Raw genomic sequence first — 69,971 nt, forward strand, 5'->3', positions numbered from 1 at the left:
AAAAAGAAAAATTGCTAATTTACAAAAATTATTTCAGATGTCAGTCCTTGGTGGGTCATTTCAGACACGGTGAGGTTGGGGTGAGGAGCAGGTTGTCCAAACAGGGTCAGCCTGCAAGGGGCTCATTCTCCATGCCCAGACCTCCTAAGGAGACACTCAGCATTAAGATCACTTGTAGAATACGTCTTTCTTGTCGGCAATGATCTGAAAAATTAAAAAAAATGCACCCTGGATTAGAAAAAACTCAGGAGGTGCACTTTGAAATCTTCCTCCATAAGAGAACTCCAAACTGGCTCCAAGCAGCTGCACAAGCCCTGGAGACGAAGACAAGTGAAGGAAGAAAAGGAGGTCGTGACTGCTTTCTGGATTTGAATCAGCCCCATGCTGGATTTGGGGCTGAGTCCAGAAGCTCCAGGCACTGAGAGAAGGTTGAAGAAGCTGCTCAAGGAGGCAGAAGCCAAACTCCAAGTCCCTTGGAGCATCCCTGGGCCCCACTGAGGGCAGGGAGTGCCAAAGGCTCCCCAGGGACTGCTGAGAGCAGATCCTTGAGGCCAGGATTGCAGGGAGCCGCAGGCTGTGAGCAGGGAACTGCAATGCTGAGCAAGGCCTGGGCTGGTTGGAGGCAGCAGAAAGGCCAAGCCCTGAGCCCAGGCCTGGCACAGCAGGGCCTGTCCCTCCCGGGTGGCTCGGGGCTGCTTGTGGGGCAGTGGGATGGGAGGGGCAGCAAGGACAAATGGCACAAAGCTGTGTGACACTCCCGATCCTCATGGCACTGCGGGCCAGTGTGACACAGCAGGGCCTCATGGAAACAAGAGGCCCTAATGAGCCTGCGGGGCTGTAACACCCCAGAACACTGAAATAATGGGGGCACCCAAAGGTTCTCTTACTCGAGTTTGGTGCACAAGGAGAAATGCCAACCAGACAGTCTCAGGATGAACAGATGCACAGAATATTCTTATTTGCAAGGAACAGTCAAGGATCATAAGTCCAACTCTTATGTGAATGGCACACAGAGGGACTGAACCCACAACCTTAGTGATATTAGCACCATACTTTAACCAACTGAGCTAAGAGGTCAAAGCAACACACAGCTCTACTGGCAAAATAGAGAAAATCAAGGAACTTGGAAAACCATTTAATAAAACATCCAACTCAAAACTCTTATCATAGCAGTAGCTTCATTGACTTAGCCCATTTGACCTGGAAACCTTTACAGAATTACAGAATGACAAAATGACTAGATTGGAAGAGACCTCCAAGATCATTGAGTTCAACCCATGTCCCAACACCTCACCTAAGCCATGGCACCTAGTGCCACATCCAGTCTTTTTTAAAACACATCCAGAGACGGTGATGCCACCACCTCTCCAGTCAGATCATTCCAGAACTTTATCACCCTTTCCGTAAAAATCTTTTTCCTAATTTCCAACCTATATTTCCCTTTGTGCAGCCTTAAGACTCTGTCCTCTCATTCTGTCAGTGGCTGCCTGGAGAAAGAGACCAAGCCCCACCTGACTACAAACACCTTTCAGGGAGTTGCAGAGAGTGATAAGGTCACCTCTGACTCTCCTTTTCTCCAGGCTAAACAACCCCAGCTCCCTCAGTCGTTCCTCACAGGAGTTGTGTTCCAAGCCGCTCACCAACCTTGTTGTCTCCTCCGGACACATTTAAGCATCTCAAGGTTATTCTTAACTGAGGGCTCAGAACTGGACACAGCACTCGAGGTATGGCCTCACCAGTGCCGAGTACAGGAGAAGAATGACCTCCCTGCTCCTGCTGGCCACACCATTCCTGATCCGGGCCAGGTGCCATTGGCCTTCTTGGCCACCTGGGCACACTGCTGCCTCATGTTCAGTTGCCTGTCGACCAGAACCCCCAGGGCCCTTTCTGCCTGGGCACTGTCCAGCCACACCGTCCCCAGCCTAGAGCACTGCAGGGGTTATTGTGGCCAAAATGCAGGACTCAGCACTTGGACTTAATAAACTTCACCTTGTTGCACTCTGCCCACCCATCCAACTGTTCCAGGTCTCTCTGCAGAGCCATCCTATCTTCCAAGCAGTCGACACACGCTCCCAGCTTAGTGTCGTCCACAAATTTACTAATGAAATATTCGATACCCTCATCAATGCCATCAATACAAACATTGAACAGAGCTGGCCCCAGCACAGACCCCTGAGGAACACCCCTGGTGACTGGCTGCCAGCTGGATGCAGCACCCTTCCCCACCACTCTCTGGGCCCGGCCATGCAGCCAGTTGTTAACCCAGCAAAGAGTGTTCCTGTTCAAGCTGTGGGCTGCCAGCTTTTCCAGGAGCGTGCTGTGGGAGACAGTGCCTAAGGCCTTGCTGAAGTCCCAACAGACAACATCCACAGCCTTTCCCACATCCACCACACAAGTCACCTGGCCATAAAAGGAGACATAAAAACTGGTCAAACATGACCTACCCCTCCTAAACCCATGCTGGCTGGCTCTGATACCCTGTCCATGAAACAATATAAACTGCTCCGTGACCTTTACCATGTACTGAGGTCAGGCTAACTGGCCTATAATTACCAGGATCCTCCTTCCCACCCTTCTTGTGAATGGGTGTCACATTGCCCAGCTTCCAGTCATCTGGAATCTCACCAGTGGGCCAGGACTGTTGGTAAATGATGGAGAGCGGCTTCACAAGCTCATCTGCCAGCTCCCTCATCACCCTGGGGTGGATCCCACCTGGGCCCATAGATCTATGAACATCCAAGCAGCTCAGCAGTTCTCTGACTGCCTCCTCCTGGACACTAAGTTCCCTCCCACATCCAGTACAGAACAAAGGTTGGCCTTCCTATTGCAGTTAATATATTTGAAAAACTTTTTTTAATATCCTGTACAAAATTGCCAAATTAAGTTTGAATTGAGCTTTGGACTCCCAAACACTTTTCCTACATGCTCTAGCAATCCCCTTAAATACTCCTTGACCTGACCCTCCTTCCAAAGATGATACATCCTCTTTTTATTCCTAAGTTCCTTCAAAACCTTCTTGCCCATCCAGGCTGGACGTTTGCCTCGTCAGCTCATCTTTTGGCACACAGGGAAAGCCTGTTCCTCTGCCCTCAAGATCTCTGCTTTGAAGCACGCCCACCTTCCCTGGACTCCTTTGTTTTTAAGGGCTGCTTCCCTAGCAACTCCCTGAATAAGTCTTGTAAATAGGCCAAAGTCTGCTGATTGGAAGTCCAGTGTAAAAGTCTTCTTGATGTTCTTCCTGATTTCACCAAATATCGAGAACTCTATAATTTCATCATCACCGTGTCCCAAGGAGCCTCCAACCACCACATCTCCCACCAGCCCTTCTCTATTTGCAAACAACAGGTCGAACATAGGCCCTCCCCTGGTGGGGCTCACTCACCAGCTGCAACAAAAAGTTGTCCTCCATACACTCCAAAACCTTCCTGGACTGCCTCTTTCCTGCTATATTAAGTTCCCAGCAGATATCTGGCAGCTTAAAGTCACCTACAAGAACAAGGGCTGGTGATCCTGAAACATTCTCCAGCTGCTTTTAGATTAAGTTGTCCACCTCTTCTTCCTGGCTGGGTGGATGATAACAGACTCCCAGCAGGTTCCCCTGGTACCCCGTCCTGTTTTCTTAGGGTACAACGGTAACAATGAAAACCTTACCAAGGGCACAACTCCCAAGTCCACAAGGAAAAGAACAGACAAGCTGTCAAGTTCTTCAAATATTTGTCCTGCTTTGCTGCAAGACTCCTACTGCACACACAGTGTGGAAAGCCAAGAGAAGCTGCAGTTGGTGGCACGTCTTGTGACAGAAGCTGCACCTCGTTCTCCAGGAAGTGTTCTTGGAAAGAGCAGACGGGACTGTGGAGAAGATTCTGGGAAAACTGAAAGAGCATTTAAGAAATGAAATGAAAATGTATAGAACCAATACTAAGATGTCCTTGTCAAATGATTTTGATGCTCCCCTTTTCCATCTTGCACTACTTCTCCATCCCATGAACTACAAATGGATCTCACCTCTAAGATCCATGATTTGGCAAGTTTGAGATGCTGTAAAATACCATGAGCTACACACAATTTGCCTTCCCCTGTTTTTCTTGGAAAGCAATGCTGGAGACACAAGTGCAGTGCTTGGGCCAGGTACAAATTCTGCATTCAGGGAACGTGCTCTGACAGTGTCTGACCCTCAGCAGGGACAATGCACAGCAGCAACCAAGGGGAATGCTCTGCCACAGTGCAGGAGTCAAGACTCTGTGTCTTGGCTCCTGTGGGCAAAGTTCCCGTGTTTGGACAGGCTCGGGGCTGCCCCCGGGGAGCGCGGGGCTCGGCGTGGGGCTGAGCGGGCAACGGACAAACGGACCTGGGGAAAAACGGCCCCGGGGCTTCAGTTGCTACAGCAGCAGCGGCAGCAGCGGCAGCAGCAGCGGCAGCAGCAGCAGAAAAAGGACTTTTCTAGACTTCCTCCTGCTTTTCCTCTTCCTCTCCTGCAGGCCCGCACCCTCTCCCTTAGTCCCGCACCCTCTCCCGATCTCCCTGTCCCGGTGTCCCCGTCCTCTCGCAGTCTCCCTCTCCCCTGCAGGGCCGGGCCATGCCCCCGGCCCGCCCCCGGCCCCGGGTGGGGCTGCCCCGTCTCCGCCCCCGGCCCCGGGCCTCCCGCCGCGGTCTCGCCTCCGCCGGGCTCTGGCTGTCCTGGCGATGGCGGTGGCGGACGAGGATCAGTGCCTGGGGCTTCAGCGGCATCGCCGCCCTTTGCCTTCGCCTGTGCCGAGCCCGGCCCCGGCCCCGACCCCGGCCCCGGCCCCGGCCCCGGCCCCGGCCCCGGCCCCGGCCCCTCCCGGGCCCCGCGGAGGACACAGGCGGTGCGGCCGCTCCCGCGGCCTCCGCCGCGGCTTCCCCGGCCCGAGCTCCGCCGCTCGGCAGCGTGGCCGCCGGCCCCGAGCTGCCGCTGTCGCGTTGCCAGGAGCGAACGCCTGGGGATTCCCGGCCCGGGGCGGTTGAGGGGCGCTCGGGGGCCGTTGCTGGCCCCGGGCCGAGCACTGACAGCCACGTCTCGCCGGCAGGGAAGGCGCAGCAGGGCCTCCAGGAGCAGTACCGGCTGGGTTCGCTGCTGGGGCGCGGCGGCTTCGGAAGAGTCTTCGCAGGGACGCGGCTCTCGGACGGCGCACCGGTGAGCGGCGGGGCTGGCGGCGGGCGCAGGAGGAGGAGGAGGAGGGCGGAGGAGGAAGAGCATGGGGCTGAGCAGCGTGGGCAGCGTGGGCAGCGAGCTCAGGCCGCTGCTCCCCTTGGCTTGCAGGTGGCCATCAAAAGGGTGCCACGGAACCGCGTCCGGCACTGGGGAGAGCTGGTGAGTGAGCGGGGGCCAGCGGGAGAAGCCGGGGCGTGCCGGGCGGGGACGAGCCGAGGCCCGGCAGGGTGGAAGCCGCCAGGACGCCTCGAGGGAGAGCGGGCGTGGGGCCAGCGGAGGGTGCAGAACATCCCGGGCTGGGTGAGGTCTTCCCCACCCCTGGCACGGCCTCAGCCCCACTGACGGCATCGTGGTCATCCCACAGCCCAACGGCACCAGCGCACCGCTGGAGATCGTGCTGCTGGACAGGGTCTCCACTGGCTTCCCTGGTGTCGTCCAGCTGCTGGACTGGCTTGAGCTCCCCAGTGAAATCGTGATGGTGCTGGAGCGCCCGCAGCGGTGTCAGGACCTCCAGCATTTCATTCGGGCACGGAGGTTCCTGTCCGAGGAGGTGGCGCGGGGGCTGTTCCGCCAGGTGCTGGAGGCCGTGCGGCACTGCACCAGCTGCGGGGTCCTGCACAGAGACATCAAACCAGAGAACATCCTGGTTGACCTGGCCACCGGGCAGGCCAAATTGATCGATTTTGGCTGTGGCACCTACCTTCAAGACACGGCATACACGCAGTTTGCAGGTGAGCCCACGCAAGGATGTGCTCCCAGCTCCTGACATCTCATGGCCCAACATCTCACAGCCCAACCTGGGTGTGGCAGTGGGGATTCTCCCTTTTGCTGCCACTCATGGCACTGAGACTTCAGCTGAGTTGCTTTTGAGCAGGGGTGGGTTGGGGCCCAGCTTCCAGCCCTGCTGGCAGCCTTTGCCAGCCACTCTGCCCAGGACTGGGGCTGGGGCAGCCAGCCCGACAGAAACACCCGTGGGTGGGGCTATCAGAGAGCGTGGAGTCAGAACCTGTGCACCAGCCAGTTTGGTGTGCAGGTGAGAAAGGGCTTGGACTGCTCCTCTGGCCTTCTTTGTCTTGTGTTCATAATGTTATTTGGGGCAATGCAGGCAGGGAGAAGGAAGGCATGGTTTTCCTCCTGCTCTGAGTGGGTTTTTTCTTGTTCTGGTCAGGCCTTTCCAGGGCTTCTGCTGCCCTTTTCCTACACCAGTGGTTTCTTTTCCAATGCCCGTTTTTCACACAAAGCCCAGGTCCTGGTGGGAGGGCAGCGGGTCACACCATGTGCCACTGGGGCAGTCCCCACATGCCCAGGGATGCTGGGGCCAGGCTCTGGGAGCAGCAGCATCCCTCTGATGAACTCCATCTGTATTCCACAGGAACACCAGCATACAGACCCCCAGAATGGACCGACTTTGGCTGGTACTACGGCGAGCCAGCTACCATCTGGTCCCTGGGCATGCTCCTGCACCAGATGGTCTGCGGGCAGCACCCTTTCAGGAGCGGCTGGAACATCAGCTGGGGCCAGCTCCCGCTGCCACAACGGCTCTCTCCAGGTGGATCCTCATCTCTGGGCACGGGGGGAATACCAGTGCTGGGAGACAGCAGTTGGCTCGTGAGCATCCTGCTCTGGCAGCTGCTGAGGAGGTGGCACATGTCCTGCTCTCCTGCTCTCCTCCAAAGCAGGGAATTGATGGGAAAGTTTAGGCCCAGTTCTGAGCACATCCAGCATGGCCTGGGCATGGGAATATGGGGCAAAGCAGCCAGGGGCCTTCTCCAACTGACTGGCAGTTTCTGGTTTCTCTTCCCAGAGTGCAAGGATCTCATCAGGTGCTGTTTAGCCGTGGATGACATGGAAAGGCCTTCATTAGAAGACCTTTCTGGTGATCCTTGGATGCAGGAGATTCATCTGGAGTAGAAGAAGGGAGAGAGCCAGAGGTTCATTTTGATGCAGGGCCCTGGTAAGTTCCAGCTGCACACATGCCTTGGCAATCAGAAGCAAAGAAAGCCAGACTTTTTGTGCTGCCTGTGTCACTGCACAGGGGTCATCAGGTGGGCACAGGCAGCCCTTGTGCTGGAGCTGAGTTGCCATGCGAGTTGTTTTGGCTTGTGCTGGTTCACTGACAGCTGGGGCCCTGGGCAGAACACTGACAGCCTGGTCTCACCCCCAGGGAAGGAGAAGGAGCCCCTGGAGAAGCTGGACCAGGTGGGGCTGCTGCTGCTGGAGACAGTGAGGACGACAACAAGGATGACAACCTCTTCCTGAACCTGGCCACCAGCAATTGAAGGTGATGAACTTCAATTCTGGCACCTTCTTCAAAGTCAGGCTCCACAGCCAATTTGCAGATGAGTTCGCACACAGGGGGATGCTCCCAGATTTGGGCATTGCACAGCCTGGCCAGGAACCAAAGGTTCCCCCCTTTCCTGGGGCTGATGCAACTGATTGTTCAGTGGGCTGCCAAGCTGCTTTTTGGCAGGGCTGGGGGCACGGGCTGGGGTGGTTCTGAAATGGGAGTCGGCTCCTGGCCCTGCCAACAGCCGCCACCCCCCACCATGCCCTGGGCTGGGGCTGGGGCAGCCAGCCCGACACAAACAAAGCCCCAAGGTGGGAGCAGAGGTGGGTCTCCAGAACCTGTGCTCGGCTGCTTTGCTTTGCCGGCAAGGAAGGACTTGGGCTGCTCCACTCCCTTTGTTTTCTTTGGGATCACCATTATTTTGGGGGGCAGTGTAGGGGGGGAAGAGTGAAAGCATGGGCTTCCCTCAGTGGTGGGTGGGTTTTTCCCTAGCATGCAGGGCATGGGGGCTTCCTCAACCTCTGACAGAGATAGGATCTTTTACCTTTTCCCTTTTTTTCCTTTTTTGTCTGTAATCCCTTTGTGAATTTTATGTTTGTTTTTCTAAAGGAAGCCTTCTAGGTGGTGTCCAGTCTTGACTGGGAAGTGCTTGGGACCAGCTGTGGAGTGGATGAAGGAGAAGGCTGAGGACGTGGTTTGGGAGCAGCTTTTCTTTGCGCGGCGGATGGCGTGAGGTGTGTCCCCGTCTTGTTGGCACGGGTGGGGTAAGAGCTTTTGGGAGATGGCAGCCAGCACAGGAGCATCCTGCTCTGGGCAGCTGCTGGGGAGGTGGATCTGGCCTGGCTGGCTGCAGGCTGGGCACGTGTCCTGCGCTCCTGCTCTGCTGCCAAAGGCAGCAATGATGGGCAGCTTTGGGCCCCGCTCTGAGCACGGCCAGCATGGCCTGGGCACCGCGGGCGGCTGGGACAAGGGCATAGGAGCCTTCAGCTGACGGGCGGTTTCTGGTTTCTGTCCTTGCAGCCGGGCTCTGCGGATGCTGAGGCTGCTCTGGGCTCTGCCAGGGCTCTGCTGGAGCTCAGCACCGGGCCGAGATCAGCCAAAGAAGAAACGGTGTGACCTGCAGCAGACTTGCCTTGAGCATTTTGGCAATGCAGCTCAAGTTTGCAGAGGATGCATCTCCAAGGGATAACATGACACCTCCCCAAAATAAAATTGTTCAATACCTTCTGAAATGAAATCTATCTGGGGTGACGCCAAATGACATTTTTCAGCTTGCTCAAGCTGTAGCTCAGGCCTTCTCTGAACAGTTCTGTCCCCCACCTGCATTTTCCTTCACAACTGCTCCCTATTTTCCCCCAGTGAGTGCCCAGCTGATTGCAGTCTCCATCACACTATTGCCATCCTTGGTGCCCGTCACCATGAGGAAGACCGAGCCCCAGGCTTAGGGACTCATCCTGTCACTGGCTGAGGGGCAGCAATGCCTCAGAGGTCTGGTGGCATTTTAGTGTCATTCAGAGCTGCTCTCTTGCCCTCAGCTCTCCTCACTGCTGAGTTCCCACTCCCTTTTCCTCATCCTTCCAGCAGGATGAGCTCTGTGAAGTCCCATGAGCCACCCCACTCTTCCCGGCCCACCCACCCACCTCAGTTAGGCTGAAGCTGAAGGGTCTGTGTGTGCCAGGGGCTCTGGGATGTCTCTGTACCCATGGACAGAAGGGTCTGTGTGTGCCAGGGGCTCTGGGATGTCTCTGTACCCATGGACAGAAGGGTCTATCTATACAAAGGTTTCCATAACATCATTGTTCCCTTGGGTATGGAATGAACACAGAGTGAAGGTGTCAGTCATGCTGCTTGTGCACTCCTTCCTTTCCATACAAGACACATCCATGCACACCCCCACATACAGATATTTTAAAAGGATAGGGATGGATAGAGATTTCCCACAGAGCTCTAACTTTGGCACAACTCACTTGTTTGCTGATGGTCAGGGAATTTTTTTCCCAGCTCTTTGTGAGTAGGTTTCCAAGAGCTGAGGGGAGCCGCATTCAGAAGCAGTTTCAGGATTTCTAGGCAGGAAATGGAGCTGACAACCATCAGTGTAACTCGCCCTATTCATTGGGATGTGCTGCTGGTTCTTTAGGAATATGGCACGATGGAGCCACTAGACTTGGAAAAATCCCAGCTCTCTGTGGATCTGTGGAAAGGGGGGAGCAGCCGGAAAACTTTGTATCTGCTTTGGGGGCCACAAGGTCCAAGTAGCTGCGGTGGCAGAGGGTGACCAGGGCTGGTGGCAGGTGAAGTCCCATTTCATGACATTCACGAATGGAACAGGACGAAGCTCCAAGCACCCCCAATCCCACTGATGAAGTCTTTGTGATGCTGCACATGCTCAAGGGAAAGCTGCTGTCACACAATCTACTGAGATTTATATATCTTATTTTTTTGCAATACTTTATGTCTAAGTTTCAAACTGCAAAATTTTTACACTCACGATGCAGTCATGCACATTCCATCTTTCAATTTCCTATTGCTCCAATCCACTATTTAAATTAACTTAATATTGGTTAAAAAGCCCAAAATCTGCCAAAGGAATTCAGCTGACGGATTTTTTCCACCAGCACATTAACAAAGTAAGTCACTGAGTTGTCTGTTCAAAAACTCAGTTACCTCTTTCCTAATCCAAAGTTACAGAAGACTTTTCACTAAACATTTGGGGTAGTTTTTATCTTTTATATATTTTCTAATCTTTTCTTTTTCTTTTTTCTTTTTTTTTTTTTTCAAAACATAAAACACATCCTATAAAAGGCATTTCCTTTGCTCCTGGTTCCCCTGTGGAGCTGCTCCCTTCCTGGTGGCCGAGCTGCTCAGGCAGAGCCCGGCAGCTCCTGGCCCTGCAGGGCTGAGGCTTTTCCCCGTTGCTGGGCACAGACTGATGGAGCAGCACTGCTGAACACGGGGACACACAGAGGGAGCAGAAGCAGCTGCCTTTGTCCACCTGAAGCTCCAAGGCCCAAACTCTGAGCAGACAGGGCTGGAAGAGCCTGGCAGGCTCCCTGTTTGCTGTGCTGCCCCACTTGTGCCCGGCCCAGCTCTGCGGGAGGCAGAGGGAGAACAAGGAGCAGCTCCTGCCAGCCCCCATCCCAGGGACCCCTCCGGCCCCGGGCCCTGGGGCACTGTCAGCACCCGCTGCTCCAGCCACGGCTTCTGCTGGCCCTGACAGCAACAACCAAATTGTGCCTGATCCCCAGGGAGCAGCAGCAGGGCCTGCATCTGATCCCTCAGTCTGGGGCAGGGCTGGACAAATGACCCCCACAGCAGCAGCAGCAGCAGCAGCACATGGAGCTGACTTTGAGCACAGCCCCTGCCACTGTTCCCTCCTGTGGGCAGTGGTGTCACAGCAGCCTGAGGCACCCAGGAGCCCTCAGGGCCAGCAGGGACTTGAGATGGCAGCCCTGGGCTCCTGGGGGTTGTGAAAGGAAGAGAGGTGGGGACTCCTTCTCCACGTAGAGCTTCCCAGATGGAAAAGGCTGCTGTGAGCAGGCAGCTGCAAGGGCAGAGAAAGGAGGGTCTCCACCACTGGATCTGTGCCAGTTCCACAGTCCTGGGCAGCAGCCACCGAGCACAGGGGGAACAGAGGGCACAGCAAGAGGGACAAAACCAGGCAAGGTCAGAGACTGGGAAGAGCCGGACCTGGGAGCAGGAGCAGCTGCTTCATTGCACTCTTGGAGAAAGCTCTTGGCTGCTTCAAAGTGCTGAAAGGCATGAAGGGCAGGGAGGAGGCCACACCAAACAGTGCTCCTGTTTTCACACCCTCCCCTCTCAGTGTCCCAGAAGGAATTGGATGAACTGTATTCTTCTCTCTGAGTCGTTTCGTTCAGTGTGAGCAGCTTAGCAGCAGGAGCTGAAGGAGCTGAAGCCTTAGGCCACAAGCACTGACCAAGAGGAAATTCTTGAGTCAAGTAATGCTGCTAACATGGACCTAACTGAATCCAGCAGATGGAATCCTGGAATTATAGAATTCTTTCTGTTGGGAAAGACCTCTGAGCACATCAAGTCCAGCCGTTCACCCAGCAGTGTCAAGCCCAACACTAAACCTGGTCCCTGAAGTACCAAGGCTGGACAACAGGCCCTGAGCCAAGGTGTCCTCTGGATGTAACTTCCAACCAAAGATTATCTTTGTATGTGCTCATTAATGAAATATGCATGGTCATTAGTGCTGTGATAGACGTATCCCCTCATCAGTGAAACATGGATTGATCTTTCTGTATTTAGAAACTGGACAAGGCCATGAAATCCGACATCTGGCCTTGTTTGGGGGTGGATGGTATTGGTTATTGGTTATATTTGAGCTCTGACCAGGCTTTGGAACAAACCCAAGAGGAGAATGAAACCAGATGTTCCCGCACCAGAAGTGCTGTCAGTTTGTTTATTCAGCGCTGTCAGAGCTGGGCCCTCTCACAGCCGGGTTGGAGCCTCACCTGTGGCTGGAGGCACCTGCAGGAATTCCCAGTGTCCGGGAGTGGCTCTGCAGTCCTTGGCTGTGACAGCTTCCCCCAGCTGATGTGTGGATCTGGTTGATGGGAAAGTCTGAGAGTAACAGGTACATCTTTTTTCATAATCACTGCAGGCAATCTTTGGTAGTGACGATTGGGTGCATTGCTGAGCTTCCCCTTTTGTCATTCTTTGCAGTTTTGCGTTATAATAAATCACACCATACCTGAACCTTGTGTCTGTGTTTTTGGTGCCGACCCTGCTCAGTGGCAGAACAGACACTGCAGCCCCACAGAACCAAGGGTACATTGTGACACTGCGGGGCCTGGTGTGACCAAGGGGACCAGAGTGACACCGTGGGGCCCCATGGAACCAAGGGACCGGTGTGAAACTGCGGGGACTCTTATAATCAAGGGCCCATTGTTTTCCTCTCCCTGCCCCAGCCCTGCAGAGCAGCCCAGTCCAGTCTGGCCCAGCAGCAGGAACTGGAGGCACTGGAGGTCATGGACAGCCACTCTGTGTCTGCAATGCTCAGGAGATGCTCAGCTCAGGCAGCTGCTGCAGCCCCAGGGCCAGCCCCGCTGCCCAGCACAGCAGCAGAGAGTTGGCCCCGGCGCTCCTCCGGCTGCTGCTGCTGCCCCAGGGACAGGGCAGCCTCTTGCCAGGGCTCCTCTGCACACCCACGGGCTCCTGCTCTGCTCCTGGCACACGGCAGCTGCCCACAGAGCCTTTCCCAGGGGAACACGTCTGTGCTGGCCTGAGCAGCCATTGCTGCAGCCCCTGCCCTGCTGCCCACAGCCCCGAGCTGGGGCTGCTGCTCTGCAGAGCACGGGGGCTGTGCTGCCCGGGGCCCTGGGCTGCCTCTGCTGGGCTCTGCTGCTCAGCCCGGGAGACAGAGGCAGCTGATGGTGCTCCCTGCACTGACCCCCTCCCACACAGGCTCTGCTGGGGCCGTGGAGGCTGCTCAGAGCTGCCTGCCTTGTTCCAGGGCTGCCACATGGCCTTGGGGCTGCCCTGGATCCTCCTGGGGAAGTTCCCTGAGGGCCAGAGCAGTCAGTGCCCAGACTCCTCTCCCTGTGCCTGCTGTGTCCCCTGGGGCTGCAGAGCTCTCCTGGCTCACAGCAGACATTCAGTCCTTGATCTCGGCGTGACCCCACCCTGGCCAGGCCTGTGCCCAGGGAGCTCCACTCCCTGCTGATCCCTGGCACACGCTGTCCCTGCAGCTCCCCTGTGTTCTCCTGGCAGCTCCCAAGGCCCTCCAGACAAACATTCCCCTGCCATCAGCCCTGGCACAAGCTGCAGAGCCCCAGGAAGGTTCAGCACAGGCCATTCACCATCTGATGGGCCCTGGCCACCAACAAGCAGAACCTGAGGCAGCCCTGAGTCCCCTGAAGGCCACGCTGGGACCCTGATGTCATCCCACTGAGCCCTGGGAGAAAAAGGAGCACAAGGAGCCTCTTCAGAGTCTGTTCCTTGGGCCTGTTCCTGAGAGTGACTCTGCAGGGAGAGCAAAGCCTTCCTGCCCTGCCCTCCCTGTGCTGCTGGAGCTGCTGTGCTGGAGCCCAGCTGTGTCCCAGCAGTGCCCATGGCCAGTCCCTGCCTGTGGTCACAGCAGGGACACGCAGCAGGACAGTGACCAATGTGCCAGAGCACTGCGGCCTTACAGCCACAGAAGGGCTGGGAAGGAGAGGCTGGAGCTGGGAAGAGCAGCACTGAAAGGACCAAGCACTGCTGCTCCCTGGCAGTGTAGCTGTGCTGGGACTCTTTTCCCCTTCTCGCCTCTAACTTCATGCAGGTTACAAAGATGGGATCCCAGGAAAAACAAGCACTGCAAGGTAGTTTATTTTCTTGAAATGTAGCAATACAGTAAATCCTGGTTTACAGAGCTTCTGGATAAAATTCAAGAGGCAGACAGTGAATTAGATGGGGGTGATTAAAAAAATTTCACTGGGGATAATTTTCTGACAGAAAAACCCATTGAACACTACCAAAGACCTGGGAAGGCCTTTTGAGCCTGTCATGAGTTCCATTCTGAAAATTATGGCCAAGAAAACAGGCAGTTTGTTGCTCCTGAAAAGCATCTACTCATCATTTTCCTCAGGGCATCCTTGAGCTCCTGGTTCCTCAGGCTGTAGATGAGGGGGTTCAGGGCTGGAGGCACCACCGAGTACAGAATTGACAGGGCCAGATCCAGGGATGGGGAGAAGATGGAGGGGGGCTTCAGGTAGGCAAATGTGCCAGTGCTGAAGAACAGGGAGACCACAGCCAGGTGAGGGAGGCAGGTGGAAAAGGCTTTGTGCCGTCCCTGCTCAGAGGGGATCCTCAGCACAGCCCTGAAGATCTGCACGTAGGAGAAAACCATGAACACAAAACAACCAAGACATAAACAGATGGAAAACAAAAGAAGCCCAAGTTCCCTGAGTTTGGAGTGTGAGCAGGAGAGCTTGAGGATGTGTGGGATTTCACAGAAGAACTGGCCCAGGGCATTGCCATGGCACAGGGGCAGGGAAAATGTATTGGCTGTGTTCAGCAGAGCACAGAGAAAGGCACTGGCCCAGGCAGCTGCTGCCATGTGGGCACAAGCTCTGCTGCCCAGGAGGGTCCCGTAGTGCAGGGGTTTGCAGATGGACACGTAGCGGTCGTAGCACATGATGGTCAGGAGGGAAACCTCTGCTGAAATGAAAAACACAAACAGAAAGAGCTGTGCAGCACATCCTTCATAGGAGATGGTCCTGGTGTCCCAGAGGGAATTGTGCATGGCTTTGGGGACAGTGGTGAGGATGGAGCCCAGGTCGGTGAGGGCCAGGTTGAGCAGGAAGAAGAACATGGGGCTGCGCAGGTGGTGGCCGCAGGCTACGGCGCTGATGACGAGGCCGTTGCCCAGGAGGGCAGCCAGGGAGATGCCCAGGAAGAGGCAGAAGTGCAGGAGCTGCAGCTGCCGCGTGTCTGCCAATGGCAGCAGGAGGAAGTGGCTGATGGAGCTGCTGTTGGACATTTGCTGTGTCTGGCCATGGGGGCCTGTTCAAGGAGAAAAGATCAGTGACAGGTTAGGAGAAAGTTCTTTCAGTAAAATCAAAGCCTTTTCTCACAGACCATTCTTATGTATCACACTGACAGCCTTTTGACTTTCTAGCAGATTTTCCTTAAACTCCAACTGGGGAGCCCTGGTTGGTGCTGGCTGAGTGGGTCTTCAGGTTCAGGGCAATTACATGCAGGGTTTTTATAATTCAGCCTTGCCGTGCAGACGTGAGAGGGGGACAGGGAACCCGTCCTCGTGTTCCACTTTGAAACCCTGTTAATACAGAAGTCTCTGTCAGCTTGTACTCCCACTGCCAGTGACCAGGAATGGTAAAGTCTGTTTAAATGTTCTAGAGTTTTTTCAACAGCTTTTCTTCATCTCCACTTGACTATTTTTGATGTCAGAAACTCTCAGCATTTCTGCTGCTGCGCTTAGGGAGAACAGAGCAAGTTCTCTGAGGCAAGGTGGTGCATGGAGAATGAGGGGAGGAGGTCTGTCACCCTGTCCTGTTCCAGGATTCTCTGGGCTTTCACCTGTCCCCTACACAGGATGATCACCCTCCCATGTTTCCTTTAAAAACCGTCCTGACACTGCTGAGAGCTGATGGATCCACCACAGTCCACCCAATGTCCATCCTCTTCTCAAGGGCTCAGCCCCACATTTGTACCCAAGAACACACGGGACTCATTCCACCAACCCAACAGCATTTTCTCCATCACAGAACTTGTGTGTCTCCCCGTGGGGCTTTCAGATAACACAAAGATGCTACAGGGCAGGTTTGCATTGTGGAGGGAAGCTGGAAGCTTGGAAGGAAATCTCAGGGAGACTTTCAAGTGTCCTAATGATGGCACTGGATTAAATGAGATGGAGCTCCTTCCCTGGCTGCAGTGACAGCATTGCCCACAGCCGGGCACTGGGGACAGGGTCACCCTGAGCCAGCTGTGCCCCCTCCCAGAGCCCCCCAGTGCCAGGCAGCTGTTCCCAGCCCTGTGCTCTGCAGAGGGAACTGGGCCCGGGGCTGCAGAGCTGCCCCACGGCTCTGCTGCAGCTCTGCCTGCACAGGAGGGGCTTCATGCCTTGGACCCTCTCTTGGTTTGGGAAGACAGGTATCTGCTAGGTAATAAAAAAAACAACAACTGCAGTTTCTTTTGGGATGGAGAGTGTAACCCCCCCCCCCTTCACTCTCTTTTTTTTCTTTTTTAATTATAAATTACAATCACAGGCTCTTAGGCAAAGATTTGGGAAATAGGAATAGCAGTTTTTTATTAGTATGTATTAAAAAGTAAACAAACACAAAAAAACCCTCACCAAACAACTACAGCATTAATAATAAACGAAAACAGTACCAAGATCCTTGAGGGTTTTGTTTCACAAAACATAGGGCAGTTTGGTTTCGGTGTCTCTGCAGGATCCTCAGAGCACCAAGCTGAAACTTTTCCAGCCAGCAACAGCCGTTCCCTCTCTCCCCGAACGCCGAAAAAAGAAGAGCCCGCAGCTGTCTCAAGCTTTGTCTTTTACCTGCATTATCTCTTCCTTCTAACTTTGTCCACCTCTTTGTTTTGGTTAAGTACCCTCAAGTATCCAACACTTGGTCTCCTTGGTAACTTCTGGGGAAAAAATTCTTTAGAGAAAGAAGGAACAAACCTAACCCCCAACAGACCCCCAGCCCTGAGGGCAGAGGCTTGGCTGGGGGACAAGAGGGAGGGGGCTTGTTCCGAGGGAGGGGCTGCACTGGAAAGGATCCTCTGGAGATCTCTCCCTGCCACAGCATTTCTGGGTTTTGTTTTCTCTCATTTCCTGATCTTCTCTCTGCTTCCTGGAGATTTTTCTCCTGGAGGTATTTCCCTGTTCCTGATCTCTCCCTGCCAGCACTCACAGACCCCAAATCTCTGTGCACCCTCCTTGGCCCTACAGAAACCTGCCTGTTTGCAGGGCACTGGCTGGGGGCAGGTTCTGTTTGGAGCTTGGAGAAAGGACAGGTCAGACTAAGCCTGATGGCTCCAGTGAAGGTGATGCTGGTGCTGTCCATGGGCAAAGGAGTGGATGAAAGCACTTTTGGGAACCCATGAATAGCACTGGAGGTATAGTTCAGATGCCTTAGGGACTTTTAAACATGAAGTTGTTTATTATTTATCCCCCCCGTTCACCAGGAGTAAGAAACTGAAAACAATGACTCAGTAAATTTTATCTTTATAAAAATTATTGTCCTGGAAATATTCCTGGAGTGAGCAGAAGCCCTGAGCATGTCCACATGCTTACAGCAGAGATAGTCTGAGTTGTACTTACAGAATCCATAATGGGATGTTCCTGCTTTAGGAGATCATTGCAGGAGCTGCAGCTGCACTGTCCTGCAGCCAGAGGCTTCCGGTGTCAAGGGCTGGAAATGATTCTCGCCCAGTCAGTCCTCAGCATCTTCCCAGCCCTGAGTGATTGAAGCTCTCAGTGCCTGTGTGCTGTGCCCAGGGTGGCTGCAAGCAGTGCCCCAGCCCTGCTGGGCTGTGCACAGGAGCCACTTTGATGGAGAAATGCCTTTTTGAAGCTCATCTTGGTTGCCAGCAGGTGCCTCTGTGTCAGGAGCCCGGCCCAGCTCAGCAGCACAGACACAGCACAAGGATGTTAATGAGCCTCTCGGGGATTTGCTGTTGTTTACATCAGACTCAGTCCCTGAGAGAGTGTTCAAAAAACTTCTCAAGGACTCAAAGTCAGATTAAAAACGCCAAAGTTTCTTGAAGTTTTAAATGGGTCCCATTGAGGGACACGCCTGAGAAAGTGTCCCCAGGTTCCAGTTAGAGCAGAACACCGCAGGCACTGATGACAGGTGGGGACAAACAAGGCAAAGGTGTCTCTGATGCTGAGCAAACCTGCATGTGTTTCAGGAATGCAAAAGGCCAAGGCCTGAGCTCCAGCCCCTGGCAAGGCAGATGCTGTCCCTTCCTGTGGTGGTTTTATGTTTGCTGAATTTTGTTTACTAGCTGGGAGATAAGATTTTGGGAGAAAAAGCTGAAAGAGGCTCAACCTAAAAGTAAAAACAGATAGATTTTATTAGCATACACTAAGAAAAGAGAAAAAGGAAAAATGAGACATTCAAACATCTTTTCACTTACCACAAACCGTTCACTTTCCCACTCAACAGAGAGAAAACCATGATTTTTAGCCAGTTGCAGCTATTTAAACACAATCCTGCATCACCTTGGGAGAGGAGCCTCTCTAGAGTTTATGGAGATACATGCCACAGGAAAAGGTCTGGTGGTTCTCATGGTCACAAATCTGCAACCACACGGAATTTTTGCAGATTCTGTGCAGTCCCACCCATATAACAGGTTCCCAAGCTGCTTATGGGCCTCTGCATGTTTGGGGTACCATTTTAAGAATGCTTTTCTAATATAAAGCAAGGATTCTCTTCTTCTTTCTCTAAAATCATCACTATCTCAAAAGAAATAGAGACCTCCTTTTATGCCTAGGAGCCGGAACTTCAAAATTACTTCCTTTCTAGAAGCATCTTCGTCTCAAAGGCTGAGACTTCCTTATTTTTTCCCAGGAGCCGGGTATATTTTCTATTCAAAATCCTAAATTAAATCTCATTCATATCAGTACATACAACTGTTTGACTAGAACTTGCGTTCTCCCAAACAGCATTATAATAATCTATTTTTCTGTAATTCACATCCAGAGAAGTCTGGTCAGAAATATCCACTTCTTCCAATAATCTGGAACAGTTGGATGGGTGGGCAGAGTCTAACAAAATGAAGTTTAATGAGTCCAAGTGTCGATTCCTGCATTTTGGCCACAATAACCCCCTGCAGCATTATAGGCTGGGGACGGTGTAGCGGGACAGTGCCCAGGCAGAAAGGGCCCTGGGGGTTAGCTTCAAAATCCCCCATTTCCTCTGGGACAACTCCCCCTTGTTCAAACTGTCCTGCTCTGACACCAGCCTGCTTTGGGAAACAGACTCTGTCTTCTTACCGTGTGTCGTGCTGGGCTCCTTATGTTTGACTCTGGCATTTGACATCTGTGTCCTTTTCTGTGTTCTGCATCTTCCAGCAGCCTCTGGGAGGAAGAAAGCTTTGACCACGTGTTCTTCCCATCGCATCACCTTATCCATTGCCCGTGGGAGCTGCATTGCTCTCTGCATGTGTCCTGCAGAAGTTGTTTCCTTGAGGACCAACAGAACTGGAGCTCTGCTGAACACAGTCCTGTTCCCATTCCTAAATCCATTCATCTGCAGCCTTGGGAACAAATCTGTGATCCTGGCCCTGAACAAATCCATTGCCAGGCCAAGAACAAAGCCTTTCCTCTAAGCATGGTGCATTTCTGGAAAGCCATCCCAAGGATCTGGTATCATCTGTTACACAAAACCAGTGCCTGTGTGTGCAGCCTCCAAACACGGCTGCCTCAGGAGATTGACGCTCCTGCTGGGTTGTGTCAGGTTAAGAGAGAAGAGACTCATCTGCACTCCCAGACAGGGCACCAACAATGGCAGCAGGACAAACTCAGTTCATTCTCTGCCCGGGCTGCTCCCGGGCCCATCTCAGGAGAGCCACCAGCTCATTAAGAGCCCATCTCTGGAACAGAGAAGAGCTCAGAGGAACAGTGGCAAGTGACAATCCAAATTACAGCTCCTGAGCGATGGACACCTTGTCCCAGCTCCTTTCCTGGGACAGCCATCAGCCCTGCTTTGAAACCCCAAAGTTTGAAACCCCAAAGTCACCCTCCCAGTAAAGAAAGACTTTCTCCTGTGCAGTCTAAACCCTCCCTGGTACAGCTTTGAACCATTCTCACACGTTCCATCCCAGGATATCAGGGAGAAGAGAAAGGGAAATGCAGGGCAGAGCCAGGGGGGCAGCGAGATGGGAGTGTGCAGCCTGCAGGGACACAGCAGCAGCTGTGGGACAGCGCAGGACAAGCTGTGCTGGACGTGGCCAAGGGCCCGGCAGGGCTGGCAGTGCCCAGGAGAAGCCAAGTCTTGGTGCCCTGGGGCACAGCAGGGTCTGTGCCACCAAGGGCTGGGAGGGGACACCTTGTCCTGAGGCCCTGGGGCCTCCTGGCACAGCCCCAGCAAGGCTGGGCACTGTCACCCCCTTGTCCTGCCCTCAGCATCCCCCCACATCCATCCCAGTGGCCCCAGGGATCTGCTGGGACCAGTCCCTGGGGAGCCTTGGTCAGGAATGGCCCTGGGGGGCTCCTCAGTGCTCCCAGGGACTGCAGGTTTTTCAGAGCACTTTGGGTTTTGCTTTTGCCTGGGAGTCTCTGAGGGGTTTGTGCAATCACGGCCTCCAATTGTCTGCTGTAATTAGTCCCTTGAGATGTTTTGTCACTAACAACACTCAGTGGGGCTCATTAATGCCTCAAGTTACTCAAGAGTCATTAAAGTACTACTTTTTGACACTGAATCACTCTGAGAGGTTTGTGCAGTCATGGCCTCCAATTATCTGCTGTAATTAGTCCCTAGAGAGGCTTCGTACTGACACTCAGTGGGGCTCATTAATGCTCTGAGATACTCAATGTCTTTTAAGGTACTTTGGGTTTTCCTTCCCACACTCCGTCTCTGAGAGGTTTCTGGGCACTCTTGGCCTCCAGTTCTCTCCTCCAAGGAGTCCATGAGGAGCCTGTGTTGGGGATGGACCTCAGTGGGCCCCAGGAATGCTTTGAGACACGTTGGGTTTTTCCTCTGACTTGGACTCCTGGAAAGGTTTGTGCCATCTCCTCTCAGGCCCTGAGGGCTCAGCACCAAATGCACCACGGGGCTCTTTGGGATCAAGCAAGTCCTGACAAACCACGGCTCTGCCTTGATTTCCCTCTGCTCTGGTGCAGTTCATTAGGAAGGTTTTGTACTGCAGTTATGGAGAAAGATTTCAAAGAGCTTCTAAGAAATTCACATTCCTGTCATAAAGGGTGTGTTTTATTACTGTTCTCTTTGGAGCAGAGGTGATTGCAGCATTCTGTGATTGATGTCGATCCATGGTCCCTCCTTAGGTCTGGCCTGCGCAGAGAAGCTGTGCCTTGAGGTCTGACCCAGTGTGGACAACCTTGCTCCACATTCCCCAAGCCCATCCTGCCTGTCCTCACTCACCTGGGACCTGCTTTGCTCAGAGAGCTGCCTGCACTCAGGCAAAAAGGGCTTTTCTATTTTTGAAGCAACGAAAAACTTGTAATTTTCCCCACTGAAAACAGTCACACTCCTCAAGTGTGTGCCAGCCCAAGGGGCCACCAAAACCACTCCAGCCCTGCCCTGGGCCGGCTGTGAGGGTGGATCAGCATCCCAACCTGCCCTGGGCCACTGCAAGGGGCTGTGGCCACGGACACACTGGGACAAACTGGGGACAATGGCAACACTGTGGGGAAGACTGGGGAATACCAGGGGCGTGCTATGGAAGATACTGGGGGGAACTGGAAGGGAATGGGAATGAACTCAGGTGTATTGGGAGGGACTGGGCTGTACTGGGGATGAACTGGGCTGTACTGGGGATGAACTGGGCTGTACTGGGAAGGACAGAGGGGTTGAATCGGCTGTTCCCACCTCCGCAAACTCCCATTTGCCGAGGCTCCCGCCCGTCACCGCCAGCACCCAATCAGTGCCAGGAAACCGGGGCCTCGGGGCGGTGCCTGGTGTCGGTTTTGCCTTCAACTCCCGTCATGCACCGCGGCCCAATTGAGCCCCATTGCACCCCGGACTACAATGCCCGTCATGCCCCGCGCTCCACAGAACCCCGCCCCCGTATCCCCCCTCCCCCCCATGTTTACCCTACGTTTCCCCCAGACCCTCCAGGATCCCGAAGTGCCCCCTCAGTATTTATTTGGAACCCCCCAAAATCGTCCCCGACTCCCCTGACTGCTCCCAACCCCAGAGATGCCCGTTAGAGCCACTTCTGGGAATTCATCTCCGATCATCCCCCGTGCTCTCAGAGCTCTGCCCAACACAGTCTCGCGCCGAAAATTCCTGCTGTGCCCCGTGTCCTAAAGCGCCCGGTTCGAGCTCCCCAAGTTCCCCCCAATTCCTCCCGAACCGCACACGTTTCCCCCGAGGGCCTCAAGTCGCGACTCGGACGCAGAAGTGTCCGCCAAGCGCCTTCCCGGACCCGCCACAGCTCGGCTTTATGCACTTCCGGGACTACAGCTCCCAGCATGCTCCGCGGCGCACACGGAGCCCTATTCCAGCCGTGACTCCATCTCCCGTCATGCCCCGCGCCCCACCGACAGCCATTGGAGCCGCGCCTCGAACTCCCGTGATGCTCCGCGGCCCCGTTACACCGTGTTCTACCCGCGCCTACAACTCCCATCATCCCCCGCGCCCCAGAGAGTCCCCTCAGGGCCCCCAAGTGCCCGCCCGGACCCCGAAGGGCCCCAGATTCCCCTCCCTGACCTCCAAGTGCCCACCCGGCTCCTCCAGATGTCCTTCAGACCCCAAATTTTCTTCAGATTCCATCCCCAGGTTTAGAACTGCCACAAATGTGCCCCAGAAATGTCTCCGTGGACCCAAAGTGGCCCCTTTTACCCTGTCTGAGAAAACGATAAAGAAGATGACAAAAGGAGTAAAAATAGGCCTAATTAGCATAAAGAGGGAGGAATCAATAGCCAGATGTTGTCAATGAATTAATGAAGGGAATTGTGTAACTTAGAACCAATGACCAATAATTTTTTGGGTTGCTAAAAATGTATCGATTTTTTAAAGTACATGTCAAACATAGGTTAAAACATATATAATAATATTTTATATATTTATAAATATTAATATAATTTCCTTATAATTTTTTTTTTTAAAAAATTCATAATTTACAAAAATTATTTCAGATGTCAGTCCTTGGTGGGTCATTTCAGACACGGTGAGGTTGGGGTGAGGAGCAGGTTGTCCAAACAGGGTCAGCCTGCAAGGGGCTCATTCTCCATGCCCAGACCTCCTAAGGAGACACTCAGCATTAAGATCACTTGTAGAATACGTCTTTCATGTCGGCAATGATCTGAAAAATTAAAAAAAATGCACCCTGGATTAGAAAAAACTCAGGAGGTGCACTTTGAAATCTTCCTCCATAAGAGAACTCCAAACTGGCTCCAAGCAGCTGCACAAGCCCTGGAGACGAAGACAAGTGAAGGAAGAAAAGGAGGTCGTGACTGCTTTCTGGATTTGAATCAGCCCCATGCTGGATTTGGGGCTGAGTCCAGAAGCTCCAGGCACTGAGAGAAGGTTGAAGAAGCTGCTCAAGGAGGCAGAAGCAAAACTCCAAGTCCCTTGGAGCATCCCTGGGCCCCACTGAGGGCAGGGAGTGCCAAAGGCTCCCCAGGGACTGCTGAGAGCAGATCCTTGAGGCCAGGATTGCAGGGAGCCGCAGGCTGTGAGCAGGGAACTGCAATGCTGAGCAAGGCCTGGGCTGGTTGGAGGCAGCAGAAAGGCCAAGCCCTGAGCCCAGGCCTGGCACAGCAGGGCCTGTCCCTCCCGGGTGGCTCGGGGCTGCTTGTGGGGCAGTGGGATGGGAGGGGCAGCAAGGACAAATGGCACAAAGCTGTGTGACAGTCCCGATCCTCATGGCACTGCGGGCCAGTGTGACACAGCAGGGCCTCATGGAAACAAGAGGCCGTAATGAGCCTGCGGGGCTGTAACACCCCAGAACACTGAAATAATGGGGGTACCCAAAGGTTCTCTTACTCGAGTTTGGTGCACAAGGAGAAATGCCAACCAGATAGTCTCAGGATGAACAGATGCACAGAATATTCTTATTTGCAAGGAACAGTCAAGGATCATAAGTCCAACTCTTATGTGAATGGCACACAGAGGGACTGAACCCACAACCTTAGTGATATTAGCACCATACTTTAACCAACTGAGCTAAGAGGTCAAAGCAACACACAGCTCTACTGGCAAAATAGAGAAAATCAAGGAACTTGGAAAACCATTTAATAAAACATCCAACTCAAAACTCTTATCATAGCAGTAGCTTCATTGACTTAGCCCATTTGACCTGGAAACCTTTACAGAATTACAGAATGACAAAATGACTAGATTGGAAGAGACCTCCAAGATCATTGAGTTCAACCCATGTCCCAACACCTCACCTAAGCCATGGCACCTAGTGCCACATCCAGTCTTTTTTAAAACACATCCAGAGATGGTGATGCCACCACCTCTCCAGTCAGATCATTCCAGAACTTTATCACCCTTTCCGTAAAAATCTTTTTCCTAATTTCCAACCTATATTTCCCTTTGTGCAGCCTTAAGACTCTGTCCTCTCATTCTGTCAGTGGCTGCCTGGAGAAAGAGACCAAGCCCCACCTGACTACAAACACCTTTCAGGGAGTTGTAGAGAGTGATAAGGTCACCTCTGACTCTCCTTTTCTCCAGGCTAAACAACCCCAGCTCCCTCAGTCGTTCCTCACAGGAGTTGTGTTCCAAGCCGCTCACCAACCTTGTTGTCTCCTCCGGACACATTTAAGCATCTCAAGGTTATTCTTAACTGAGGGCTCAGAACTGGACACAGCACTCGAGGTGTGGCCTCAGCAGTGCCGAGTACAGGAGAAGAATGACCTCCCTGCTCCTGCTGGCCACACCATTCCTGATCCAGGCCAGGTGCCATTGGCCTTCTTGGCCACCTGGGCACACTGCTGCCTCATGTTCAGTTGGCTGTCGACCAGAACCCCCAGGGCCCTTTCTGCCTGGGCACTGTCCAGCCACACCGTCCCCAGCCTAGAGCACTGCAGGGGTTATTGTGGCCAAAATGCGGAACTCAGCACTTGGACTTAATAAACTTCACCTTGTTGCACTCTGCCCACCCATCCAACTGTTCCAGGTCTCTCTTCAGAGCCCTCCTACCTGCCAACAGATTGACAAATGTTCCCAGCTTAGTGTCATCTAAAAATTGACTAATAAGAGATTCAATAGCCCCATCCATGTCGTGAATACAAATGTTGAACAGAGCTGGCCCCAGCACAGACCCCTGAGGAACACCCCTGGTGACTGGCTGCCAGCTGGATGCAGCACCCTTCCCCACCACTCTCTGGGCCCGGCCATGCAGCCAGTTGTTAACCCAGCAAAGAGTGCTCCTGTTCAAGCCGTGGGCTGCCAGCTTTTCCAGGAGCGTGCTGTGGGAGACAGTGCCTAAGGCCTTGCTGAAGTCCCAACAGACAACATCCACAGCCTTTCCCACATCCACCACACAAGTCACCTGGCCATAAAAGGAGACATAAAAACTGGTCAAACATGACCTACCCCTCCTAAACCCATGCCGGCTGGCTCTGATACCCTGTCCATGAAACAATATAAACTGCTCCGTGACCTTTACCATGTACTGAGGTCAGGCTAACTGGCCTATAATTACCAGGATCCTCCTTCCCACCCTTCTTGTGAATGGGTGTCACATTGCCCAGCTTCCAGTCATCTGGAATCTCACCAGTGGGCCAGGACTGTTGGTAAATGATGGAGAGCGGCTTCACAAGCTCATCTGCCAGCTCCCTCATCACCCTGGGGTGGATCCCACCTGGGCCCATAGATCTATGAACATCCAAGCAGCTCAGCAGTTCTCTGACTGCCTCCTCCTGGACACTAAGTTCCCTCCCACATCCAGTACAGAACAAAGGTTGGCCTTCCTATTGCAGTTAATATATTTGAAAAACTTTTTTTAATATCCTGTACAAAATTGCCAAATTAAGTTTGAATTGAGCTTTGGACTCCCAAACACTTTTCCTACATGCTCTAGCAATCCCCTTAAATACTCCTTGACCTGACCCTCCTTCCAAAGATGATACATCCTCTTTTTATTCCTAAGTTCCTTCAAAACCTCCTTGCCCATCCAGGCTGGACGTTTGCCTCGTCAGCTCATCTTTTGGCACACAGGGAAAGCCTGTTCCTCTGCCCTCAAGATCTCTGCTTTGAAGCACGCCCACCTTCCCTGGACTCCTTTGTTTTTAAGGGCTGCTTCCCTAGCAACTCCCTGAATAAGTCTTGTAAATAGGCCAAAGTCTGCTGATTGGAAGTCCAGTGTAAAAGTCTTCTTGATGTTCTTCCTGATTTCACCAAATATCGAGAACTCTATAATTTCATCATCACCGTGTCCCAAGGAGCCTCCAACCACCACATCTCCCACCAGCCCTTCTCTATTTGCAAACAACAGGTCGAACATAGGCCCTCCCCTGGTGGGGCTCACTCACCAGCTGCAACAAAAAGTTGTCCTCCATACACTCCAAAACCTTCCTGGACTGCCTCTTTCCTGCTATATTAAGTTCCCAGCAGATATCTGGCAGCTTAAAGTCACCTACAAGAACAAGGGCTGGTGATCCTGAAACATTCTCCAGCTGCTTTTAGATTAAGTTGTCCACCTCTTCTTCCTGGCTGGGTGGATGATAACAGACTCCCAGCAGGTTCCCCTGGTACCCCGTCCTGTTTTCTTAGGGTACAACGGTAACAATGAAAACCTTACCAAGGGCACAACTCCCAAGTCCACAAGGAAAAGAACAGACAAGCTGTCAAGTTCTTCAAATATTTGTCCTGCTTTGCTGCAAGACTCCTACTGCACACACAGTGTGGAAAGCCAAGGGAAGCTGCAGTTGGTGGCACGTCTTGTGACAGAAGCTGCACCTCGTTCTCCAGGAAGTGTTCTTGGAAAGAGCAGACGGGAGTGTGGAGAAGATTCTGGGAAAACTGAAAGAGCATTTAAGAAATGAAATGAAAATGTATAGAACCAATACTAAGATGTCCTTGTCAAATGATTTTGATGCTCCCCTTTTCCATCTTGCACTACTTCTCCATCCCATGAACTACAAATGGATCTCACCTCTAAGATCCATGATTTGGCAAGTTTGAGATGCTGTAAAATACCATGAGCTACACACAATTTGCCTTCCCCTGTTTTTCTTGGAAAGCAATGCTGGAGACACAAGTGCAGTGCTTGGGCCAGGTACAAATTCTGCATTCAGGGAACGTGCTCTGACAGTGTCTGACCCTCAGTAGGGACAATGCACAGCAGCAACCAAGGGGAATGCTCTGCCACAGTGCAGGAGTCAAGACTCTGTGTCTTGGCTCCTGTGGGCAAAGTTCCCGTGTTTGGACAGGCTCGGGGCTGCCCCCGGGGAGCGCGGGGCTCGGCGTGGGGCTGAGCGGGCAACGGACAAACGGACCTGGGGAAAAACGGCCCCGGGGCTTCAGTTGCTACAGCAGCAGCGGCAGCAGCGGCAGCAGCAGTGGCAGCAGCAGCAGAAAAAGCGACTTTTGGCAACTTCCTCCTGCTTTTCCTCTTCCTCTCCCGCAGGCCCGCACCCTCTCCCTTAGTCCCGCACCCTCTCCCGATCTCCCTGTCCCGGTGTCCCCGTCCTCTCGCAGTCTCCCTCTCCCCTGCAGGGCCGGGCCATGCCCCCGGCCCGCCCCCGGCCCCGGGTGGGGCTGCCCCGTCCCCGCCCCCGGCCCCGGGCCTCCCGCCGCGGTCTCGCCTCCGCCGGGCTCTGGCTGTCCTGGCGATGGCGGTGGCGGACGAGGATCAGTGCCTGGGGCTGCAGCGGCATCGCCGCCCTTTGCCTTCGCCTGTGCCGAGCCCGGCCCCGGCCCCGGCCCCGGCCCCGGCCCCGGCCCCATCCCCAGCCCCGGCCCCGGCCCCGGCCCCTCCCGGGCCCCGCGGAGGACACAGGTGGCGCGGCCGCTCCTGCAGCCTCCGCCGCGGCTTCCCCGGCCCGAGCTCCGCCGCTCGGCAGCGTGGCCGCCGGCCCCGAGCTGCCGCTGTCGCCTTGCCAGGAGCGAACGCCTGGGGATTCCCGGCCCGGGGCGGTTGAGGGGCGCTCGGGGGCTGTTGCTGGCCCCGGGCCGAGCACTGACAGCCACGTCTCGCCGGCAGGGAAGGCGCAGCAGGGCCTCCAGGAGCAGTACCGGCTGGGTTCGCTGCTGGGGCGCGGCGGCTTCGGAAGAGTCTTCGCAGGGACGCGGCTCTCGGACGGCGCACCGGTGAGCGGCGGGGCTGGCGGCGGGCGCAGGAGGAGGAGGAGGAGGGCGGAGGAGGAAGAGCATGGGGCTGGGCAGCGTGGGCAGCGTGGGCAGCGAGCTCAGGCCGCTGCTCCCCTTGGCTTGCAGGTGGCCATCAAAAGGGTGCCACGGAACCGCGTCCGGCACTGGGGAGAGCTGGTGAGTGAGCGGGGGCCAGCGGGAGAAGCCGGGGCGTGCCGGGCGGGGACGAGCCGAGGCCCGGCAGGGTGGAAGGCGCCAGGACGCCTCGAGGGAGAGCGGGCGTGGGGCCAGCGGAGGGTGCAGAACATCCCGGGCTGGGTGAGGGCTTCCCCACCCCTGGCACGGCCTCAGCCCCACTGACGGCATCGTGGTCATCCCACAGCCCAACGGCACCAGCGCACCGCTGGAGATCGTGCTGCTGGACAGGGTCTCCACTGGCTTCCCTGGTGTCGTCCAGCTGCTGGACTGGCTTGAGCTCCCCAGTGAAATCGTGATGGTGCTGGAGCGCCCGCAGCGGTGTCAGGACCTCCAGCATTTCATTCGGGCACGGAGGTTCCTGTCCGAGGAGGTGGCGCGGGAGCTGTTCCGCCAGGTGCTGGAGGCCGTGCGGCACTGCACCAGCTGCGGGGTCCTGCACAGAGACATCAAACCAGAGAACATCCTGGTTGACCTGGCCACCGGGCAGGCCAAATTGATCGATTTTGGCTGTGGCACCTACCTTCAAGACACGGCATACACGCAGTTTGCAGGTGAGCCCACGCAAGGATGTGCTCCCAGCTCCTGACATCTCATGGCCCAACATCTCACAGCCCAACCTGGGTGTGGCAGTGGGGATTCTCCCTTTTGCTGCCACTCATGGCACTGAGACTTCAGCTGAGTTGCTTTTGAGCAGGGGTGGGTTGGGGCCCAGCTTCCAGCCCTGCTGGCAGCCTTTGCCAGCCACTCTGCCCAGGACTGGGGCTGGGGCAGCCAGCCCGACAGAAACACCTGTGGGTGGGGCTATCAGAGAGCGTGGAGTCAGAACCTGTGCACCAGCCAGTTTGGTGTGCAGGTGAGAAAGGGCTTGGACTGCTCCTCTGGCCTTCTTTGTCTTGTGTTCATAATGTTATTTGGGGCAATGCAGGCAGGGAGAAGGAAGGCATGGTTTTCCTCCTGCTCTGAGTGGGTTTTTTCTTGTTCTGGTCAGGCCTTTCCAGGGCTTCTGCTGCCCTTTTCCTACACCAGTGGTTTCTTTTCCAATGCCCGTTTTTCACACAAAGCCCAGGTCCTGGTGGGAGGGCAGCGGGTCACACCATGTGCCACTGGGGCAGTCCCCACATGCCCAGGGATGCTGGGGCCAGGCTCTGGGAGCAGCAGCATCCCTCTGATGAACTCCATCTGTATTCCACAGGAACACCAGCATACAGACCCCCAGAATGGACCGACTTTGGCTGGTACTACGGCGAGCCAGCTACCATCTGGTCCCTGGGCATGCTCCTGCACCAGATGGTCTGCGGGCAGCACCCTTTCAGGAGCGGCTGGAACATCAGCTGGGGCCAGCTCCCGCTGCCACAACGGCTCTCTCCAGGTGGATCCTCATCTCTGGGCACGGGGGGAATACCAGTGCTGGGAGACAGCAGTTGGCTCGTGAGCATCCTGCTCTGGCAGCTGCTGAGGAGGTGGCACATGTCCTGCTCTCCTGCTCTCCTCCAAAGCAGGGAATTGATGGGAAAGTTTAGGCCCAGCTCTGAGCACATCCAGCATGGCCTGGGCATGGGAATATGGGGCAAAGCAGCCAGGGGCCTTCTCCAACTGACTGGCAGTTTCTGGTTTCTCTTCCCAGAGTGCAAGGATCTCATCAGGTGCTGTTTAGCCGTGGATGACATGGAAAGGCCTTCATTAGAAGACCTTTTTGGTGATCCTTGGATGCAGGAGATTCATCTGGAGTAGAAGAAGGGAGAGAGCCAGAGGTTCATTTTGATGCAGGGCCCTGGTAAGTTCCAGCTGCACACATGCCTTGGCAATCAGAAGCAAAGAAAGCCAGACTTTTTGTGCTGCCTGTGTCACTGCACAGGGGTCATCAGGTGGGCACAGGCAGCCCTTGTGCTGGAGCTGAGTTGCCATGCGAGTTGTTTTGGCTTGTGCTGGTTCACTGACAGCTGGGGCCCTGGGCAGAACACTGACAGCCTGGTCTCACCCCCAGGGAAGGAGAAGGAGCCCCTGGAGAAGCTGGACCAGGTGGGGCTGCTGCTGCTGGAGACAGTGAGGACGACAACAAGGATGACAACCTCTTCCTGAACCTGGCCACCAGCAATTGAAGGTGATGAACTTCAATTCTGGCACCTTCTTCAAAGTCAGGCTCCACAGCCAATTTGCAGATGAGTTCGCACACAGGGGGATGCTCCCAGATTTGGGCATTGCACAGCCTGGCCAGGAACCAAAGGTTCCCCCCTTTCCTGGGGCTGATGCAACTGATTGTTCAGTGGGCTGCCAAGCTGCTTTTTGGCAGGGCTGGGGGCACGGGCTGGGGTGGTTCTGAAATGGGAGTCGGCTCCTGGCCCTGCCAACAGCCGCCACCCCCCACCATGCCCTGGGCTGGGGCTGGGGCGGCCGGCCCGACACAAACCAACCCCCAAGGTGGGAGCAGAGGTGGGACTCCAGAACCTGTGCTCGGCTGCTTTGCTTTGCCGGCAAGGAAGGACTTGGGCTGCTCCACTCCCTTTGTTTTCTTTGGGATCACCATTAGTTTGGGGGGCAGTGTAGGGGGGGAAGAGTGAAAGCATGGGCTTCCCTCACTGGTGGGTGGGTTTTTCCCTAGCATGCAGGGCATGGGGGCTTCCTCAACCTCTGACAGAGATAGGATCTTTTACCTTTTCCCTTTTTTTCCTTTTTTGTCTGTAATCCCTTTGTGAATTTTATGTTTGTTTTTCTAAAGGAAGCCTTCTAGGTGGTGTCCAGTCTTGACTGGGAAGTGCTTGGGACCAGCTGTGGAGTGGATGAAGGAGAAGGCTGAGGACGTGGTTTGGGAGCAGCTTTTCTTTGCGCGGCGGATGGCATGAGGTGTGTCCCCGTCTTGTTGGCACGGGTGGGGTAAGAGCTTTTGGGAGATGGCAGCCAGCACAGGAGCATCCTGCTCTGGGCAGCTGCTGGGGAGGTGGATCTGGCCTGGCTGGCTGCAGGCTGGGCACGTGTCCTGCGCTCCTGCTCTGCTGCCAAAGGCAGCAATGATGGGCAGCTTTGGGCCCCGCTCTGAGCACGGCCAGCATGGCCTGGGCACCGCGGGCGGCTGGGACAAGGGCATAGGAGCCTTCAGCTGACGGGCGGTTTCTGGTTTCTGTCCTTGCAGCCGGGCTCTGCGGATGCTGAGGCTGCTCTGGGCTCTGCCAGGGCTCTGCTGGAGCTCAGCACCGGGCCGAGATCAGCCAAAGAAGAAACGGTGTGACCTGCAGCAGACTTGCCTTGAGCATTTTGGCAATGCAGCTCAAGTTTGCAGAGGATGCATCTCCAAGGGATAACATGACACCTCCCCAAAATAAAATTGTTCAATACCTTCTGAAATGAAATCTATCTGGGGTGACGCCAAATGACATTTTTCAGCTTGCTCAAGCTGTAGCTCAGGCCTTCTCTGAACAGTTCTGTCCCCCACCTGCATTTTCCTTCACAACTGCTCCCTATTTTCCCCCAGTGAGTGCCCAGCTGATTGCAGTCTCCATCACACTATTGCCATCCTTGGTGCCCGTCACCATGAGGAAGACCAAGCCCCAGGCTTAGGGACTCATCCTGTCACTGGCTGAGGGGCAGCAATGCCTCAGAGGTCTGGTGGCATTTTAGTGTCATTCAGAGCTGCTCTCTTGCCCTCAGCTCTCCTCACTGCTGAGTTCCCACTCCCTTTTCCTCATCCTTCCAGCAGGATGAGCTCTGTGAAGTCCCATGAGCCACCCCACTCTTCCCGGCCCACCCACCCACCTCAGTTAGGCTGAAGCTGAAGGGTCTGTGTGTGCCAGGGGCTCTGGGATGTCTCTGTACCCATGGACAGAAGGGTCTGTGTGTGCCAGGGGCTCTGGGATGTCTCTGTACCCATGGACAGAAGGGTCTATGTGTGCCAGGGGCTCTGGGATGTCTCTGTACCCATGGACAGAAGGGTCTATCTATACAAAGGTTTCCATAACATCATTGTTCCCTTGGGTATGGAATGAACACAGAGTGAAGGTGTCAGTCATGCTGCTTGTGCACTCCTTCCTTTCCATACAAGACACATCCATGCACACCCCCACATACAGATATTTTAAAAGGATAGGGATGGATAGAGATTTCCCACAGAGCTCTAACTTTGGCACAACTCACTTGTTTGCTGATGGTCAGGGAATTTTTTTCCCAGCTCTTTGTGAGTAGGTTTCCAAGAGCTGAGGGGAGCCGCATTCAGAAGCAGTTTCAGGATTTCTAGGCAGGAAATGGAGCTGACAACCATCAGTGTAACTCGCCCTATTCATTGGGATGTGCTGCTGGTTCTTTAGGAATATGGCACGATGGAGCCACTAGACTTGGAAAAATCCCAGCTCTCTGTGGATCTGTGGAAAGGGGGGAGCAGCCGGAAAACTTTGTATCTGCTTTGGGGGCCACAAGGTCCAAGTAGCTGCGGTGGCAGAGGGTGACCAGGGCTGGTGGCAGGTGAAGTCCCATTTCATGACATTCACGAATGGAACAGGACGAAGCTCCAAGCACCCCCAATCCCACTGATGAAGTCTTTGTGATGCTGCACATGCTCAAGGGAAAGCTGCTGTCACACAATCTACTGAGATTTATATATCTTATTTTTTTGCAATACTTTATGTCTAAGTTTCAAACTGCAAAATTTTTACACTCACGATGCAGTCATGCACATTCCATCTTTCAATTTCCTATTGCTCCAATCCACTATTTAAATTAACTTAATATTGGTTAAAAAGCCCAAAATCTGCCAAAGGAATTCAGCTGACGGATTTTTTCCACCAGCACATTAACAAAGTAAGTCACTGAGTTGTCTGTTCAAAAACTCAGTTACCTCTTTCCTAATCCAAAGTTACAGAAGACTTTTCACTAAACATTTGGGGTAGTTTTTATCTTTTATATATTTTCTAATCTTTTCTTTTTCTTTTTTCTTTTTTTTTTTTTCAAAACATAAAACACATCCTATAAAAGGCATTTCCTTTGCTCCTGGTTCCCCTGTGGAGCTGCTCCCTTCCTGGTGGCCGAGCTGCTCAGGCAGAGCCCGGCAGCTCCTGGCCCTGCAGGGCTGAGGCTTTTCCCCGTTGCTGGGCACAGACTGATGGAGCAGCACTGCTGAACACGGGGACACACAGAGGGAGCAGAAGCAGCTGCCTTTGTCCACCTGAAGCTCCAAGGCCCAAACTCTGAGCAGACAGGGCTGGAAGAGACTGGCAGGCTCCCTGTTTGCTGTGCTGCCCCACTTGTGCCCGGCCCAGCTCTGCGGGAGGCAGAGGGAGAACAAGGGGCAGCTCCTGCCAGCCCCCATCCCAGGGACCCCTCCGGCCCCGGGCCCTGGGGCACTGTCAGCACCCGCTGCTCCAGCGGCTTCTGCTGGCCCTGACAGCAACAACCAAATTGTGCCTGATCCCCAGGGAGCAGCAGCAGGGCCTGCATCTGATCCCTCAGTCTGGGGCAGGGCTGGACAAACGACCCCCACAGCAGCAGCAGCAGCAGCAGCACATGGAGCTGACTTTGAGCACAGCCCCTGCCACTGTTCCCTCCTGTGGGCAGTGGTGTCACAGCAGCCTGAGGCACCCGGGAGCCCTCAGGGCCAGCAGGGACTTGAGATGGCAGCCCTGGGCTCCTGGGGGTTGTGAAAGGAAGAGAGGTGGGGACTCCTTCTCCACGTAGAGCTTCCCAGATGGAAAAGGCTGCTGTGAGCAGGCAGCTGCAAGGGCAGAGAAAGGAGGGTCTCCACCACTGGATCTGTGCCAGTTCCACAGTCCTGGGCAGCAGCCACCGAGCACAGGGGGAACAGAGGGCACAGCAAGAGGGACAAAACCAGGCAAGGTCAGAGACTGGGAAGAGCCGGACCTGGGAGCAGGAGCAGCTGCTTCATTGCACTCTTGGAGAAAGCTCTTGGCTGCTTCAAAGTGCTGAAAGGCATGAAGGGCAGGGAGGAGGCCACACCAAACAGTGCTCCTGTTTTCACACCCTCCCCTCTCAGTGTCCCAGAAGGAATTGGATGAACTGTATTCTTCTCTCTGAGTCGTTTCGTTCAGTGTGAGCAGCTTAGCAGCAGGAGCTGAAGGAGCTGAAGCCTTAGGCCACAAGCACTGACCAAGAGGAAATTCTTGAGTCAAGTAATGCTGCTAACATGGACCTAACTGAATCCAGCAGATGGAATCCTGGAATTATAGAATTCTTTCTGTTGGGAAAGACCTCTGAGCACATCAAGTCCAGCCGTTCACCCAGCAGTGTCAAGCCCAACACTAAACCTGGTCCCTGAAGTACCAAGGCTGGACAACAGGCCCTGAGCCAAGGTGTCCTCTGGATGTAACTTCCAACCAAAGATTATCTTTGTATGTGCTCATTAATGAAATATGCATGGTCATTAGTGCTGTGATAGACGTATCCCCTCATCAGTGAAACATGGATTGATCTTTCTGTATTTAGAAACTGGACAAGGCCATGAAATCCGACATCTGGCCTTGTTTGGGGGTGGATGGTATTGGTTATTGGTTATATTTGAGCTCTGACCAGGCTTTGGAACAAACCCAAGAGGAGAATGAAACCAGATGTTCCCGCACCAGAAGTGCTGTCAGTTTGTTTATTCAGCGCTGTCAGAGCTGGGCCCTCTCACAGCCGGGTTGGAGCCTCACCTGTGGCTGGAGGCACCTGCAGGAATTCCCAGTGTCCGGGAGTGGCTCTGCAGTCCTTGGCTGTGACAGCTTCCCCCAGCTGATGTGTGGATCTGGTTGATGGGAAAGTCTGAGAGTAACAGGTACATCTTTTTTCATAATCACTGCAGGCAATCTTTGGTAGTGACGATTGGGTGCATTGCTGAGCTTCCCCTTTTGTCATTCTTTGCAGTTTTGCGTTATAATAAATCACACCATACCTGAACCTTGTGTCTGTGTTTTTGGTGCCGACCCTGCTCAGTGGCAGAACAGACACTGCAGCCCCACAGAACCAAGGGTACATTGTGACACTGCGGGGCCTGGTGTGACCAAGGGGACCAGAGTGACACCGTGGGGCCCCATGGAACCAAGGGACCGGTGTGAAACTGCGGGGACTCTTATAATCAAGGGCCCATTGTTTTCCTCTCCCTGCCCCAGCCCTGCAGAGCAGCCCAGTCCAGTCTGGCCCAGCAGCAGGAACTGGAGGCACTGGAGGTCATGGACAGCCACTCTGTGTCTGCAATGCTCAGGAGATGCTCAGCTCAGGCAGCTCCTGCAGCCCCAGGGCCAGCCCCGCTGCCCAGCACAGCAGCAGAGAGTTGGCCCCGGCGCTCCTCCGGCTGCTGCTGCTGCCCCAGGGACAGGGCAGCCTCTTGCCAGGGCTCCTCTGCACACCCACGGGCTCCTGCTCTGCTCCTGGCACACGGCAGCTGCCCACAGAGCCTTTCCCAGGGGAACACGTCTGTGCTGGCCTGAGCAGCCATTGCTGCAGCCCCTGCCCTGCTGCCCACAGCCCCGAGCTGGGGCTGCTGCTCTGCAGAGCACGGGGGCTGTGCTGCCCGGGGCCCTGGGCTGCCTCTGCTGGGCTCTGCTGCTCAGCCCGGGAGACAGAGGCAGCTGATGGTGCTCCCTGCACTGACCCCCTCCCACACAGGCTCTGCTGGGGCCGTGGAGGCTGCTCAGAGCTGCCTGCCTTGTTCCAGGGCTGCCACATGGCCTTGGGGCTGCCCTGGATCCTCCTGGGGAAGTTCCCTGAGGGCCAGAGCAGTCAGTGCCCAGACTCCTCTCCCTGTGCCTGCTGTGTCCCCTGGGGCTGCAGAGCTCTCCTGGCTCACAGCAGACATTCAGTCCTTGATCTCGGCGTGACCCCACCCTGGCCAGGCCTGTGCCCAGGGAGCTCCACTCCCTGCTGATCCCTGGCACACGCTGTCCCTGCAGCTCCCCTGTGTTCTCCTGGCAGCTCCCAAGGCCCTCCAGACAAACATTCCCCTGCCATCAGCCCTGGCACAAGCTGCAGAGCCCCAGGAAGGTTCAGCACAGGCCATTCACCATCTGATGGGCCCTGGCCACCAACAAGCAGAACCTGAGGCAGCCCTGAGTCCCCTGAAGGCCACGCTGGGACCCTGATGTCATCCCACTGAGCCCTGGGAGAAAAAGGAGCACAAGGAGCCTCTTCAGAGTCTGTTCCTTGGGCCTGTTCCTGAGAGTGACTCTGCAGGGAGAGCAAAGCCTTCCTGCCCTGCCCTCCCTGTGCTGCTGGAGCTGCTGTGCTGGAGCCCAGCTGTGTCCCAGCAGTGCCCATGGCCAGTCCCTGCCTGTGGTCACAGCAGGGACACGCAGCAGGACAGTGACCAATGTGCCAGAGCACTGCGGCCTTACAGCCACAGAAGGGCTGGGAAGGAGAGGCTGGAGCTGGGAAGAGCAGCACTGAAAGGACCAAGCACTGCTGCTCCCTGGCAGTGTAGCTGTGCTGGGACTCTTTTCCCCTTCTCGCCTCTAACTTCATGCAGGTTACAAAGATGGGATCCCAGGAAAAACAAGCACTGCAAGGTAGTTTATTTTCTTGAAATGTAGCAATACAGTAAATCCTGGTTTACAGAGCTTCTGGATAAAATTCAAGAGGCAGACAGTGAATTAGATGGGGGTGATTAAAAAAATTTCACTGGGGATAATTTTCTGACAGAAAAACCCATTGAACACTACCAAAGACCTGGGAAGGCCTTTTGAGCCTGTCATGAGTTCCATTCTGAAAATTATGGCCAAGAAAACAGGCAGTTTGTTGCTCCTGAAAAGCATCTACTCATCATTTTCCTCAGGGCATCCTTGAGCTCCTGGTTCCTCAGGCTGTAGATGAGGGGGTTCAGGGCTGGAGGCACCACCGAGTACAGAATCGACAGGGCCAGATCCAGGGATGGGGAGAAGATGGAGGGGGGCTTCAGGTAGGCAAATGTGCCAGTGCTGAAGAACAGGGAGACCACAGCCAGGTGAGGGAGGCAGGTGGAAAAGGCTTTGTGCCGTCCCTGCTCCGAGGGGATCCTCAGCACAGCCCTGAAGATCTGCACGTAGGAGAAAACCATGAACACAAAACAACCAAGACATAAACAGATGGAAAACAAAAGAAGCCCAAGTTCCCTGAGTTTGGAGTGTGAGCAGGAGAGCTTGAGGATGTGTGGGATTTCACAGAAGAACTGGCCCAGGGCATTGCCATGGCACAGGGGCAGGGAAAATGTATTGGCTGTGTTCAGCAGAGCACAGAGAAAGGCACTGGCCCAGGCAGCTGCTGCCATGTGGGCACAAGCTCTGCTGCCCAGGAGGGTCCCGTAGTGCAGGGGTTTGCAGATGGACACGTAGCGGTCGTAGCACATGATGGTCAGGAGGGAAACCTCTGCTGAAATGAAAAACACAAACAGAAAGAGCTGTGCAGCACATCCTTCATAGGAGATGGTCCTGGTGTCCCAGAGGGAATTGTGCATGGCTTTGGGGACAGTGGTGAGGATGGAGCCCAGGTCGGTGAGGGCCAGGTTGAGCAGGAAGAAGAACATGGGGCTGCGCAGGTGGTGGCCGCAGGCTACGGCGCTGATGACGAGGCCGTTGCCCAGGAGGGCAGCCAGGGAGATGCCCAGGAAGAGGCAGAAGTGCAGGAGCTGCAGCTGCCGCGTGTCTGCCAATGGCAGCAGGAGGAAGTGGCTGATGGAGCTGCTGTTGGACATTTGCTGTGTCTGGCCATGGGGGCCTGTTCAAGGAGAAAAGATCAGTGACAGGTTAGGAGAAAGTTCTTTCAGTAAAATCAAAGCCTTTTCTCACAGACCATTCTTATGTATCACACTGACAGCCTTTTGACTTTCTAGCAGATTTTCCTTAAACTCCAACTGGGGAGCCCTGGTTGGTGCTGGCTGAGTGGGTCTTCAGGTTCAGGGCAATTACATGCAGGGTTTTTATAATTCAGCCTTGCCGTGCAGACGTGAGAGGGGGACAGGGAACCCGTCCTCGTGTTCCACTTTGAAACCCTGTTAATACAGAAGTCTCTGTCAGCTTGTACTCCCACTGCCAGTGACCAGGAATGGTAAAGTCTGTTTAAATGTTCTAGAGTTTTTTCAACAGCTTTTCTTCATCTCCACTTGACTATTTTTGATGTCAGAAACTCTCAGCATTTCTGCTGCTGCGCTTAGGGAGAACAGAGCAAGTTCTCTGAGGCAAGGTGGTGCATGGAGAATGAGGGGAGGAGGTCTGTCACCCTGTCCTGTTCCAGGATTCTCTGGGCTTTCACCTGTCCCCTACACAGGATGATCACCCTCCCATGTTTCCTTTAAAAACCATCCTGACACTGCTGAGAGCTGATGGATCCACCACAGTCCACCCAATGTCCATCCTCTTCTCAAGGGCTCAGCCCCACATTTGTACCCAAGAACACACGGGACTCATTCCACCAACCCAACAGCATTTTCTCCATCACAGAACTTGTGTGTCTCCCCGTGGGGCTTTCAGATAACACAAAGATGCTACAGGGCAGGTTTGCATTGTGGAGGGAAGCTGGAAGCTTGGAAGGAAATCTCAGGGAGACTTTCAAGTGTCCTAATGATGGCACTGGATTAAATGAGATGGAGCTCCTTCCCTGGCTGCACTGACAGCATTGCCCACAGCCGGGCACTGGGGACAGGGTCACCCTGAGCCAGCTGTGCCCCCTCCCAGAGCCCCCCAGTGCCAGGCAGCTGCTCCCAGCCCTGTGCTCTGCAGAGGGAACTGGGCCCGGGGCTGCAGAGCTGCCCCACGGCTCTGCTGCAGCTCTGCCTGCACAGGAGGGGCTTCATGCCTTGGACCCTCTCTTGGTTTGGGAAGACAGGTATCTGCTAGGTAATAAAAAAAACAACAACTGCAGTTTCTTTTGGGATGGAGAGTGTAACCCCCCCCCCCTTCACTCTCTTTTTTTTCTTTTTTAATTATAAATTACAATCACAGGCTCTTAGGCAAAGATTTGGGAAATAGGAATAGCAGTTTTTTATTAGTATGTATTAAAAAGTAAACAAACACAAAAAAACCCTCACCAAACAACTACAGCATTAATAATAAACGAAAACAGTACCAAGATCCTTGAGGGTTTTGTTTCACAAAACATAGGGCAGTTTGGTTTCGGTGTCTCTGCAGGATCCTCAGAGCACCAAGCTGAAACTTTTCCAGCCAGCAACAGCCGTTCCCTCTCTCCCCGAACGCCGAAAAAAGAAGAGCCCGCAGCTGTCTCAAGCTTTGTCTTTTACCTGCATTATCTCTTCCTTCTAACTTTGTCCACCTCTTTGTTTTGGTTAAGTACCCTCAAGTATCCAACACTTGGTCTCCTTGGTAACTTCTGGGGAAAAAATTCTTTAGAGAAAGAAGGAACAAACCTAACCCCCAACAGACCCCCAGCCCTGAGGGCAGAGGCTTGGCTGGGGGACAAGAGGGAGGGGGCTTGTTCCGAGGGAGGGGCTGCACTGGAAAGGATCCTCTGGAGATCTCTCCCTGCCACAGCATTTCTGGGTTTTGTTTTCTCTCATTTCCTGATCTTCTCTCTGCTTCCTGGAGATTTTTCTCCTGGAGGTATTTCCCTGTTCCTGATCTCTCCCTGCCAGCACTCACAGACCCCAAATCTCTGTGCACCCTCCTTGGCCCTACAGAAACCTGCCTGTTTGCAGGGCACTGGCTGGGGGCAGGTTCTGTTTGGAGCTTGGAGAAAGGACAGGTCAGACTAAGCCTGATGGCTCCAGTGAAGGTGATGCTGGTGCTGTCCATGGGCAAAGGAGTGGATGAAAGCACTTTTGGGAACCCATGAATAGCACTGGAGGTATAGTTCAGATGCCTTAGGGACTTTTAAACATGAAGTTGTTTATTATTTATCCCCCCCGTTCACCAGGAGTAAGAAACTGAAAACAATGACTCAGTAAATTTTATCTTTATAAAAATTATTGTCCTGGAAATATTCCTGGAGTGAGCAGAAGCCCTGAGCATGTCCACATGCTTACAGCAGAGATAGTCTGAGTTGTACTTACAGAATCCATAATGGGATGTTCCTGCTTTAGGAGATCATTGCAGGAGCTGCAGCTGCACTGTCCTGCAGCCAGAGGCTTCCGGTGTCAAGGGCTGGAAATGATTCTCGCCCAGTCAGTCCTCAGCATCTTCCCAGCCCTGAGTGATTGAAGCTCTCAGTGCCTGTGTGCTGTGCCCAGGGTGGCTGCAAGCAGTGCCCCAGCCCTGCTGGGCTGTGCACAGGAGCCACTTTGATGGAGAAATGCCTTTTTGAAGCTCATCTTGGTTGCCAGCAGGTGCCTCTGTGTCAGGAGCCCGGCCCAGCTCAGCAGCACAGACACAGCACAAGGATGTTAATGAGCCTCTCGGGGATTTGCTGTTGTTTACATCAGACTCAGTCCCTGAGAGAGTGTTCAAAAAACTTCTCAAGGACTCAAAGTCAGATTAAAAACGCCAAAGTTTCTTGAAGTTTTAAATGGGTCCCATTGAGGGACACGCCTGAGAAAGTGTCCCCAGGTTCCAGTTAGAGCAGAACACCGCAGGCACTGATGACAGGTGGGGACAAACAAGGCAAAGGTGTCTCTGATGCTGAGCAAACCTGCATGTGTTTCAGGAATGCAAAAGGCCAAGGCCTGAGCTCCAGCCCCTGGCAAGGCAGATGCTGTCCCTTCCTGTGGTGGTTTTATGTTTGCTGAATTTTGTTTACTAGCTGGGAGATAAGATTTTGGGAGAAAAAGCTGAAAGAGGCTCAACCTAAAAGTAAAAACAGATAGATTTTATTAGCATACACTAAGAAAAGAGAAAAAGGAAAAATGAGACATTCAAACATCTTTTCACTTACCACAAACCGTTCACTTTCCCACTCAACAGAGAGAAAACCATGATTTTTAGCCAGTTGCAGCTATTTAAACACAATCCTGCATCACCTTGGGAGAGGAGCCTCTCTAGAGTTTATGGAGATACGTGCCACAGGAAAAGGTCTGGTGGTTCTCATGGTCACAAATCTGCAACCACACGGAATTTTTGCAGATTCTGTGCAGTCCCACCCATATAACAGGTTCCCAAGCTGCTTATGGGCCTCTGCATGTTTGGGGTACCATTTTAAGAATGCTTTTCTAATATAAAGCAAGGATTCTCTTCTTCTTTCTCTAAAATCATCACTATCTCAAAAGAAATAGAGACCTCCTTTTATGCCTAGGAGCCGGAACTTCAAAATTACTTCCTTTCTAGAAGCATCTTCGTCTCAAAGGCTGAGACTTCCTTATTTTTTCCCAGGAGCCGGGTATATTTTCTATTCAAAATCCTAAATTAAATCTCATTCATATCAGTACATACAACTGTTTGACTAGAACTTGCGTTCTCCCAAACAGCATTATAATAATCTATTTTTCTGTAATTCACATCCAGAGAAGTCTGGTCAGAAATATCCACTTCTTCCAATAATCTGGAACAGTTGGATGGGTGGGCAGAGTCTAACAAAATGAAGTTTAATGAGTCCAAGTGTCGATTCCTGCATTTTGGCCACAATAACCCCCTGCAGCATTATAGGCTGGGGACGGTGTAGCGGGACAGTGCCCAGGCAGAAAGGGCCCTGGGGGTTAGCTTCAAAATCCCCCATTTCCTCTGGGACAACTCCCCCTTGTTCAAACTGTCCTGCTCTGACACCAGCCTGCTTTGGGAAACAGACTCTGTCTTCTTACCGTGTGTCGTGCTGGGCTCCTTATGTTTGACTCTGGCATTTGACATCTGTGTCCTTTTCTGTGTTCTGCATCTTCCAGCAGCCTCTGGGAGGAAGAAAGCTTTGACCACGTGTTCTTCCCATCGCATCACCTTATCCATTGCCCGTGGGAGCTGCATTGCTCTCTGCATGTGTCCTGCAGAAGTTGTTTCCTTGAGGACCAACAGAACTGGAGCTCTGCTGAACACAGTCCTGTTCCCATTCCTAAATCCATTCATCTGCAGCCTTGGGAACAAATCTGTGATCCTGGCCCTGAACAAATCCATTGCCAGGCCAAGAACAAAGCCTTTCCTCTAAGCATGGTGCATTTCTGGAAAGCCATCCCAAGGATCTGGTATCATCTGTTACACAAAACCAGTGCCTGTGTGTGCAGCCTCCAAACACGGCTGCCTCAGGAGATTGACGCTCCTGCTGGGTTGTGTCAGGTTAAGAGAGAAGAGACTCATCTGCACTCCCAGACAGGGCACCAACAATGGCAGCAGGACAAACTCAGTTCATTCTCTGCCCGGGCTGCTCCCGGGCCCATCTCAGGAGAGCCACCAGCTCATTAAGAGCCCATCTCTGGAACAGAGAAGAGCTCAGAGGAACAGTGGCAAGTGACAATCCAAATTACAGCTCCTGAGCGATGGACACCTTGTCCCAGCTCCTTTCCTGGGACAGCCATCAGCCCTGCTTTGAAACCCCAAAGTTTGAAACCCCAAAGTCACCCTCCCAGTAAAGAAAGACTTTCTCCTGTGCAGTCTAAACCCTCCCTGGTACAGCTTTGAACCATTCTCACACGTTCCATCCCAGGATATCAGGGAGAAGAGAAAGGGAAATGCAGGGCAGAGCCAGGGGGGCAGCGAGATGGGAGTGTGCAGCCTGCAGGGACACAGCAGCAGCTGTGGGACAGCGCAGGACAAGCTGTGCTGGACGTGGCCAAGGGCCCGGCAGGGCTGGCAGTGCCCAGGAGAAGCCAAGTCTTGGTGCCCTGGGGCACAGCAGGGTCTGTGCCACCAAGGGCTGGGAGGGGACACCTTGTCCTGAGGCCCTGGGGCCTCCTGGCACAGCCCCAGCAAGGCTGGGCACTGTCACCCCCTTGTCCTGCCCTCAGCATCCCCCCACATCCATCCCAGTGGCCCCAGGGATCTGCTGGGACCAGTCCCTGGGGAGCCTTGGTCAGGAATGGCCCTGGGGGGCTCCTCAGTGCTCCCAGGGACTGCAGGTTTTTCAGAGCACTTTGGGTTTTGCTTTTGCCTGGGAGTCTCTGAGGGGTTTGTGCAATCACGGCCTCCAATTGTCTGCTGTAATTAGTCCCTTGAGATGTTTTGTCACTAACAACACTCAGTGGGGCTCATTAATGCCTCAAGTTACTCAAGAGTCATTAAAGTACTACTTTTTGACACTGAATCACTCTGAGAGGTTTGTGCAGTCATGGCCTCCAATTATCTGCTGTAATTAGTCCCTAGAGAGGCTTCGTACTGACACTCAGTGGGGCTCATTAATGCTCTGAGATACTCAATGTCTTTTAAGGTACTTTGGGTTTTCCTTCCCACACTCCGTCTCTGAGAGGTTTCTGGGCACTCTTGGCCTCCAGTTCTCTCCTCCAAGGAGTCCATGAGGAGCCTGTGTTGGGGATGGACCTCAGTGGGCCCCAGGAATGCTTTGAGACACGTTGGGTTTTTCCTCTGACTTGGACTCCTGGAAAGGTTTGTGCCATCTCCTCTCAGGCCCTGAGGGCTCAGCACCAAATGCACCACGGGGCTCTTTGGGATCAAGCAAGTCCTGACAAACCACGGCTCTGCCTTGATTTCCCTCTGCTCTGGTGCAGTTCATTAGGAAGGTTTTGTACTGCAGTTATGGAGAAAGATTTCAAAGAGCTTCTAAGAAATTCACATTCCTGTCATAAAGGGTGTGTTTTATTACTGTTCTCTTTGGAGCAGAGGTGATTGCAGCATTCTGTGATTGATGTCGATCCATGGTCCCTCCTTAGGTCTGGCCTGCGCAGAGAAGCTGTGCCTTGAGGTCTGACCCAGTGTGGACAACCTTGCTCCACATTCCCCAAGCCCATCCTGCCTGTCCTCACTCACCTGGGACCTGCTTTGCTCAGAGAGCTGCCTGCACTCAGGCAAAAAGGGCTTTTCTATTTTTGAAGCAACGAAAAACTTGTAATTTTCCCCACTGAAAACAGTCACACTCCTCAAGTGTGTGCCAGCCCAAGGGGCCACCAAAACCACTCCAGCCCTGCCCTGGGCCGGCTGTGAGGGTGGATCAGCATCCCAACCTGCCCTGGGCCACTGCAAGGGGCTGTGGCCACGGACACACTGGGACAAACTGGGGACAATGGCAACACTGTGGGGAAGACTGGGGAATACCAGGGGCGTGCTATGGAAGATACTGGGGGGAACTGGAAGGGAATGGGAATGAACTCAGGTGTATTGGGAGGGACTGGGCTGTACTGGGGATGAACTGGGCTGTACTGGGAAGGACAGAGGGGTTGAATCGGCTGTTCCCACCTCCGCAAACTCCCATTTGCCGAGGCTCCCGCCCGTCACCGCCAGCACCCAATCAGTGCCAGGAAACCGGGGCCTCGGGGCGGTGCCTGGTGTCGGTTTTGCCTTCAACTCCCGTCATGCACCGCGGCCCAATTGAGCCCCATTGCACCCCGGACTACAATGCCCGTCATGCCCCGCGCTCCACAGAACCCCGCCCCCGTATCCCCCCTCCCCCCCATGTTTACCCTACGTTTCCCCCAGACCCTCCAGGATCCCGAAGTGCCCCCTCAGTATTTATTTGGAACCCCCCAAAATCGTCCCCGACTCCCCTGACTGCTCCCAACCCCAGAGATGCCCGTTAGAGCCACTTCTGGGAATTCATCTCCGATCATCCCCCGTGCTCTCAGAGCTCTGCCCAACACAGTCTCGCGCCGAAAATTCCTGCTGTGCCCCGTGTCCTAAAGCGCCCGGTTCGAGCTCCCCAAGTTCCTCCCAATTCCTCCCGAACCGCACACGTTTCCCCCGAGGGCCTCAAGTCGCGACTCGGACGCAGAAGTGTCCGCCAAGCGCCTTCCCGGCCCCGCCACAGCTCGGCTTTATGCACTTCCGGGACTACAGCTCCCAGCATGCTCCGCGGCGCACACGGAGCCCTATTCCAGCCGTGACTCCATCTCCCGTCATGCCCCGCGCCCCACCGACAGCCATTGGAGCCGCGCCTCGAACTCCCGTGATGCTCCGCGGCCCCGTTACACCGTGTTCTACCCGCGCCTACAACTCCCATCATCCCCCGCGCCCCAGAGAGTCCCCTCAGGGCCCCCAAGTGCCCGCCCGGACCCCGAAGGGCCCCAGATTCCCCTCCCTGACCTCCAAGTGCCCACCCGGCTCCTCCAGATGTCCTTCAGACCCCAAATTTTCTTCAGATTCCATCCCCAGGTTTAGAACTGCCACAAATGTGCCCCAGAAATGTCTCCGTGGACCCAAAGTGGCCCCTTTTACCCTGTCTGAGAAAACGATAAAGAAGATGACAAAAGGAGTAAAAATAGGCCTAATTAGCATAAAGAGGGAGGAATCAATAGCCAGATGTTGTCAATGAATTAATGAAGGGAATTGTGTAACTTAGAACCAATGACCAATAATTTTTTGGGTTGCTAAAAATGTATCGATTTTTTAAAGTACATGTCAAACATAGGTTAAAACATATATAATAATATTTTTTATATTTATAAATATTAATATAATTTCCTTATAATTTTTTTTTAAAAAAATTCATAATTTACAAAAATTATTTCAGATGTCAGTTTTTGGTGGATGATTTCAGACACGGTGAGGTTGCGGTGAGGAGCAGGTTGTCCAAACAGGGTCAGCCTGCAAGGGGCTCATTCTCCATGCCCAGACCTCCTAAGGAGACACTCAGCATTAAGATCACTTGTAGAATACGTCTTTCATGTCGGCAATGATCTGAAAAATTAAAAAAAATGCACCCTGGATTAGAAAAAACTCAGGAGGTGCACTTTGAAATCTTCCTCCATAAGAGAACTCCAAACTGGCTCCAAGCAGCTGCACAAGCCCTGGAGACGAAGACAAGTGAAGGAAGAAAAGGAGGTCGTGACTGCTTTCTGGATTTGAATCAGCCCCATGCTGGATTTGGGGCTGAGTCCAGAAGCTCCAGGCACTGAGAGAAGGTTGAAGAAGCTGCTCAAGGAGGCAGAAGCAAAACTCCAAGTCCCTTGGAGCATCCCTGGGCCCCACTGAGGGCAGGGAGTGCCAAAGGCTCCCCAGGGACTGCTGAGAGCAGATCCTTGAGGCCAGGATTGCAGGGAGCCGCAGGCTGTGAGCAGGGAACTGCAATGCTGAGCAAGGCCTGGGCTGGTTGGAGGCAGCAGAAAGGCCAAGCCCTGAGCCCAGGCCTGGCACAGCAGGGCCTGTCCCTCCCGGGTGGCTCGGGGCTGCTTGTGGGGCAGTGGGATGGGAGGGGCAGCGAGGACAAATGGCACAAAGCTGTGTGACACTCCCGATCCTCATGGCACTGCGGGCCAGTGTGACACAGCAGGGCCTCATGGAAACAAGAGGCCGTAATGAGCCTGCGGGGCTGTAACACCCCAGAACACTGAAATAATGGGGGTACCCAAAGGTTCTCTTACTCGAGTTTGGTGCACAAGGAGAAATGCCCACCAGATAGTCTCAGGATGAACAGATGCACAGAATATTCTTATTTGCAAGGAACAGTCAAGGATCATAAGTCCAACTCTTATGTGAATGGCACACAGAGGGACTGAACCCACAACCTTAGTGATATTAGCACCATACTTTAACCAACTGAGCTAAGAGGTCAAAGCAACACACAGCTCTACTGGCAAAATAGAGAAAATCAAGGAACTTGGAAAACCATTTAATAAAACATCCAACTCAAAACTCTTATCATAGCAGTAGCTTCATTGACTTAGCCCATTTGACCTGGAAACCTTTACAGAATTACAGAATGACAAAATTACTAGATTGGAAGAGACCTCCAAGATCATTGAGTTCAACCCATGTCCCAACACCTCACCTAAGCCATGGCACCTAGTGCCACATCCAGTCTTTTTTAAAACACATCCAGAGATGGTGATGCCACCACCTCTCCAGTCAGATCATTCCAGAACTTTATCACCCTTTCCGTAAAAATCTTTTTCCTAATTTCCAACCTATATTTCCCTTTGTGCAGCCTTAAGACTCTGTCCTCTCATTCTGTCAGTGGCTGCCTGGAGAAAGAGACCAAGCCCCACCTGACTACAAACACCTTTCAGGGAGTTGTAGAGAGTGATAAGGTCACCTCTGACTCTCCTTTTCTCCAGGCTAAACAACCCCAGCTCCCTCAGTCGTTCCTCACAGGACTTGTGTTCCAAGCCACTCACCAACCTTGTTGTCTCCTCCGGACACATTTAAGCATCTCAAGGTTATTCTTAACTGAGGGCTCAGAACTGGACACAGCACTCGAGGTGTGGCCTCAGCAGTGCCGAGTACAGGAGAAGAATGACCTCCCTGCTCCTGCTGGCCACACCATTCCTGATCCAGGCCAGGTGCCATTGGCCTTCTTGGCCACCTGGGCACACTGCTGCCTCATGTTCAGTTGGCTGTCGACCAGAACCCCCAGGGCCCTTTCTGCCTGGGCACTGTCCAGCCACACCGTCCCCAGCCTAGAGCACTGCAGGGGTTATTGTGGCCAAAATGCGGAACTCAGCACTTGGACTTAATAAACTTCACCTTGTTGCACTCTGCCCACCCATCCAACTGTTCCAGGTCTCTCTTCAGAGCCCTCCTACCTGCCAACAGATTGACAAATGTTCCCAGCTTAGTGTCATCTAAAAATTGACTAATAAGAGATTCAATAGCCCCATCCATGTCGTGAATACAAATGTTGAACAGAGCTGGCCCCAGCACAGACCCCTGAGGAACACCCCTGGTGACTGGCTGCCAGCTGGATGCAGCACCCTTCCCCACCACTCTCTGGGCCCGGCCATGCAGCCAGTTGTTAACCCAGCAAAGAGTGCTCCTGTTCAAGCCGTGGGCTGCCAGCTTTTCCAGGAGCGTGCTGTGGGAGACAGTGCCTAAGGCCTTGCTGAAGTCCCAACAGACAACATCCACAGCCTTTCCCACATCCACCACACAAGTCACCTGGCCATAAAAGGAGACATAAAAACTGGTCAAACATGACCTACCCCTCCTAAACCCATGCCGGCTGGCTCTGATACCCTGTCCATGAAACAATATAAACTGCTCCGTGACCTTTACCATGTACTGAGGTCAGGCTAACTGGCCTATAATTACCAGGATCCTCCTTCCCACCCTTCTTGTGAATGGGTGTCACATTGCCCAGCTTCCAGTCATCTGGAATCTCACCAGTGGGCCAGGACTGTTGGTAAATGATGGAGAGCGGCTTCACAAGCTCATCTGCCAGCTCCCTCATCACCCTGGGGTGGATCCCACCTGGGCCCATAGATCTATGAACATCCAAGCAGCTCAGCAGTTCTCTGACTGCCTCCTCCTGGACACTAAGTTCCCTCCCACATCCAGTACAGAACAAAGGTTGGCCTTCCTATTGCAGTTAATATATTTGAAAAACTTTTTTTAATATCCTGTACAAAATTGCCAAATTAAGTTTGAATTGAGCTTTGGACTCCCAAACACTTTTCCTACATGCTCTAGCAATCCCCTTAAATACTCCTTGACCTGACCCTCCTTCCAAAGATGATGCATCCTCTTTTTATTCCTAAGTTCCTTCAAAACCTCCTTGCCCATCCAGGCTGGACGTTTGCCTCGTCAGCTCATCTTTTGGCACACAGGGAAAGCCTGTTCCTCTGCCCTCAAGATCTCTGCTTTGAAGCACGCCCACCTTCCCTGGACTCCTTTGTTTTTAAGGGCTGCTTCCCTAGCAACTCCCTGAATAAGTCTTGTAAATAGGCCAAAGTCTGCTGATTGGAAGTCCAGTGTAAAAGTCTTCTTGATGTTCTTCCTGATTTCACCAAATATCGAGAACTCTATAATTTCATCATCACCGTGTCCCAAGGAGCCTCCAACCACCACATCTCCCACCAGCCCTTCTCTATTTGCAAACAACAGGTCGAACATAGGCCCTCCCCTGGTGGGGCTCACTCACCAGCTGCAACAAAAAGTTGTCCTCCATACACTCCAAAACCTTCCTGGACTGCCTCTTTCCTGCTATATTAAGTTCCCAGCAGATATCTGGCAGCTTAAAGTCACCTACAAGAACAAGGGCTGGTGATCCTGAAACATTCTCCAGCTGCTTTTAGATTAAGTTGTCCACCTCTTCTTCCTGGCTGGGTGGATGATAACAGACTCCCAGCAGGTTCCCCTGGTACCCCGTCCTGTTTTCTTAGGGTACAACGGTAACAATGAAAACCTTACCAAGGGCACAACTCCCAAGTCCACAAGGAAAAGAACAGACAAGCTGTCAAGTTCTTCAAATATTTGTCCTGCTTTGCTGCAAGACTCCTACTGCACACACAGTGTGGAAAGCCAAGGGAAGCTGCAGTTGGTGGCACGTCTTGTGACAGAAGCTGCACCTCGTTCTCCAGGAAGTGTTCTTGGAAAGAGCAGACGGGACTGTGGAGAAGATTCTGGGAAAACTGAAAGAGCATTTAAGAAATGAAATGAAAATGTATAGAACCAATACTAAGATGTCCTTGTCAAATGATTTTGATGCTCCCCTTTTCCATCTTGCACTACTTCTCCATCCCATGAACTACAAATGGATCTCACCTCTAAGATCCATGATTTGGCAAGTTTGAGATGCTGTAAAATACCATGAGCTACACACAATTTGCCTTCCCCTGTTTTTCTTGGAAAGCAATGCTGGAGACACAAGTGCAGTGCTTGGGCCAGGTACAAATTCTGCATTCAGGGAACGTGCTCTGACAGTGTCTGACCCTCAGCAGGGACAATGCACAGCAGCAACCAAGGGGAATGCTCTGCCACAGTGCAGGAGTCAAGACTCTGTGTCTTGGCTCCTGTGGGCAAAGTTCCCGTGTTTGGACAGGCTCGGGGCTGCCCCCGGGGAGCGCGGGGCTCGGCGTGGGGCTGAGCGGGCAACGGACAAACGGACCTGGGGAAAAACGGCCCCGGGGCTTCAGTTGCTACAGCAGCAGCGGCAGCAGCGGCAGCAGCGGCAGCAGCGGCAGCAGCAGCGGCAGCAGCAGCAGAAAAAGGACTTTTCTAGACTTCCTTCTGCTTTTCCTCTTCCTCTCCTGCAGGCCCGCACCCTCTCCCTTACTCCCGCACCCTCTCCCGATCTCCCTGTCCCGGTGTCCCCGTCCTCTCGCAGTCTCCCTCTCCCCTGCAGGGCCGGGCCATGCCCCCGGCCCGCCCCCGGCCCCGGGTGGGGCTGCCCCGTCTCCGCCCCCGGCCCCGGGCCTCCCGCCGCGGTCTCGCCTCCGCCGGGCTCTGGCTGTCCTGGCGATGGCGGTGGCGGACGAGGATCAGTGCCTGGGGCTGCGGCGGCATCGCCGCCCTTTGCCTTCGCCTGTGCCGAGCCCGGCCCCGGCCCCGGCCCCGGCCCCGGCCCCGGCCCCGGCCCCGGCCCCGGCCCCGGCCCCGGCCCCGGCCCCATCCCCGGCCCCGGCCCCGGCCCCGGCCCCTCCCGGGCCCCGCGGAGGACACAGGTGGCGCTGCCGCTCCCGCGGCCTCCGCCGCGGCTTCCCCGGCCCGAGCTCCGCCGCTCGGCAGCGTGGCCGCCGGCCCCGAGCTGCCGCTGTCGCCTTGCCAGGAGCGAACGCCTGGGGATTCCCGGCCCGGGGCGGTTGAGGGGCGCTCGGGGGCTGTTGCTGGCCCCGGGCCGAGCACTGACAGCCACGTCTCGCCGGCAGGGAAGGCGCAGCAGGGCCTCCAGGAGCAGTACCGGCTGGGTTCGCTGCTGGGGCGCGGCGGCTTCGGAAGAGTCTTCGCAGGGACGCGGCTCTCGGACGGCGCACCGGTGAGCGGCGGGGCTGGCGGCGGGCGCAGGAGGAGGAGGAGGAGGGCGGAGGAGGAAGAGCATGGGGCTGGGCAGCGTGGGCAGCGTGGGCAGCGAGCTCAGGCCGCTGCTCCCCTTGGCTTGCAGGTGGCCATCAAAAGGGTGCCACGGAACCGCGTCCGGCACTGGGGAGAGCTGGTGAGTGAGCGGGGGCCAGCGGGAGAAGCCGGGGCGTGCCGGGCGGGGACGAGCCGAGGCCCGGCAGGGTGGAAGGCGCCAGGACGCCTCGAGGGAGAGCGGGCGTGGGGCCAGCGGAGGGTGCAGAACATCCCGGGCTGGGTGAGGGCTTCCCCACCCCTGGCACGGCCTCAGCCCCACTGACGGCATCGTGGTCATCCCACAGCCCAACGGCACCAGCGCACCGCTGGAGATCGTGCTGCTGGACAGGGTCTCCACTGGCTTCCCTGGTGTCGTCCAGCTGCTGGACTGGCTTGAGCTCCCCAGTGAAATCGTGATGGTGCTGGAGCGCCCGCAGCGGTGTCAGGACCTCCAGCATTTCATTCGGGCACGGAGGTTCCTGTCCGAGGAGGTGGCGCGGGAGCTGTTCCGCCAGGTGCTGGAGGCCGTGCGGCACTGCACCAGCTGCGGGGTCCTGCACAGAGACATCAAACCAGAGAACATCCTGGTTGACCTGGCCACCGGGCAGGCCAAATTGATCGATTTTGGCTGTGGCACCTACCTTCAAGACACGGCATACACGCAGTTTGCAGGTGAGCCCACGCAAGGATGTGCTCCCAGCTCCTGACATCTCATGGCCCAACATCTCACAGCCCAACCTGGGTGTGGCAGTGGGGATTCTCCCTTTTGCTGCCACTCATGGCACTGAGACTTCAGCTGAGTTGCTTTTGAGCAGGGGTGGGTTGGGGCCCAGCTTCCAGCCCTGCTGGCAGCCTTTGCCAGCCACTCTGCCCAGGACTGGGGCTGGGGCAGCCAGCCCGACAGAAACACCCGTGGGTGGGGCTATCAGAGAGCGTGGAGTCAGAACCTGTGCACCAGCCAGTTTGGTGTGCAGGTGAGAAAGGGCTTGGACTGCTCCTCTGGCCTTCTTTGTCTTGTGTTCATAATGTTATTTGGGGCAATGCAGGCAGGGAGAAGGAAGGCATGGTTTTCCTCCTGCTCTGAGTGGGTTATTTCTTGTTCTGGTCAGGCCTTTCCAGGGCTTCTGCTGCCCTTTTCCTACACCAGTGGTTTCTTTTCCAATGCCCGTTTTTCACACAAAGCCCAGGTCCTGGTGGGAGGGCAGCGGGTCACACCATGTGCCACTGGGGCAGTCCCCACATGCCCAGGGATGCTGGGGCCAGGCTCTGGGAGCAGCAGCATCCCTCTGATGAACTCCATCTGTATTCCACAGGAACACCAGCATACAGACCCCCAGAATGGACCGACTTTGGCTGGTACTACGGCGAGCCAGCTACCATCTGGTCCCTGGGCATGCTCCTGCACCAGATGGTCTGCGGGCAGCACCCTTTCAGGAGCGGCTGGAACATCAGCTGGGGCCAGCTCCCGCTGCCACAACGGCTCTCTCAAGGTGGATCCTCATCTCTGGGCACGGGGGGAATACCAGTGCTGGGAGACAGCAGTTGGCTCGTGAGCATCCTGCTCTGGCAGCTGCTGAGGAGGTGGCACATGTCCTGCTCTCCTGCTCTCCTCCAAAACAGGGAATTGATGGGAAAGTTTAGGCCCAGCTCTGAGCACATCCAGCATGGCCTGGGCATGGGAATATGGGGCAAAGCAGCCAGGGGCCTTCTCCAACTGACTGGCAGTTTCTGGTTTCTCTTCCCAGAGTGCAAGGATCTCATCAGGTGCTGTTTAGCCGTGGATGACATGGAAAGGCCTTCATTAGAAGACCTTTTTGGTGATCCTTGGATGCAGGAGATTCATCTGGAGTAGAAGAAGGGAGAGAGCCAGAGGTTCATTTTGATGCAGGGCCCTGGTAAGTTCCAGCTGCACACATGCCTTGGCAATCAGAAGCAAAGAAAGCCAGACTTTTTGTGCTGCCTGTGTCACTGCACAGGGGTCATCAGGTGGGCACAGGCAGCCCTTGTGCTGGAGCTGAGTTGCCATGCGAGTTGTTTTGGCTTGTGCTGGTTCACTGACAGCTGGGGCCCTGGGCAGAACACTGACAGCCTGGTCTCACCCCCAGGGAAGGAGAAGGAGCCCCTGGAGAAGCTGGACCAGGTGGGGCTGCTGCTGCTGGAGACAGTGAGGACGACAACAAGGATGACAACCTCTTCCTGAACCTGGCCACCAGCAATTGAAGGTGATGAACTTCAATTCTGGCACCTTCTTCAAAGTCAGGCTCCACAGCCAATTTGCAGATGAGTTCGCACACAGGGGGATGCTCCCAGATTTGGGCATTGCACAGCCTGGCCAGGAACCAAAGGTTCCCCCCTTTCCTGGGGCTGATGCAACTGATTGTTCAGTGGGCTGCCAAGCTGCTTTTTGGCAGGGCTGGGGGCACGGGCTGGGGTGGTTCTGAAATGGGAGTCGGCTCCTGGCCCTGCCAACAGCCGCCACCCCCCACCATGCCCTGGGCTGGGGCTGGGGCGGCCGGCCCGACACAAACCAACCCCCAAGGTGGGAGCAGAGGTGGGACTCCAGAACCTGTGCTCGGCTGCTTTGCTTTGCCGGCAAGGAAGGACTTGGGCTGCTCCACTCCCTTTGTTTTCTTTGGGATCACCATTAGTTTGGGGGGCAGTGTAGGGGGGGAAGAGTGAAAGCATGGGCTTCCCTCACTGGTGGGTGGGTTTTTCCCTAGCATGCAGGGCATGGGGGCTTCCTCAACCTCTGACAGAGATAGGATCTTTTACCTTTTCCCTTTTTTTCCTTTTTTGTCTGTAATCCCTTTGTGAATTTTATGTTTGTTTTTCTAAAGGAAGCCTTCTAGGTGGTGTCCAGTCTTGACTGGGAAGTGCTTGGGACCAGCTGTGGAGTGGATGAAGGAGAAGGCTGAGGACGTGGTTTGGGAGCAGCTTTTCTTTGCGCGGCGGATGGCATGAGGTGTGTCCCCGTCTTGTTGGCACGGGTGGGGTAAGAGCTTTTGGGAGATGGCAGCCAGCACAGGAGCATCCTGCTCTGGGCAGCTGCTGGGGAGGTGGATCTGGCCTGGCTGGCTGCAGGCTGGGCACGTGTCCTGCGCTCCTGCTCTGCTGCCAAAGGCAGCAATGATGGGCAGCTTTGGGCCCCGCTCTGAGCACGGCCAGCATGGCCTGGGCACCGCGGGCGGCTGGGACAAGGGCATAGGAGCCTTCAGCTGACGGGCGGTTTCTGGTTTCTGTCCTTGCAGCCGGGCTCTGCGGATGCTGAGGCTGCTCTGGGCTCTGCCAGGGCTCTGCTGGAGCTCAGCACCGGGCCGAGATCAGCCAAAGAAGAAACGGTGTGACCTGCAGCAGACTTGCCTTGAGCATTTTGGCAATGCAGCTCAAGTTTGCAGAGGATGCATCTCCAAGGGATAACATGACACCTCCCCAAAATAAAATTGTTCAATACCTTCTGAAATGAAATCTATCTGGGGTGACGCCAAATGACATTTTTCAGCTTGCTCAAGCTGTAGCTCAGGCCTTCTCTGAACAGTTCTGTCCCCCACCTGCATTTTCCTTCACAACTGCTCCCTATTTTCCCCCAGTGAGTGCCCAGCTGATTGCAGTCTCCATCACACTATTGCCATCCTTGGTGCCCGTCACCATGAGGAAGACCAAGCCCCAGGCTTAGGGACTCATCCTGTCACTGGCTGAGGGGCAGCAATGCCTCAGAGGTCTGGTGGCATTTTAGTGTCATTCAGAGCTGCTCTCTTGCCCTCAGCTCTCCTCACTGCTGAGTTCCCACTCCCTTTTCCTCATCCTTCCAGCAGGATGAGCTCTGTGAAGTCCCATGAGCCACCCCACTCTTCCCGGCCCACCCACCCACCTCAGTTAGGCTGAAGCTGAAGGGTCTGTGTGTGCCAGGGGCTCTGGGATGTCTCTGTACCCATGGACAGAAGGGTCTGTGTGTGCCAGGGGCTCTGGGATGTCTCTGTACCCATGGACAGAAGGGTCTATGTGTGCCAGGGGCTCTGGGATGTCTCTGTACCCATGGACAGAAGGGTCTATCTATACAAAGGTTTCCATAACATCATTGTTCCCTTGGGTATGGAATGAACACAGAGTGAAGGTGTCAGTCATGCTGCTTGTGCACTCCTTCCTTTCCATACAAGACACATCCATGCACACCCCCACATACAGATATTTTAAAAGGATAGGGATGGATAGAGATTTCCCACAGAGCTCTAACTTTGGCACAACTCACTTGTTTGCTGATGGTCAGGGAATTTTTTTCCCAGCTCTTTGTGAGTAGGTTTCCAAGAGCTGAGGGGAGCCGCATTCAGAAGCAGTTTCAGGATTTCTAGGCAGGAAATGGAGCTGACAACCATCAGTGTAACTCGCCCTATTCATTGGGATGTGCTGCTGGTTCTTTAGGAATATGGCACGATGGAGCCACTAGACTTGGAAAAATCCCAGCTCTCTGTGGATCTGTGGAAAGGGGGGAGCAGCCGGAAAACTTTGTATCTGCTTTGGGGGCCACAAGGTCCAAGTAGCTGCGGTGGCAGAGGGTGACCAGGGCTGGTGGCAGGTGAAGTCCCATTTCATGACATTCACGAATGGAACAGGACGAAGCTCCAAGCACCCCCAATCCCACTGATGAAGTCTTTGTGATGCTGCACATGCTCAAGGGAAAGCTGCTGTCACACAATCTACTGAGATTTATATATCTTATTTTTTTGCAATACTTTATGTCTAAGTTTCAAACTGCAAAATTTTTACACTCACGATGCAGTCATGCACATTCCATCTTTCAATTTCCTATTGCTCCAATCCACTATTTAAATTAACTTAATATTGGTTAAAAAGCCCAAAATCTGCCAAAGGAATTCAGCTGACGGATTTTTTCCACCAGCACATTAACAAAGTAAGTCACTGAGTTGTCTGTTCAAAAACTCAGTTACCTCTTTCCTAATCCAAAGTTACAGAAGACTTTTCACTAAACATTTGGGGTAGTTTTTATCTTTTATATATTTTCTAATCTTTTCTTTTTCTTTTTTCTTTTTTTTTTTTTCAAAACATAAAACACATCCTATAAAAGGCATTTCCTTTGCTCCTGGTTCCCCTGTGGAGCTGCTCCCTTCCTGGTGGCCGAGCTGCTCAGGCAGAGCCCGGCAGCTCCTGGCCCTGCAGGGCTGAGGCTTTTCCCCGTTGCTGGGCACAGACTGATGGAGCAGCACTGCTGAACACGGGGACACACAGAGGGAGCAGAAGCAGCTGCCTTTGTCCACCTGAAGCTCCAAGGCCCAAACTCTGAGCAGACAGGGCTGGAAGAGACTGGCAGGCTCCCTGTTTGCTGTGCTGCCCCACTTGTGCCCGGCCCAGCTCTGCGGGAGGCAGAGGGAGAACAAGGGGCAGCTCCTGCCAGCCCCCATCCCAGGGACCCCTCCGGCCCCGGGCCCTGGGGCACTGTCAGCACCCGCTGCTCCAGCGGCTTCTGCTGGCCCTGACAGCAACAACCAAATTGTGCCTGATCCCCAGGGAGCAGCAGCAGGGCCTGCATCTGATCCCTCAGTCTGGGGCAGGGCTGGACAAACGACCCCCACAGCAGCAGCAGCAGCAGCAGCACATGGAGCTGACTTTGAGCACAGCCCCTGCCACTGTTCCCTCCTGTGGGCAGTGGTGTCACAGCAGCCTGAGGCACCCGGGAGCCCTCAGGGCCAGCAGGGACTTGAGATGGCAGCCCTGGGCTCCTGGGGGTTGTGAAAGGAAGAGAGGTGGGGACTCCTTCTCCACGTAGAGCTTCCCAGATGGAAAAGGCTGCTGTGAGCAGGCAGCTGCAAGGGCAGAGAAAGGAGGGTCTCCACCACTGGATCTGTGCCAGTTCCACAGTCCTGGGCAGCAGCCACCGAGCACAGGGGGAACAGAGGGCACAGCAAGAGGGACAAAACCAGGCAAGGTCAGAGACTGGGAAGAGCCGGACCTGGGAGCAGGAGCAGCTGCTTCATTGCACTCTTGGAGAAAGCTCTTGGCGGCTTCAAAGTGCTGAAAGGCATGAAGGGCAGGGAGGAGGCCACACCAAACAGTGCTCCTGTTTTCACACCCTCCCCTCTCAGTGTCCCAGAAGGAATTGGATGAACTGTATTCTTCTCTCCGAGTCGTTTCGTTCAGTGTGAGCAGCTTAGCAGCAGGAGCTGAAGGAGCTGAAGCCTTAGGCCACAAGCACTGACCAAGAGGAAATTCTTGAGTCAAGTAATGCTGCTAACATGGACCTAACTGAATCCAGCAGATGGAATCCTGGAATTATAGAATTCTTTCTGTTGGGAAAGACCTCTGAGCACATCAAGTCCAGCCGTTCACCCAGCAGTGTCAAGCCCAACACTAAACCTGGTCCCTGAAGTACCAAGGCTGGACAACAGGCCCTGAGCCAAGGTGTCCTCTGGATGTAACTTCCAACCAAAGATTATCTTTGTATGTGCTCATTAATGAAATATGCATGGTCATTAGTGCTGTGATAGACGTATCCCCTCATCAGTGAAACATGGATTGATCTTTCTGTATTTAGAAACTGGACAAGGCCATGAAATCCGACATCTGGCCTTGTTTGGGGGTGGATGGTATTGGTTATTGGTTATATTTGAGCTCTGACCAGGCTTTGGAACAAACCCAAGAGGAGAATGAAACCAGATGTTCCCGCACCAGAAGTGCTGTCAGTTTGTTTATTCAGCGCTGTCAGAGCTGGGCCCTCTCACAGCCGGGTTGGAGCCTCACCTGTGGCTGGAGGCACCTGCAGGAATTCCCAGTGTCCGGGAGTGGCTCTGCAGTCCTTGGCTGTGACAGCTTCCCCCAGCTGATGTGTGGATCTGGTTGATGGGAAAGTCTGAGAGTAACAGGTACATCTTTTTTCATAATCACTGCAGGCAATCTTTGGTAGTGACGATTGGGTGCATTGCTGAGCTTCCCCTTTTGTCATTCTTTGCAGTTTTGCGTTATAATAAATCACACCATACCTGAACCTTGTGTCTGTGTTTTTGGTGCCGACCCTGCTCAGTGGCAGAACAGACACTGCAGCCCCACAGAACCAAGGGTACATTGTGACACTGCGGGGCCTGGTGTGACCAAGGGGACCAGAGTGACACCGTGGGGCCCCATGGAACCAAGGGACCGGTGTGAAACTGCGGGGACTCTTATAATCAAGGGCCCATTGTTTTCCTCTCCCTGCCCCAGCCCTGCAGAGCAGCCCAGTCCAGTCTGGCCCAGCAGCAGGAACTGGAGGCACTGGAGGTCATGGACAGCCACTCTGTGTCTGCAATGCTCAGGAGATGCTCAGCTCAGGCAGCTCCTGCAGCCCCAGGGCCAGCCCCGCTGCCCAGCACAGCAGCAGAGAGTTGGCCCCGGGGCTCCTCAGGCTGCTGCTGCTGCCCCAGGGACAGGGCAGCCTCTTGCCAGGGCTCCTCTGCACACCCACGGGCTCCTGCTCTGCTCCTGGCACACGGCAGCTGCCCACAGAGCCTTTCCCAGGGGAACACGTCTGTGCTGGCCTGAGCAGCCATTGCTGCAGCCCCTGCCCTGCTGCCCACAGCCCCGAGCTGGGGCTGCTGCTCTGCAGAGCACGGGGGCTGTGCTGCCCGGGGCCCTGGGCTGCCTCTGCTGGGCTCTGCTGCTCAGCCCGGGAGACAGAGGCAGCTGATGGTGCTCCCTGCACTGACCCCCTCCCACACAGGCTCTGCTGGGGCCGTGGAGGCTGCTCAGAGCTGCCTGCCTTGTTCCAGGGCTGCCACATGGCCTTGGGGCTGCCCTGGATCCTCCTGGGGAAGTTCCCTGAGGGCCAGAGCAGTCAGTGCCCAGACTCCTCTCCCTGTGCCTGCTGTGTCCCCTGGGGCTGCAGAGCTCTCCTGGCTCACAGCAGACATTCAGTCCTTGATCTCGGCGTGACCCCACCCTGGCCAGGCCTGTGCCCAGGGAGCTCCACTCCCTGCTGATCCCTGGCACACGCTGTCCCTGCAGCTCCCCTGTGTTCTCCTGGCAGCTCCCAAGGCCCTCCAGACAAACATTCCCCTGCCATCAGCCCTGGCACAAGCTGCAGAGCCCCAGGAAGGTTCAGCACAGGCCATTCACCATCTGATGGGCCCTGGCCACCAACAAGCAGAACCTGAGGCAGCCCTGAGTCCCCTGAAGGCCACGCTGGGACCCTGATGTCATCCCACTGAGCCCTGGGAGAAAAAGGAGCACAAGGAGCCTCTTCAGAGTCTGTTCCTTGGGCCTGTTCCTGAGAGTGACTCTGCAGGGAGAGCAAAGCCTTCCTGCCCTGCCCTCCCTGTGCTGCTGGAGCTGCTGTGCTGGAGCCCAGCTGTGTCCCAGCAGTGCCCATGGCCAGTCCCTGCCTGTGGTCACAGCAGGGACACGCAGCAGGACAGTGACCAATGTGCCAGAGCACTGCGGCCTTACAGCCACAGAAGGGCTGGGAAGGAGAGGCTGGAGCTGGGAAGAGCAGCACTGAAAGGACCAAGCACTGCTGCTCCCTGGCAGTGTAGCTGTGCTGGGACTCTTTTCCCCTTCTCGCCTCTAACTTCATGCAGGTTACAAAGATGGGATCCCAGGAAAAACAAGCACTGCAAGGTAGTTTATTTTCTTGAAATGTAGCAATACAGTAAATCCTGGTTTACAGAGCTTCTGGATAAAATTCAAGAGGCAGACAGTGAATTAGATGGGGGTGATTAAAAAAATTTCACTGGGGATAATTTTCTGACAGAAAAACCCATTGAACACTACCAAAGACCTGGGAAGGCCTTTTGAGCCTGTCATGAGTTCCATTCTGAAAATTATGGCCAAGAAAACAGGCAGTTTGTTGCTCCTGAAAAGCATCTACTCATCATTTTCCTCAGGGCATCCTTGAGCTCCTGGTTCCTCAGGCTGTAGATGAGGGGGTTCAGGGCTGGAGGCACCACCGAGTACAGAACTGACAATGCCAGATCCAGGGATGGGGAGGAGATGGAGGGGGGCTTCAGGTAGGCAAATGTGCCAGTGCTGAGGAACAGGGAGACCACAGCCAGGTGAGGGAGGCAGGTGGAAAAGGCTTTGTGCCGTCCCTGCTCCGAGGGGATCCTCAGCACAGCCCTGAAGATCTGCACATAGGAGAAAACCGTGAACACAAAACAACCAAGACATAAACAGATGGAAAACAAAAGAAGCCCAAGTTCCCTGAGTTTGGAGTGTGAGCAGGAGAGCTTGAGGATGTGTGGGATTTCACAGAAGAACTGGCCCAGGGCATTGCCATGGCACAGGGGCAGGGAAAATGTATTGGCTGTGTGGAGCAGAGCATTGAGAAAGGCACTGGCCCAGGCAGCTGCTGCCATGTGGGCACAAGCTCTGCTGCCCAGGAGGGTCCCGTAGTGCAGGGGTTTGCAGATGGACACGTAGCGGTCGTAGCACATGATGGTCAGGAGGGAAACCTCTGCTGAAATGAAAAAGACAAACAGAAACACCTGTGCAGCACATCCTTCATAGGAGATGGTCCTGGTGTCCCAGAGGGAATTGTGCATGGCTTTGGGGACAGTGGTGAGGATGGAGCCCAGGTCGCTGAGGGCCAGGTTGAGCAGGAAGAAGAACATGGGGCTGTGCAGGTGGTGGCCGCAGGCTACGGCGCTGATGACGAGGCCGTTGCCCAGGAGGGCAGCCAGGGAGATGCCCAGGAAGAGGCAGAAGTGCAGGAGCTGCAGCTGCCGCGTGTCTGCCAATGTCAGCAGGAGGAAGTGTCTGATGGAGCTGCTGTTGGACATTTGCTGTGTCTGGCCATGGGGGCCTGTTCAAGGAGAAAAGATCAGTGACAGGTTAGGAGAAAGTTCTTTCAGTAAAATCAAAGCCTTTTCCCACAGACCATTCTTCTGTATCACACTGACAGCCTTTTGATTTTCTAGCAGATTTTCCTTAAACTCCAACTGGGGAGCCCTGGTTGGTGCTGGCTGAGTGGGTCTTCAGGTTCAGGGCAATTACATGCAGGGTTTTTATAATTCAGCCTTGCCGTGCAGACGTGAGAGGGGGACAGGGAACCCGTCCTCGTGTTCCACTTTGAAACCCTGTTAATACAGAAGTCTCTGTCAGCTTGTACTCCCACTGCCAGTGACCAGGAATGGTAAAGTCTGTTTAAATGTTCTAGAGTTTTTTCAACAGCTTTTCTTCATCTCCACTTGACTATTTTTGATGTCAGAAACTCTCAGCATTTCTGCTGCTGCACTCAGGGAGAACAGAGCAAGTTCTCTGAGGCAAGGTGGTGCATGGAGAATGAGGGGAGGACCTCTGTCACCCTGTCCTGTTCCAGGATTCTCTGGGCTTTCACCTGTCCCCTACACAGGATGATCACCCTCCCATGTTTCCTTTAAAAACCGTCCTGACACTGCTGAGAGCTGATGGATCCACCACAGTCCACCCAATGTCCATCCTCTTCTCAAGGGCTCAGCCCCACATTTGTACCCAAGAACACACGGGACTCATTCCACCAACCCAACAGCATTTTCTCCATCACAGAACTTGTGTGTCTCCCCGTGGGGCTTTCAGATAACACAAAGATGCTACAGGGCAGGTTTGCATTGTGGAGGGAAGCTGGAAGCTTGGAAGGAAATCTCAGGGAGACTTTCAAGTGTCCTAATGATGGCACTGGATTAAATGAGATGGAGCTCCTTCCCTGGCTGCACTGACAGCATTGCCCACAGCCGGGCACTGGGGACAGGGTCACCCTGAGCCAGCTGTGCCCCCTCCCAGAGCCCCCAGTGCCAGGCAGCTGCTCCCAGCCCTGTGCTCTGCAGAGGGAACTGGGCCCGGGGCTGCAGAGCTGCCCCACGGCTCTGCTGCAGCTCTGCCTGCACAGGAGGGGCTTTACGCCTTGGACCCTCTCTTGGTTTGGGAAGACAGGTATCTGCTAGGTAATAATAAAAACAACAACTGCAGTTTCTTTTGGGATGGAGAGTGTAACCCCCCCCCTTCACTCTCTTTTTTTTCTTTTTTAATTATAAATTACAATCAGAGGCTCTTAGGCAAAGATTTGGGAAATAGGAATAGCAGTTTTTTATTAGTATGTATTACAAAGTAAACAAACACAAAAAAACCCTCACCAAACAACTACAGCATTAATAATAAACGAAAACAGTACCAAGATCCTTGAGGGTTTTGTTTCACAAAACATAGGGCAGTTTGGTTTCGGTGTCTCTGCAGGATCCTCAGAGCACCAAGCTGAAACTTTTCCAGCCAGCAACAGCCGTTCCCTCTCTCCCCGAACGCCGAAAAAAGAAGAGCCCGCAGCTGTCTCAAGCTTTGTCTTTTACCTGCATTATCTCTTCCTTCTAACTTTGTCCACCTCTTTGTTTTGGTTAAGTACCCTCAAGTATCCAACACTTGGTCTCCTTGGTAACTTCTGGGGAAAAAATTCTTTAGAGAAAGAAGGAGCAAACCTAACCCCCAACAGACCCCCAGCCCTGAGGGCAGAGGCTTGGCTGGGGGACAAGAGGGAGGGGGCTTGTTCCGAGGGAGGGGCTGCACTGGAAAGGATCCTCTGGAGATCTCTCCCTGCCACAGCATTTCTGGGTTTTGTTTTCTCTCATTTCCTGATCTTCTCTCTGCTTCCTGGAGATTTTTCTCCTGGAGGTATTTCCCTGTTCCTGATCTCTCCCTGCCAGCACTCACAGACCCCAAATCTCTGTGCACCCTCCTTGGCCCTACAGAAACCTGCCTGTTTGCAGGGCACTGGCTGGGGGCAGGTTCTGTTTGGAGCTTGGAGAAAGGACAGGTCAGACTAAGCCTGATGGCTCCAGTGAAGGTGATGCTGGTGCTGTCCATGGGCAAAGGAGTGGATGAAAGCACTTTTGGGAACCCATGAATAGCACTGGAGGTATAGTTCAGATGCCTTAGGGACTTTTAAACATGAAGTTGTTTATTATTTATCCCCCCCCCTTCACCAGGAGTAAGAAACTGAAAACAATGACTGAGTAAATTTTATCTTTATAAAAATTATTGTCCTGGAAATATTCCTGGAGTGAGCAGAAGCCCTGAGCATGTCCACATGCTTACAGCAGAGATAGTCTGAGTTGTACTTACAGAATCCATAATGGGATGTTCCTGCTTTAGGAGATCATTGCAGGAGCTGCAGCTGCATTGTCCTGCAGCCAGAGGCTTCCGGTGTCAAGGGCTGGAAATGATTCTCGCCCAGTCAGTCCTCAGCATCTTCCCAGCCCTGAGTGATTGAAGCTCTCTGTGCCTGTGTGCTGGGCCCAGGGTGGCTGCAAGCAGTGCCCCAGCCCTGCTGGGCTGTGCACAGGAGCCACTTTGATGGAGAAATGCCTTTTTGAAGCTCATCTTGGTTGCCAGCAGGTGCCTCTGTGTCAGGAGCCCGGCCCAGCTCAGCAGCACAGACACAGCACAAGGATGTTAATGAGCCTCTTGGGGATTTGCTGTTGTTTACATCAGACTCAGTCCCTGAGAGAGTGTTCAAAAAACTTCTCAAGGACTCAAAGTCAGATTAAAAACGCCAAAGTTTCTTGAACTTTTAAATGGGTCCCATTGAGGGACACGCCTGAGAAAGTGTCCCCAGGTTCCAGTTAGAGCAGAACACCGCAGGCACTGATGACAGGTGGGAACAAACAAGGCAAAGGTGTCTCTGATGCTGAGCAAACCTGCATGTGTTTCAGGAATGCAAAAGGCCAAGGCCTGAGCTCCAGCCCCTGGCAAGGCAGATGCTGTCCCTTCCTGTGGTGGTTTTATGTTTGCTGAATTTTGTTTACTAGCTGGGAGATAAGATTTTGGGAGAAAAAGCTGAAACAGGCACAACTGAAAAGTAAAAACAGATAGATTTTATTAGCATACACTAAGAGAAGAGAAAAAGGAAAAATGAGACATTCAAACATCTTTCCACTTACCACAAACCGTTCACTTTCCCACTCAACAGAGAGAAAACTATGATTTTTAGCCAGTTGCAGCTATTTAAACACAATCCGGCATCACCTTGGGAGAGGAGCCTCTCTAGAGTTTATGGAGATACATGCCACAGGAAAAGGTCTGGTGGTTCTCATGGTCACAAATCTGCAACCACACGGAATTTTTGCAGATTCTGTGCAGTCCCACCCATATAACAGTTTCCCAAGCTGCTTATGGGCCTCTGCATGTTTGGGGTACCATTTTAAGAATGCTTTTCTAATATAAAGCAAGGATTCTCTTCTTCTTTCTCTAAAATCATCACTATCTCAAAAGAAATAGAGACCTCCTTTTATGCCTAGGAGCCGGAACTTCAAAATTACTTCCTTTCTAGAAGCATCTTCGTCTCAAAGGCTGAGACTTCCTTATTTTTTCCCAGGAGCCGGGTATATTTTCTATTCAAAATCCTAAATTAAATCTCATTCATATCAGTACATACAACTGTTTGACTAGAACTTGCGTTCTCCCAAACAGCATTATAATAATCTATTTTTCTGTAATTCACATCCAGAGAAGTCTGGTCAGAAATATCCACTTCTTCCAATAATCTGGAACAGTTGGATGGGTGGGCAGAGTCTAACAAAATGAAGTTTAATGAGTCCAAGTGTCGATTCCTGCATTTTGGCCACAATAACCCCCTGCAGCATTATAGGCTGGGGACGGTGTAGCGGGACAGTGCCCAGGCAGAAAGGGCCCTGGGGGTTAGCTTCAAAATCCCCCATTTCCTCTGGGACAACTCCCCCTTGTTCAAACTGTCCTGCTCTGACACCAGCCTGCTTTGGGAAACAGACTCTGTCTTCTTACCGTGTGTCGTGCTGGGCTCCTTATGTTTGACTCTGGCATTTGACATCTGTGTCCTTTTCTGTGTTCTGCATCTTCCAGCAGCCTCTGGGAGGAAGAAAGCTTTGACCACGTGTTCTTCCCATCGCATCACCTTATCCATTGCCCGTGGGAGCTGCATTGCTCTCTGCATGTGTCCTGCAGAAGTTGTTTCCTTGAGGACCAACAGAACTGGAGCTCTGCTGAACACAGTCCTGTTCCCATTCCTAAATCCATTCATCTGCAGCCTTGGGAACAAATCTGTGATCCTGGCCCTGAACAAATCCATTGCCAGGCCAAGAACAAAGCCTTTCCTCTAAGCATGGTGCATTTCTGGAAAGCCATCCCAAGGATCTGGTATCATCTGTTACACAAAACCAGTGCCTGTGTGTGCAGCCTCCAAACACGGCTGCCTCAGGAGATTGACGCTCCTGCTGGGTTGTGTCAGGTTAAGAGAGAAGAGACTCATCTGCACTCCCAGACAGGGCACCAACAATGGCAGCAGGACAAACTCAGTTCATTCTCTGCCCGGGCTGCTCCCGGGCCCATCTCAGGAGAGCCACCAGCTCATTAAGAGCCCATCTCTGGAACAGAGAAGAGCTCAGAGGAACAGTGGCAAGTGACAATCCAAATTACAGCTCCTGAGCGATGGACACCTTGTCCCAGCTCCTTTCCTGGGACAGCCATCAGCCCTGCTTTGAAACCCCAAAGTTTGAAACCCCAAAGTCACCCTCCCAGTAAAGAAAGACTTTCTCCTGTGCAGTCTAAACCCTCCCTGGTACAGCTTTGAACCATTCTCACACGTTCCATCCCAGGATATCAGGGAGAAGAGAAAGGGAAATGCAGGGCAGAGCCAGGGGGGCAGCGAGATGGGAGTGTGCAGCCTGCAGGGACACAGCAGCAGCTGTGGGACAGCGCAGGACAAGCTGTGCTGGACGTGGCCAAGGGCCCGGCAGGGCTGGCAGTGCCCAGGAGAAGCCAAGTCTTGGTGCCCTGGGGCACAGCAGGGTCTGTGCCACCAAGGGCTGGGAGGGGACACCTTGTCCTGAGGCCCTGGGGCCTCCTGGCACAGCCCCAGCAAGGCTGGGCACTGTCACCCCCTTGTCCTGCCCTCAGCATCCCCCCACATCCATCCCAGTGGCCCCAGGGATCTGCTGGGACCAGTCCCTGGGGAGCCTTGGTCAGGAATGGCCCTGGGGGGCTCCTCAGTGCTCCCAGGGACTGCAGGTTTTTCAGAGCACTTTGGGTTTTGCTTTTGCCTGGGAGTCTCTGAGGGGTTTGTGCAATCACGGCCTCCAATTGTCTGCTGTAATTAGTCCCTTGAGATGTTTTGTCACTAACAACACTCAGTGGGGCTCATTAATGCCTCAAGTTACTCAAGAGTCATTAAAGTACTACTTTTTGACACTGAATCACTCTGAGAGGTTTGTGCAGTCATGGCCTCCAATTATCTGCTGTAATTAGTCCCTAGAGAGGCTTCGTACTGACACTCAGTGGGGCTCATTAATGCTCTGAGATACTCAATGTCTTTTAAGGTACTTTGGGTTTTCCTTCCCACACTCCGTCTCTGAGAGGTTTCTGGGCACTCTTGGCCTCCAGTTCTCTCCTCCAAGGAGTCCATGAGGAGCCTGTGTTGGGGATGGACCTCAGTGGGCCCCAGGAATGCTTTGAGACACGTTGGGTTTTTCCTCTGACTTGGACTCCTGGAAAGGTTTGTGCCATCTCCTCTCAGGCCCTGAGGGCTCAGCACCAAATGCACCACGGGGCTCTTTGGGATCAAGCAAGTCCTGACAAACCACGGCTCTGCCTTGATTTCCCTCTGCTCTGGTGCAGTTCATTAGGAAGGTTTTGTACTGCAGTTATGGAGAAAGATTTCAAAGAGCTTCTAAGAAATTCACATTCCTGTCATAAAGGGTGTGTTTTATTACTGTTCTCTTTGGAGCAGAGGTGATTGCAGCATTCTGTGATTGATGTCGATCCATGGTCCCTCCTTAGGTCTGGCCTGCGCAGAGAAGCTGTGCCTTGAGGTCTGACCCAGTGTGGACAACCTTGCTCCACATTCCCCAAGCCCATCCTGCCTGTCCTCACTCAACTGGGACCTGCTTTGCTCAGAGAGCTGCCTGCACTCAGGCAAAAAGGGCTTTTCTATTTTTGAAGCAACGAAAAACTTGTAATTTTCCCCACTGAAAACAGTCACACTCCTCAAGTGTGTGCCAGCCCAAGGGGCCACCAAAACCACTCCAGCCCTGCCCTGGGCCGGCTGTGAGGGTGGATCAGCATCCCAACCCGCCCTGGGCCACTGCAAGGGGCTGTGGCCACGGACACACTGGGACAAACTGGGGACAATGGCAACACTGTGGGGAAGACTGGGGAATACCAGGGGCGTGCTATGGAAGATACTGGGGGGAACTGGAAGGGAATGGGAATGAACTCAGGTGTATTGGGAGGGACTGGGCTGTACTGGGGATGAACTGGGCTGTACTGGGGATGAACTGGGCTGTACTGGGAAGGACAGAGGGGTTGAATCGGCTGTTCCCACCTCCGCAAACTCCCATTTGCCGAGGCTCCCGCCCGTCACCGCCAGCACCCAATCAGTGCCAGGAAACCGGGGCCTCGGGGCGGTGCCTGGTGTCGGTTTTGCCTTCAACTCCCGTCATGCACCGCGGCCCAATTGAGCCCCATTGCACCCCGGACTACAATGCCCGTCATGCCCCGCGCTCCACAGAACCCCGCCCCCGTATCCCCCCTCCCCCCCATGTTTACCCTACGTTTCCCCCAGACCCTCCAGGATCCCGAAGTGCCCCCTCAGTATTTATTTGGAACCCCCCAAAATCGTCCCCGACTCCCCTGACTGCTCCCAACCCCAGAGATGCCCGTTAGAGCCACTTCTGGGAATTCATCTCCGATCATCCCCCGTGCTCTCAGAGCTCTGCCCAACACAGTCTCGCGCCGAAAATTCCTGCTGTGCCCCGTGTCCTAAAGCGCCCGGTTCGAGCTCCCCAAGTTCCCCCCAATTCCTCCCGAACCGCACACGTTTCCCCCGAGGGCCTCAAGTCGCGACTCGGACGCAGAAGTGTCCGCCAAGCGCCTTCCCGGCCCCGCCACAGCTCGGCTTTATGCACTTCCGGGACTACAGCTCCCAGCATGCTCCGCGGCGCACACGGAGCCCTATTCCAGCCGTGACTCCATCTCCCGTCATGCCCCGCGCCCCCTGACAGCCATTGGAGCCGCGCCTCGAACTCCCGTGATGCTCCGCGGCCCCGTTACACCGTGTTCTACCCGCGCCTACAACTCCCATCATCCCTCGCGCCCCAGAGAGTCCCCTCAGGGCCCCCAAGTGCCCGCCCGGACCCCGAAGGGCCCCAGATTCCCCTCCCTGACCTCCAAGTGCCCACCCGGCTCCTCCAGATGTCCTTCAGACCCCAAATTTTCTTCAGATTCCATCCCCAGGTTTAGAACTGCCACAAATGTGCCCCAGAAATGTCTCCGTGGACCCAAAGTGGCCCCTTTTACCCTGTCTGAGAAAACGATAAAGAAGATGACAAAAGGAGTAAAAATAGGCCTAATTAGCATAAAGAGGGAGGAATCAATAGCCAGATGTTGTCAATGAATTAATGAAGGGAATTGTGTAACTTAGAACCAATGACCAATAATTTTTTGGGTTGCTAAAAATGTATCGATTTTTTAAAGTACATGTCAAACATAGGTTAAAACATATATAATAATATTTTATATATTTATAAATATTAATATAATTTCCTAATAATTTTTTTTTTTTAAAAATTCATAATTTACAAAAATTATTTCAGATGTCAGTTTTTGGTGGATGATTTCAGACACAGTGAGGTTGCGGTGAGGAGCAGGTTGTCCAAACAGGGTCAGCCTGCAAGGGGCTCATTCTCCATGCCCAGACCTCCTAAGGAGACACTCAGCATTAAGATCACTTGTAGAATACGTCTTTCATGTCGGCAATGATCTGAAAAATTAAAAAAAATGCACCCTGGATTAGAAAAAACTCAGGAGGTGCACTTTGAAATCTTCCTCCATAAGAGAACTCCAAACTGGCTCCAAGCAGCTGCACAAGCCCTGGAGACGAAGACAAGTGAAGGAAGAAAAGGAGGTCGTGACTGCTTTCTGGATTTGAATCAGCCCCATGCTGGATTTGGGGCTGAGTCCAGAAGCTCCAGGCACTGAGAGAAGGTTGAAGAAGCTGCTCAAGGAGGCAGAAGCAAAACTCCAAGTCCCTTGGAGCATCCCTGGGCCCCACTGAGGGCAGGGAGTGCCAAAGGCTCCCCAGGGACTGCTGAGAGCAGATCCTTGAGGCCAGGATTGCAGGGAGCCGCAGGCTGTGAGCAGGGAACTGCAATGCTGAGCAAGGCCTGGGCTGGTTGGAGGCAGCAGAAAGGCCAAGCCCTGAGCCCAGGCCTGGCACAGCAGGGCCTGTCCCTCCCGGGTGGCTCGGGGCTGCTTGTGGGGCAGTGGGATGGGAGGGGCAGCGAGGACAAATGGCACAAAGCTGTGTGACACTCCCGATCCTCATGGCACTGCGGGCCAGTGTGACACAGCAGGGCCTCATGGAAACAAGAGGCCGTAATGAGCCTGCGGGGCTGTAACACCCCAGAACACTGAAATAATGGGGGTACCCAAAGGTTCTCTTACTCGAGTTTGGTGCACAAGGAGAAATGCCAACCAGATAGTCTCAGGATGAACAGATGCACAGAATATTCTTATTTGCAAGGAACAGTCAAGGATCATAAGTCCAACTCTTATGTGAATGGCACACAGAGGGACTGAACCCACAACCTTAGTGATATTAGCACCATACTTTAACCAACTGAGCTAAGAGGTCAAAGCAACACACAGCTCTACTGGCAAAATAGAGAAAATCAAGGAACTTGGAAAACCATTTAATAAAACATCCAACTCAAAACTCTTATCATAGCAGTAGCTTCATTGACTTAGCCCATTTGACCTGGAAACCTTTACAGAATTACAGAATGACAAAATGACTAGATTGGAAGAGACCTCCAAGATCATTGAGTTCAACCCATGTCCCAACACCTCACCTAAGCCATGGCACCTAGTGCCACATCCAGTCTTTTTTAAAACACATCCAGAGATGGTGATGCCACCACCTCTCCAGTCAGATCATTCCAGAACTTTATCACCCTTTCCGTAAAAATCTTTTTCCTAATTTCCAACCTATATTTCCCTTTGTGCAGCCTTAAGACTCTGTCCTCTCATTCTGTCAGTGGCTGCCTGGAGAAAGAGACCAAGCCCCACCTGACTACAAACACCTTTCAGGGAGTTGTAGAGAGTGATAAGGTCACCTCTGACTCTCCTTTTCTCCAGGCTAAACAACCCCAGCTCCCTCAGTCGTTCCTCACAGGAGTTGTGTTCCAAGCCGCTCACCAACCTTGTTGTCTCCTCCGGACACATTTAAGCATCTCAAG

At 53.9% G+C, this 69,971-nt stretch overlaps 3 protein-coding genes across 3 annotated transcripts; all 3 read right to left on the reverse strand.

Annotated features, from left to right (window-relative positions):
• Positions 1–13,801: 13,801 nt before the first annotated feature.
• LOC136303516 (olfactory receptor 14J1-like) lies at positions 13,802–14,943 on the reverse strand. Its single transcript, XM_066207170.1, has one exon. It carries the CDS (start codon positions 14,941–14,943, stop codon positions 13,987–13,989), a length of 957 nt encoding a protein of 318 aa, XP_066063267.1. The 3' UTR covers positions 13,802–13,986.
• Positions 14,944–36,573: 21,630 nt separating this feature from the next.
• On the reverse strand, positions 36,574–37,715 carry LOC136303517 (olfactory receptor 14J1-like). Its single transcript, XM_066207171.1, has one exon. The coding sequence runs from the start codon at positions 37,713–37,715 to the stop codon at positions 36,759–36,761; it is 957 nt and encodes a 318-aa protein (XP_066063268.1). The 3' UTR covers positions 36,574–36,758.
• A 21,661-nt stretch (positions 37,716–59,376) lies between these two features.
• On the reverse strand, positions 59,377–60,518 carry LOC136303494 (olfactory receptor 14C36-like). The gene has a single exon (XM_066207154.1). It carries the CDS (start codon positions 60,516–60,518, stop codon positions 59,562–59,564), a length of 957 nt encoding a protein of 318 aa, XP_066063251.1. The 3' UTR covers positions 59,377–59,561.
• Positions 60,519–69,971: the final 9,453 nt, after the last annotated feature.

The sequence above is a fragment of the Chamaea fasciata genome, unplaced genomic scaffold (genome assembly GCF_029207755.1).
Source record: "Chamaea fasciata isolate MVZ Bird 193981 ecotype frontalis unplaced genomic scaffold, bChaFas1.0.hap1 SCAF_35, whole genome shotgun sequence".
Lineage (NCBI taxonomy): Eukaryota > Metazoa > Chordata > Aves > Passeriformes > Sylviidae > Chamaea > Chamaea fasciata.

Bases quoted from the DNA above. Each gene is read 5' to 3' on its own strand.
- LOC136303494 (XM_066207154.1), bottom strand. From the start codon at position 60,518: ATGTCCAACAGCAGCTCCATCAGACACTTCCTCCTGCTGACATTGGCA.
- LOC136303516 (XM_066207170.1), bottom strand. From the start codon at position 14,943: ATGTCCAACAGCAGCTCCATCAGCCACTTCCTCCTGCTGCCATTGGCA.
- LOC136303517 (XM_066207171.1), bottom strand. From the start codon at position 37,715: ATGTCCAACAGCAGCTCCATCAGCCACTTCCTCCTGCTGCCATTGGCA.